Source organism: Archocentrus centrarchus, chromosome 13 (assembly GCF_007364275.1).
Source record: "Archocentrus centrarchus isolate MPI-CPG fArcCen1 chromosome 13, fArcCen1, whole genome shotgun sequence".
Lineage (NCBI taxonomy): Eukaryota > Metazoa > Chordata > Actinopteri > Cichliformes > Cichlidae > Archocentrus > Archocentrus centrarchus.
Window position 1 is genome coordinate 6,337,613 of NC_044358.1, and position 72,089 is coordinate 6,409,701.

At 40.7% G+C, this 72,089-nt stretch overlaps 1 protein-coding gene across 1 annotated transcript; it reads left to right on the forward strand.

Annotated features, from left to right (window-relative positions):
* Nucleotides 1-1,649: 1,649 nt before the first annotated feature.
* LOC115791147 (nesprin-2) lies at nt 1,650-54,191 on the forward strand. Its single transcript, XM_030745273.1, has 13 exons — nt 1,650-1,819; nt 29,217-29,462; nt 29,639-29,789; nt 30,885-31,067; nt 31,142-31,276; nt 31,357-31,551; nt 34,641-34,770; nt 34,870-35,016; nt 35,219-35,319; nt 43,768-43,998; nt 50,446-50,592; nt 51,080-51,135; nt 53,876-54,191. Exons 2-13 carry the CDS (start codon nt 29,239-29,241, stop codon nt 54,075-54,077), a joined length of 1,902 nt encoding a protein of 633 aa, XP_030601133.1. The 5' UTR covers nt 1,650-1,819; nt 29,217-29,238; the 3' UTR covers nt 54,078-54,191.
* Nucleotides 54,192-72,089: the final 17,898 nt, after the last annotated feature.

Here is a 72,089-nt window from a genome sequence, read left to right on the forward strand (position 1 = left end):
CGAGGCGACTGTTGTGATTTGGTGCTATATAAATAGAATAGAATTGAATTCAAATTGAATTAATTACCAGGTATTTTGTTTTAGATGCAGTCTTGTTTTTGTTACACTCGATATCTCTACATTTTCTTCTATGCTGGCACCAGAACATTATCTTACAGATATATATTTTAAAAATGTATATGCTCAAATTTTGAAATGTCTGTCTTAAAATGTTTTTTGTCTCCATCTAAACTGCCAAGGAAACGACCCTGTGTCTTATTTGTGCAGAGAGCTCATTAGGACCTGCAGTTATTGTGCAAACCCAGAGTGACATGAAGACGTATATTACACAGACAAAAGAAAGGAAAGAAAACATTAGATCATAAAGGATTGAGAGTTTTTTCCACAGTGATGTTGTCACTGTGCGAGCGCTGAACAAACGTCTTCCCCTCTGCACATATACAGCACAAAGGTGATGTGTGGGCTGCCTGAAAAGCTCTCTGCCTGGGCATGTCCTCACAGAGGTCAGGACGGTGCAGAAAAATGAGGAGAGGCTGGCCGAACGGGGTTCACTAACAGCTGCCAGCCAACGGTAAAGTCAAAATCATTTATTTCCTTTCATGGCCTTAAAATGTTTTAAAATTTAGTTGTTATCTGCAAAGAAAAGGGGACAAAAGCGGCAATCGAACTACATGAAACACTGCAAAACGTGGTGAAACTGCTGGTTTAATTAATCTACATGTGGCACATGTGACCAACCTGAAATGTTTAAATCCTGATGTAAAGCAGCTTTATGGCAGCCATGAGATACAAACATAACAAGAAAACCAAAAATTAACCAATATTTCAGAAAACGACTTTCATCTGTGTGCGTGAACACGGTCAATTTTTCTTCACACAGTCAGAAATATTAATGTATTTTAATGAGAATATTTTGTGTCTGCAGCACAGTTTAATCTGAAGTCTTCAGCAGGCAACCCAGAAAAAAGACCTTTAAAAAAGTGGCAGCTGTTGTGTTTGAACCCAAGTGCTGTGAGACTGTGTTGTGTGGTTTTGTAGATGTGTCACTGTGCTTTGTTTTAGTGAATGAGATTTTTGTGTTTAAGGTTTTGCAGAAAGGTTACATGGGGTTCAGAGTTGGTGCTTCAGCAGGTCAGGTGAGAACTGCAATACCTGAGCAAAGTTTATCATTAACACTGTGATTATAAAAGCTGTATCATCACATGTGAGGCCTTGAAAAAGTGTGCTCGGTCATTAAAAATTAATCCGCATGTTTACAGTTCTGAGGTAGATGGTTTATGTGTTTATGGTTTGATTACAAATGGAAAGCAAGCCAGGCTGAAGGAGGCTGCATCCCATTCCAATATCTGCAGCACTCCTGTGCGTCCTTCACATGCACCTGTGGACCCCAGGAATCATTAAACAGGCTAAATATGAGTGATATTAAGAGCTGAGTGATATTAAGGGGAGAAAAGGTACACAAGGATGCAAAAGGTCATTTTTTTTTCTGCCTAAGGAGGCGACCTAGGACACATTAGAGGAAGTGTTGTCACAGAACTAGGACGCAGCAGAGCCACTGCAGCGTGATGCAGGTGACTTGCGGCAGGTGTTTTTCTGTGCGTGCGTGCAGACAGGTTTGAGGGGGGCGTGGTTTGTAATCTATCTGCAGCAGGTAAGGTTCGGGTTACCTGCAGCGCTTCAGTCTCTACAGACTCCGCGTTGGAAGAACATAATTCACTCTTTGCTGATGAATTTGCCGATCATAGACCCCAGGAGTGGTTTCTGAGTTTGCCCTCACCGTTTCAGGTGTGTTTCCGGAGGTGAGCTCATGCACCTGCAGGTAAGTCGGTCAGTATTAATGGTTAATTAGATCCGGCGCGCGGCCTCGTCACAGTCTGAACTTTTCATTTTCTGTCTGTTATCGCCTGATAACAGATTTCAGACATCACTTCCACCGAAACTCCCATCACTCTGTTATTTTAAGCGCGTGTTGTTTCCAGGAAACATGCGGTTTAGATGTGAGACTGTGACGTGGTAATTTCTACCTGTGCAAAACCGGTTCTTGTGCACGCGCGCTGTTTGAGCCGTCCACTGGCGCAGGATTGTTAGGAGTGTATCCGGTGTCCAATGTACCCTCCGGATACGAGTTTGCAGAGGTGTGTGCGTGAGTGTGTTTGGTGGGCAAATGGATCTCTGTTGCCGTGGTAACAGTGACATCACATGCTGCTGGGGTCAGTTCAATTTCACAGGTACTTAATTTAAATGTGCAAACACATTTTTTTTCTCATGTAGTAAATGCTTTGCCAGTGTCTGCAGAGATCGAAACGTAACTTTAAAGATGAGACCTCTTCCATGCAAATCCAGAAGGGGAGACCTGATGTTTGCATCAGTGCTTCTCTTCTGTCCCCAGTTAAAGTCCGCTGAGACACGGAGTCCACTGACCTGTGCAAACGAGGACAAAAACTAACAGTGATGTGCGATTTTTCAAATCAAAATCTACAACTCTGAAAGCTTGGAAAAACACACAAATCTATATTACATAATATATTCTTTCCACTGGATGGTAATAAAAGTCTGTGTAAGAGTCAGAGTGAGGTCTATAGCTGGCTGTCCTGCTTAAAAAAAGCTTCCAAACTGAAGCTTTGGTTGCTGTTACCTCTCCGTCTGCTTCATGGTGGTTGGACGTCTTTACTAGACTTTCTGCAAAGGAACCTTTGTGTTCACGATGTTTTGTACTTTATGCTTTTATCAGTCTAAGCAAACAAAAAGTAGGAAGAACATTAAAAAAACAAACGCACTGTGGCTGATTATTCTAGCTCATCAAACCCTTTGATAACCAGATAATAATTAATTATATTATAACTTATATTATTTATTATATAATTTATAATTAATTTGCTTTCTTTATTACAATATGATCCATTTCAGCTGCTGCCTCTGCAAGCCACCTCCACCCCAGCGCCTCCTTTCATGTTATCTCCAAAAATAAATTACAGGACTTTAAAGCAGACTTACTGTAAATACAGTGAATTAACATTAAATAACCAAATCAAAGCTGTTATGAAGCAGATGAAACATCTTGAACAACTTGCTGTTTATCCTGTTACTTTGAGCTCTCTGAGACCCGATGGCTGAAAATCATCACAGATGAATGCATTTATCAAGTTATGACTGCATATTTTGTCTGATTAATCTTTCAGTCATTTAGCAAAAATGTTATAGTCCTCAGATTAAAGCCTCTGTAATAGGATGATTTACTGCATTTTATAGTTTTATATCACTTTAAACTTATCTTTGGTTGGCCAAAGCAAAATGGACTCCAGCTTTATGCGGTTCTGTTGAGCTGCAGTAAATTTCTGTAAGTTGGTTACACTCTCAGCCCATGATATGTACAGGAAGATATTATGCAACAGGTCTTAACCCAGTTCAGCCTCTTTATCTACCTCAGAACATAAATGTGTATATTCAGACACACCCTCGCTTCCTCCGGTCTGTTTTGTCTGTAACAGCAGCAGCTGGTTTACTGCAGGAATGTGTGTCTGTGGTTGAATCGTTTCTCCACCCAGTGACGGCAGAAAAACACTCAGACCTGTTGTGGGTGTCCGACAGCAGGCTGATCCTCTGCCACGCCTGAACTAAGAAACAATTAGATGCATGTTTGTGTCTGCCTCGGGCTGTGGTCTCTGAATTTTCCACCAACCAAACAAAAGCATGTGATGTTCTTCACGTGTTCAGGGCCTCATCTGACACCGCAGTGCAGCAAGCAGTTCATCTGCCCTCAGTTACTAATCAGTAAAAGGGATGTTTGCATTGGGATCGAAGATGTTGTCATTTAATTTTGCAGCTCTTTTTTTTTTTTTTTTCACACACTTTTAAACATGAGCAGCAGCAGCGAAACCCAGCTGATCCCAGGTCAGGATGTAGAAGCTCAGGATCTGATCTGAATCCACGTTTAATAGCTGCCATTATGCCTCAAACCTGAGCAACTAAAAAAAACTGAGGATTTTCTTTTGTAAGATGATAGGATCTGTATTTTCTTCCACACTTTTCTAACATTTTTATTCTTCAAATGTTTGTTCAGCATTTGGGGGTTTATAAGTTCTCCCCTCATTTACGGGTAATTCTGGATGATTTTGTTAGTGGAAAAACAGATGCTAGAAAACGGGGCACACCGTTTTCCAGTTCCATGAGCCTTAAAGGTGGAGTCAGTGATTTCTTTCTTTTGTCTTTGTCAATAACAAAGCACCACAGAAACCTTCAGATTTATACCTGATGCATGTTTCTTCTCAGCTTGTAGAGGTAAATGTGTCTTTTGACAGGCATTTGGAGGTTTTCCTGTTGTCTTCAGTAAAGTCTGATCATCAGAGGAGCTGTGAGCTCAGACTGTCACCATAAGCTAAACCCTTCACGGCCCGACGGCACCCGGTGGTCTGTTTGACAATTACTTTGAGTCAATTTGATGGGTTTAAAGTCTGACATTAAGCAAATACCTGGAAGAAGTGAGGAGCCACCTGCTCTGCTAATGTGCTGCTAGAACAGGCATCAGGTCGATACTGCATCCTTATGTAACCTCAGGGCCTACGTGTGTGGAGCTGTGTCAGGTTTGGGTTTAATGTTGTAATATTTTCAGTTTATTGTGTGTTTTGGTTCTCAACAAAGCTGTTTTTTTTTTTTGGTCCACTTTGTTTAAACCTGATGTCTGCAGGTTTATATTTACCCCACATATTTAGTCTCAGTTTAACTCTGTGAGGTTGAAGTAGCTACCCAATCATATGCTATCAGAATATGATTTTAGGAGTTAACCTTGCTGGGTTAATGCTAAGATCAGTCTGGGTGGCTTGTCCTGTATGGACTCAGAGGGGAGGGTTACAGCGTCCCAGAGCACAGGTGAGATCACCCACAGCTTTTAAGTGTCACAGATCACATGACTGTATCTACAGTTTCACTTCAGCCTGAGGTGTTTAACGGTGACCGCACCTGTGGACGGAGTTACTGGAGAGAGATCCCTCTGACCCTGTTCCTGTTCTCACCTGAGACTCCAGTAATTATCACTGAGTGACATTTGGAAGTAAATTTTCCATTTTAAAGGTGCTTATGGTCAATTCTTGTATATAAAGTAGTTTAAGGAAGGTTTAAACTATCAGCAGAATCTGAAGAGACGAGCGCTTTGATTTTATGTCCAAAACATGACTGAGGCAGTGATGCTGTTTCCCAGGTGAAAACTCATTGCGGTATGATGGCAATCAATAACCTATAGACAGGTGTTAATGTTGTTTCTATGACAGAGGTCCAGATAGACAAAGGAAGACACATGAATCAGATTATTGCAATGAAGAAATTAAATGCATTTTTTTTTTTCTAAACCAACATTAGGTTGATAATGTTGGCAGAAAAACTCTGGACATTTTGTTTGGTCACTGAATGGTTATGAGCAGATGGTCACTGTGTGCATGCTGGTGTTGCCTGGCCTGTGTATTTAAATATAAACAGATTACATTTGCCTGCATATGATTTTTGTATTTGCATGATGAACTTCACTAGTCTGGACTGTTGCAACCATTGCGAGCAGTTTGCGTGAGAGACGAGTTCCTCATTTGTATGTCTTGTTTTTTTTTCCCCCTTGAAATCTTATATTATTGAGAATAATTTTTTTTCATTTTGTTCTAATTGATTTAAAAAAAGCATATAAAACAATTTGACACAAACTTTCTGTCGCTATAAATTCTACCAAGCATGTCCAAACATTGTGCAAGAATTACCCCCAAACTCCAAATTTTCACCTCCACCATCAGCACATCTTTCATTTTAAAAATTTCAACCAACACTAGAAGCTGAGAAGACACCCAGAAAAGTTTGTTGGTGTTGAATTTTTTGCTGGGATCTCAGTTGTGTTGAAATGAGATCTGCTGATGTTGAACTCTGTCCAGGGTACTTTTGTGCAATACCAATTTGAGCTACAGAATGGGGCACTGGTCAGTGTAACTTTTTCTTACTTACTTGTAACCTTTATGGGCAGGCCATTAAGAACAACTTACGCCTGACTTACTCCTGCATTACCACAGTTACACCCTTGTTACTGCATGAGGAAGTCACAGAAGTGTGTGAGGGTGGTGCGGGACATGTATGAGGACAGTGACACAGTGGTGAGGTGTGCGATAGGGTGATAGATGGGTTCAGGTTGGGGGTGGGGTTACATCAGGGATCTGCTCCTTGTTTGCAGTGGTGATGGACAGGCTGACAGATGAGGTCAGGCAGGAGTGTCTGTGGGCTCTGATGTTTGCAGATGACACTGTGATCTGCAGTGAGAGTTAGGGAGCAGGTGGAAGAGAGTCTGGAGATGTGGAGGGATGTTCAGGAGAGAAGAGGAATGAAAGTCAGTAGAAGCGAGTGAGTGTGAGAGAGTGAGTGAGAGAGAGAGAGTCAGATGGGTGGAAAGGTGAACATGCAAGGAGTAGAGAGAGTGAAAGTAAGATGAGTTTAAATACCTGGGCTCAACCATCCAAAGTGATGGAAAGTTCTCAGGAGGTGAAAAAGAGAGCAGGCAGGTATACATGCGTGTTTGACTAAAAAGACATCTGAAACAATTCAAACACCCCTACTGTTAAAACACTGCCCCCTACTGGTGAAATTTTTAATTTAAATGGTCAGCGGTTACAAAAAGTACCTGTTAACGAGCCAGAGTCTGACTTGTTACTGCTGCACGTTGTATGCAGCAGTGCTGCTATTTATTTTCAGTTTCACAAAAACTTCCCAGAAGCCAACAGATCATCTAGAATTGGTGAAGAATCCTTTTTATTAGTATTTAAGACAAAAGGTAGTTTTTTTTTTTTTTTTTTTTCTTTTTTTTGAGAAGCTGCAGCAAGCAGCAGATATGTTTTGCTTCAAAAATGAATAATTCACCAAACAATCGTCTCATGGTTTCAGCTCCCAGCAAACACTTCTGGGTCCTTGAGTAGAGTGTTTTGTTTGGGAGAAATGTGTCTGGATGACAATACTCACCAGGCGATGTTTGCTGTCTGTACCAGTCGGTGCATCTCTGATGAGCCCTGAGATAACCCTGGTTAGAAAATACCAAATAGTGCCAGCTGTGAATCTGGACTTGAACCTGAAGAAGAAGAAAACCACAGAGGGAGTAACCGCAGCAGGCTCTTAGTTGATAAGCATTTTCTAATGTGTTTCATTAGTGTGGGCATTCATTATCACTCAGATTATCTCGGTGTGCTGAGCCTCCACCCCCAGAGGCAGCAGGCCGTTCTGACACTCAGCTAGCTAACATCTGCAGGCTAATGTCCCCTCTGACGGCCATAACAACACATAATGTTATCACACCACTAAACAGCCTGTTTCCTTCAGCTTTATGGCTGCTGTTACCTGCAGCCCTCTGCAAACAAACACACTGAGTCAGCCTGCTTCCACTGCAGCCCACACGGGTTTCCTTTGCAGTGTTTACTGTCAGGATTTGGTTGAAAATTGCGCTGATAGTTCAGTGTACAACGCAATGAGGCAAATACCTGAATAACAGCAGTGCATCTTCAGCTAAGTGCAGCCTGGAGGTATGTGCGAGTCTCAGTGCTCCACAGTGCTGGATGATTTTGCAGCAAACGTTGAGCCGGGTCCTCCATTTCTGTCCTGTTATTACCCTGCTGTGCAAACACAGAAACCTTTTTTAAACAAATAATTTAATCAGGATGTTTCTAAAGCTGAAACTAGAAAACTGAGTACAGTCTCATGGACAAAGGGGTGGGTGGGTGCGTGTGTGTGTGTGTGTGTGTGTGTTTTTAAAAACAGTTTAAAAACTTTAAAAATATTATTTGATTGTTGTTAATGTGCTAGTTGTTTTGCATTAAAGTACAGCTTTTTAAAAGCATTAAACACATCTTTGAAAGCTGGATTTCACCAGATCTGAAGGTGACGACACCTGCATTTACTCACGTGGCCTCTAGAGGTCCATCGACTGCTTAAAGGGACCTTTTTTTTGGTCATTTACAGCCTGATGTTTTAAATCAGAGCAGCTTTGGATCAAAGTTCAAAATGATCTTTATGTATCTTATACTTGGCCTTGGTGCAGCCCCTCAGTTTATCTTCAGTCTGAAACAAGATATGTTAGCTCCTCCCCCTTTTAAGCACGCTTTCATCTGATTGGTAACTTGTCTATTGCCTGCAATGACCATATTAGGGATGTCCCCTCTTTGGCATCACTTTGATCCCAGAGTAGGAAAAAACTGTGTGAAACTGTGCGTTTAGAGACTTAATATGAATATCCTCCACTCTGCAGTATTTTAATCGACAGTCCTGCATGTTGAGAATTTGACTACTCAGATATCAGTTACATTTTCAGGCTATTTCACCCAGTTAGGAACCTTACTGTCAAATACTGAAATGCAGTCTTAAAACTGACTATTTTGTACTTAGAAGCAATTAAGAGACATCAAATCTCTTCATCGTGAGGTCTGATGAAAGGTCATGGGGGGGTCATAATAATCTAACACTGTTTATAAAAGGTATTGAATCTGTCATGTGGAGACTTGCTGTCGTTATCAGGGGTTTCTGCAGGTAACATGTCAGGAAAGACGGTCGTTTTTAGTGTCACATGTACAGACGTTACTCTTCAGACGGATTTTCCTCCACTCTGTGATCCTCTCATCTCATCCCAAACTCAAACACGCTCTACTTTCACTCCGTTTAATGCACTCTGCTGCCTTGTGACGCCACTTCCAGCTTAGTTAGTTTAATGTTCAAATCTCCAGAGAAGCATTAGCGTATTTGGGTCATGAGATAAAGATCTGTGCAGTAAAAAGAGATAACTCTGATACCTTTTTAGAAATGTTTAAAGTCCCTTTAGCCTGAAACCAAATGGGCATAATCACTGAGCCTGGAATTATAAAGTTGCATTTGGGTGATCTGCTTTTAGAAATCAAGACTGCTTTTTTTTCTGTTAATTATGTTTTGGTATTTTAAGAAGAATTATTTGGCATTTAAGTGGCTTTGTGTGAGAAATGGCACCTCAGAGTGTCTTTGCAATAGGGTTCAGAGTGCCAAATAAAAGCAGGATGCTAACAGCTCACTGGCCTCTACTGAGACGCTCCCCTGGGCAAATGTAATTATCTTGATTTATAAAAGTGTGTTTATCCCCTGCACTGTTGGTCTACGTGCTCCATTAAAGGTGTCAGATGTTGGTTTTTAAAATCTACCCATCAGTGCCTCATAAATTTTTAAGAACAGGCCAAAATGATCACAAAGAAATGTGACTTTCAGCCTTTTGTGGCTTCCAAATCCATTTATATCATGATTTCAGATAGAAATCTGCTGGGAAAACTGTGCCTGTGGTATCATTTTAATTAAGGCTTACAAAGCTGATAATGAAGATGCTGTTGGTCTGATCATTGTACTACAAGTTTCACTTTGTTGGTCTTTCCAGTCTTGTGTAGACAGAAGTACCAAAAGAAGCTCTGAATGGATCAAATATGTCTGACTGAGGCATTCCCAACACAGCAGAGAGACATAATCTTTCCATAATCTCTCAGTCCTGGATCTGCTCTGGGGTCTTCTCCTGGTAAGACATGCCTGAAACAGGACCAGAACCGCCTATCACCTGGAGGAGCGATAGGGGTCCGGTGCTTTGTGTCTGGGGCAGCGGGGGCCTTGGCGGTCCAATTCCCAGCTGTTTAAACACTCTGTGGGTGCTTTAATGTTGAAATTTAAGATCACCCTGCTACCCTTCCTCTTCCTGGCTTTGTGTAGGAGACAGGCAGGTATGAGAGGTGCTTCCTCTTAGGAACCACGCCTGTCGCCACTGAGTTGATTGTTTAAAAAGGCCTGGCACATTCTCGCTTTTCTCCACAGCAAGTGTGTGGATAAAAACGCTGCTGTTGGAAATGACTTCAAGTTTAGAAACAGGTGGTCAGTTTAAAAATTGTCTAATGGGATTTAATGGCTCCAGAAGGACAAACGTACACTCTTTGGTGCCTGTATCCACGTTTATCTGCTGCACTGCATATTTACCACAGCCGTGCTCGCTGGGAAGCTGTTGGTTTTGAAATGTCTGAGGTTTTGAGTTTCTTTCTGAACAGCATCTGTGATCAAAATCATTTCACAAAAAGATTCAGTGGCGTCACTAAAGGAAAACACCAGTTTCCAGAAGCTGTCAGCTTCTGGAAACTTTAAATTCTGTGAGCAATACTCCAGAGAACACATCTTGCATCAAGTGTTGTGCTGTGTGGTTTTTGCTTTCTTAAATCAGGCAGGAGGAGGACGAAACTCTCGCGTTTCACTGAAACAGCATCAGACTGTTTCAGGAGGAGGAGCGGCTCGTATTACTTTCAATCTGAAACAGTTTCTGGCATCCATTTAAAACTTGTCGTTACGACCTGGGGCAGCAGGACAAACTGGAAAGTGTTGAACATAAACGCTGACATTTAAACCATTTACATTCAGCAGGCTGGAAATACTGCTCTGAGGAACATTTTTTTTTAATCCTCTGATTACTCTGTTGAAATGCAACACTGAGCTTCTAAAATGGTACCTGAGCCTCTCCTGCAGTGTAAAGAGAAACAATAACAAACACAAAGAATCAGAGACTCAGTATGAAAGAGAAATTGTCGCTTCCAGGTCTGAGATTTGAAACCTTTTTCTTTTTAATGAACAGCAGTCATTATCAGTCAGATAATCGCATTAAAAAGGCTCCAACAGCACAAACACAGTCTGGAGGTCCAGTTCAGGGACTCCAGTTAGCTGAGCTGAAGCCTGGCAGGTTGCAGGTAGCCGCTACCTGTCAGGGGCATGGCTGCTTTACCTAACTTTAAGCTCCATCACTGTCCAACTTAACGAGTTAGAAAATAATTGACCCCCTGTACAGTTATGAAGGGGGAAATTGGCTTTAGAGATCAAAACTCAGTTCATTTCAATTCACACCAAACCACTTTTTGTATCAGGCTGTAAACATGTGACCGGCTCACTGTGGCGCCTCGTGTGGACGTTACAGGAACTGCAGCTCGTGCTGCTTTGGAGTTGGCGTCATTTTTCAGCTCTGTTTGCCACACGGAAGCTCGAGTGCAGCTTTATCTACTGTGCAACCTTTTCATAAGAGCTTGAATTTGAATACTTGGATGACACGTCGGCTCTACATTAACACAAAGGCTTCAAATGACGACTAATCAGCTACTAGAAAGAGCTGCTCACAAATGCTTTCTTCTCCTGTTTGTTTGCTGAGAACTGCAGATGAGTCTATAATTAGCTCTACAGTTGGGCTTGAGAACAGAAAAACATATAATACCTAACAGTATTTTGTCTTGTTTCCCCCTGTGGCTCTATGACTTTATTTTCTTTGTTGGTTATTTTAGAGATGATTTGGAAACTCTACACTCTTCCACCTGTTTTCAACCTCTCATTTTCCACCATCTCCCGTCCTCCTATACATGTACATAATCTGCATCTCTTGTCTGAGGAGGACACAAAGGCTGCTTGTTCCCAGGCTGCCTGCCTTTGTCCAGAATAGACAATGTACTGACTCCAGGGGAAGAGAACCACAGAGGAGGAGGGTGGGTAAAGAAGCAAAAATGAGTTGGATGGAGAAAGACGTGGCCATAGGAAAAATGTTTTTATTCAGTCATGTCTGTGGAAAAACATGAGGATCTATTTCAAGTTATATTTCTCATATAGTTAACTGATAACTATATGCTATCAAAAATATCACAAACCACAAACATCAAGTTCATTAATTTTATGTATGTAGACCTTTTTCTGCTCATTTCCAGCTCCGTATGTTTGTTTTTGGACTCCTAGCTTTGCATGATTCACAGTTCACAATAATCCTCCTTTGTCTTACTGGGCCTTCACGAAGCAACTCAGTTTCAAACTTGGTTTAAAGAAGCTGAGCTTTTAGTTTGTCATCTGCCTTACTTCTATTATTGGAAAAAGGTGGTGTTGGTGTTTCTTATGAGTTATTGATCATACAAGTTCAAATATGACAATTTCCTTTCAAATTATCCTTTTTTCCATTTTTCTCTTGGAAATTTTCCACTTTTGTCTCATAAATCTGTGACTTAAACCTTGAAAACCTTTTTCTTATTCTTCTGTGGCCTTAATACTACCCTCATGCTGAAAAGACCTTAGATGGGAGGAGCTAAAATAGCTTGTTCCAGAGGATGAACTGAGTGCACTGAACAAAGCTCAGTACAAGTTAAAGAAGCATTATTTTGAACTCTCCATCCATCCATCCATCCATTCTCTCAGGGCGTGGGTGGTGGTGGTGGGGGGGGTGGTGGTGGTGGTGGAGGGGGGGGCTGGAGCCTATCCCAGGTGTCATAGGGCGAGAGGCAGAGTACACCCAGTACAGGTCACCAGCCTGTCGCAGGGCTAACACAGAGAGACAGACAACCATTCACATTCACACCTATGGGCAATTTAGAATCACCAATTATCTGAACCCCATTATTTTGAACTGTGAATCCTGTAAAACTGCTCCAGTATAGTCCACGAATAAAAATATGGCGCTGGAAAATGTTTCCAACATGTTTAGTCTCCTGTTTCTGTTCCAGAATCAGTTATTTCCTGCCAGAAATGATTTAAAACTGTCGGTGCAACAGAAATGATGCTTAATTTGGTCACTCAGAGGCCACAAAAGCTCAAGTTTCAGCTTTGTGTGCGTCCTCTGCTGAGGAGCAGAGGGGATGATTAACTTTGTCTCAGGACACAGACGTTATTTTAATCAGTCTTGGTTCTAATAGTCTTAACTTCCTCTCACCTTCGTCATCTTCTCAGCTGAATATCGCTTTCCCTCTAAAGCAGCTGCGCTCTAATAGGAGCCATTCATCTCCTCTCGCCGCTGAAGCTTCGGCGAGTGATGCATTTCAGTGCTTCATTCCAGCGTTTTCTGAACTGCACTCACTGACCTGCACTGCTTCGCTCTGCACACACAGTATGCTCGATGCCAGTTTTAAGGTCACAGCCAAATTAAAATGTCACCTTGATTGCCAGTTATACACATGGAAACAAATGGAGAGCCAGATTCTTGCATTTTTTTTTTTTTTTTTTTAAATGGAAATATTTCTTAAATACTGATTTCTTCCTGCAGCATTCAGTGGAAATGATGCTGCATCCACAGAAAGAGGGGTGACAGAAAAAGCTTCAGTTCATCACATTTTACTCTGAAACTGGTCTAATGATAAATTTAGGTAGTGGATGTAACGCTTTAAAAAGCTGAACTGCAGTTTATTCTTTAATGATATAACTGCACAGCGTATGTAAGTGGGTCAGATGTGAAAACACCTGAATTTGTTTCTATTTTTGAAAACGTTTGACGGGGATAAAATTGAATTTTCCTGCAAAGGCGTTGCAATCGGGGGCAAAGGTATGAGAAACTCCATAAAACTGTGGTACTTTCCAAAGTCTTTTGAATTCTCCTTCATACCGTTGCTCAACCTCATGACATTTCCAGTGAGGTCAAACTAAGGTGATTAGGGAAAACGGCACATTTTTGAACTATGACACTGCTCACAGGCTGCTCCGTTTGTGGACCTGCTGCCAGGCCCACTGTCAAGTGTGGGGTCTTTTTGTTTAACTAATTTAAAGGAGTTAAAATCCTTTTAATGTCCTACAGCAGAACCCAACTTCCGTAGGGATTGCCACACAGTTCCAGTGTAAATATGGCTGCATATAAGCCCCTTCTACCTCAGTTATGGGTGTAGCTACACCATTCATAATATGGTGTTATTTTCTCGCCATAATGTTGTTCCTCTGCTCTGAAATGTAGTCTCAGGACAGTGTGAGGCACTGTGGGAGTATCATCCTGCTTTGAAGCTGTAAACTTGGCTCCTGTCACCTTCACAGCTTCATATTCTGCACATCTAATTGGATAAAATCACTTCTGAGCGCTGTGCTAATAAAGCTGTGTATAAGTGAGGCTCCACCCCTTTATCCTTCTACAATAAAGTGTGATTTAGAGCACAGAGGAAGCAGAATCACTTCTTTCCCTCTCCTGCTCCTCATCCTAATCCCTCCCTCCCCCCAGCTCGATATCAATATCAGCCTCAACAAGAGCCATTTCCTTAATCTTAATAACTTGAATTCATTTCCTATCTCTGCTGCAGCACGGTTTACAGCAGAGGTGATATCCTCATCATCCCAGCAGGGACAGGTCTTAATGGTGGTGATGAGCTGCCTCCCAACGTTCCCTCATGCTGCTCTGTCTGCCTGCTTCTGGTTTCATGCAGGCACAACAGAATGTACGCTGCATAAAATATTATGTAATCTCAAAGAAATCTTCTGGTATCCCACAGAAGATCTGCGGAGAGGGTTAGGAAAAGTTCCTGGATAAGATCTACTACTGCATGCTGTCTGACCTTAAAGAGCAGGGAAAAGAGAAAAGCTTGACAGAAACAGCAGAAATGGGAGATAAAGGTTCCTGAAACTGGACTCTTTTAATTCACTCAATTAAAACTGAAGCTCAGAGGAGGATCTGATAAGCACCATCCTCTCCCTCGACTCTGATAGGGTTGTCAGAGTAGTTAACCAAAAAAAAAGTTTAATAAGCTAATGTAAATGATGCATTATTCATGTTGAGTCTGCACTCAGGAGCAGTAAGACCCCCATCATCATCTGTTTCAGGAAAAAGGAAAGAAAGTGATTAAAGTGGACCTGCTTTTGTTTGTCCTGTCATATATCTCCTGTTCCAGCGGTGCATGTTCATATTAAACATGGCCAAAACTTTAAATAATGAGGTCAATGTATGTATAGTAAACCCTGTGGATGAGGACTGGCAAATCAGCAGTAAACTGAGGTCCTGTTATAAGGATTATTTTTGAATTGCAAATCATGCAGAGTGGTGCCAAAACTGCAGTTCCTGTAATGTCAAACTGAGGCTCCACAGTGAGTCAGTCCCCACAGACTCCCATGTTAAAACTATTTTCTATTAATAATTTCCTCCTTCATAACTGTATGGGGAGTGAATTTTTTTTTTAAACAGATAACTTGCGTGTTCGAATTGTGTTACTGTCCAAGAAGTCTGAGCTCCACTTTTGATGAGTGAAACTCTAGGATTTTATTTGGGTGTTGCTTTTCATTATGTTTGTTACAGCTTTAATATGAATTTTATTTTGAAAGGCTACTCCCTCAGACAGGCCTTGTTAGATTTGAAATGAAATGAACCATGAGGGGGAACACAGTGCAAGAGGGTCCTGGGTTCAAACCAGGCAGGGCCCCTCTGTGTGGACTTTGTTTTACTAAAGGGGGGGGGGGGGGGGTCAGTATACATCATGTGACCCTACAGTCTGAAAGGATGAGAAAAGGCTGGATTGAGTTTATTAAACATTTATATCAGATTTTAGGTACAGGAACAAACATCCATGCTATGCTTTGTCTTCTTGATGATCCCAATTTCTTGGCTCTGAAAGTGAACATTGCTCTCTTTCTGCAACAGATTGCCCTGAAGTTGTTTCCCATCAGATCAAATGAGATTCTGGGTAATGCCTGAATATGGAAGTCCAGGTGTTACAATGATGCAAAGTGGGCCAATAAAATGAAATGAAGAGAAAGGAGAAGGAGAGCTGGTTTTACACGCTGCTGAGCCTCCGCCTGGCTGTTTGTCCCTGCTGACAGCATTACAGGCCTCAAAGTCATGGAAGACACACACAGGCGCGCACAGGGAACTGTCGGGGAATCCTATTGGACGACGAGTATCAATCATCACAGCCAATCAGACTTCAATGCCAGTTTTTTCACCCAATACGATTGGAGAGTGAATTTTTTTTTTTTTTTTTCCCTCCCTCGCTGCTGGTGATGTTTGACATCATCAGTGATGTCATCAGTATGCCAGGTAGTAGACTTATTGTCTGTTGGGTAAAGGTTTACTGAGACAGTATGCTGCTGTGAGAAGAAAAAAAAATTGCAGTCAGAATTCAGACTGGGTGGGGGGGGGGGGGTGCTTATTTGCATTCCTTAATGTTCTCTAAAACCTGATGGAACGCTCTGACTATTTGAGCAATTGTAATCCTGTAATTCAGCTCTGTGTGTGTGTGTGTGTGTGTGTGTGTGTGTGTGTGTGTGTGTGGCATATTCAAATCTTGCCTTGTCATGGAAAATTACCAGACGTAAGCCTGTTGACTTTGCATTGACTCAGGTACTGTACTCATCTGTCCACATTTGAAGAACTGGTTCAGCACACTCATCATTCTCAGATGAGCATGAAACCATGGTTGAAGTGGACCTGCTATTTCCTGTCATATCTCCTGTTCCAGTAGTGGATATTCATATTAAACACAGCCGAAGTCTGAAGGTTAGATTCCTGGGTTTCGAAAGTTAAGAATTCAGACTGCTTTAAACACTGTTTCATACAAATTTCTGCTTTTGGAGCAGATATCCTTAATATGGTCATCTCAGTTACACAGCTTCACCTGAAGTCCTGCAATTGCTTCTCTAAACTGGGCCAGTTGTGTTCCCTTCCAATTATTAGACTCTACTATAAAAGCACTGCATGATTCATAGTTTACAATAATTTTATGCACTCTGATGCACACTTTCAGTTCATCCTCATGAGGATGAACTGAAAGTGGAACAGGTGGAAGTAAAATGGCTCGTGAGCTGATCAGCTCACGAGCCATTTTACTTCCACCTGTTCTAAAAGCTCACTTTGCTGTGATTGGCTAACTTCTGCAAACCTGCTGAGGGGTAGTGCCTGGTGCTTGTAATCTCTATGATCATTGGAAAAAGGCAAACTTACTTATAGTAATCCCTCGCTACTTCGTGGTTCACTTTTCACGGACTCACTGTTTCGCGGGTTTTCAATCAATATTAGTGTAAAATATTTATCGTGGTATTTTCGCTGTTTCGCAGGTTTTTGCGGTACTCGTTCTTCACATATGTAGTACGTGTTGTACAGTAATGTATATATTTGGTGTATAAGTGTGTGTGTGGGGAGGGTTTATAAAAACTTAGTGTATAACTACTAAAATAATGTATAAGTATTAAAATAAATATAGCGTCCCTACTTCGCAGATTTTCACTTATCACTGGTGGTCCTGGACCGTAACACCCGCGATAAGTGAGGGATTACTGTACTTCCAGTCAATGCCATTGTACATAAATTCTATGCATTCAGAAGGTGGCACTCATGGAGCAGCTCATAGTGAATAGGAGTGAATGGAGCTAAATGTTTACAATATTTATTTAAACCTGCTTTTAGACCCACATTTTATTTACATTTTCAAAAATCCAGCATTAATAATGTGTCTTATTGTAGGGTCTTTACCTTACAATATAAAGCACCTTGAGGTGACTGTTGTGATTTGGTGCCATATAAATAAAATTGAATTGTCTGAGAAAACCAAAAGGATGTTTTACATCAGCTCAACGTGATTGTGTCCATAAAACACTAGCATTATGCTAACACATGCTTATTGGTCAGTTAAGTCCTCCCTTGATGGCGGCCATTTCCAAACGATAACCGGATGTTAGATGTTAAAGCCCATCAGAAGCTTCCATGTGTGTAGAAGCAGCTGCTGGTTATGGTGGCTGAAGGTGATGCCATCATGAAGCCACTGCTCGCTTCACACCCCAAGTCAAACTGGAGGATGCTGTAAAGCAGCCCATGGTGCTGCAATGGCCCAATACTCACAAAAAGGTATTTAACTACAGTAGAAACCTGGAAAAAAAAACTAAAAATGGAACTGACTCTATTGTCTTGCACCCCTCTATCAAAAACTTCCAGAATAAAAATTAATGTTTACATTTTGTTCTGCAGCTCCATTAAACCCCATTTATTCTGAGGGCGCTTGGAATAAATGGGGTCAAGTCAACTTTCTGAGTGGAAGTAGAACATTTGGACAGTGGGTGGGTGGAACTAAAGCAGCTTGTGTCACAGATGCTGAACTGACGGGCTCAGCACAGAATATGATAAAGATGCATTATTTTGAACTTTAAACCATTCAAAGCTACTCTAATGGAATTCAAGAATAAAAATGTGGCACATAATGAGTACTTTATGTAACAAAATATCCTCGCACCCCTTTAGTTCACTAATTAACACTGATGGCAGGGCTTCTACCTCACTTCAAACTAATTAAAATCTAAGACAAAATCCTCTGAATGATCTGAATGCAGTATTAGTTCATGTGGAAATTATGCATATCCAAGAGGTCTTTTTTTTTTTTTTTTTTTTTTTTTTTTAAATGAGCTCAGGAACAGTTTTTTTGCTTGAATGAATGAATGACTGAACTTTGAGTTTGTCCTTGGTTGGTTGCAGGAAACGATTTCAGCCTTGTGCTCTGAGTCTCTCTGCTGCTCCTTTACATACCAAACTGCTGTCTGCATAATGAGGGAAAGTGAAGATGGCACTCAAAGCTACATTTGCTCAGTCTGACAGGAGATTTCACACTTTGTTTGCCTGTCAGGTTTCCAGAGCCTGTTTTAATATTTTGCATTGTTATTCAGATTCTTCTGCAGTTCACTTCTAACTTCTGCTGCAGTCATGACACAATTAAAATTGTTTATATTGAAAAAACACAACTGGGATCAGCAGACTAAGTCATATGAAACACTTCAAGTTTCTTTGCTTTACAAAAAAAAAAATCTTTAATTTTATCCATGTAAAACTCTCATTGAGATTAAAAATCAATTTTCCCTATTCTATTCTGACTCTGGGATCAAACTTGTATAAATTTTGAGGGCTAAACACATGCATTTTACACATGTACTGTATGTGCACAGATAAATGCAGGCCCAGCCCGATGAGAGAGAAAAAACCCAACCAATGGGAAAGTGTGCAGAGATGGGCAGCATTCAGAGAACAGTGGTGATGTCTGCAGCCCACCATAACTTTTAATCCCAGCTCTGATCATCACATGCCCAAGGTTAAGTACTTATATTTAGTTAGTTCATCGATTCATTTTTATCTCATTATTCGCTTGTTGATGTTCGTTCTCCATTTACAGCTTCTCCTGCCTGAAAGCCACTACTCCATTTAACTTCATTACTGCGTATGGAGACATTCAGCATCAGAAGACTCAGAATAATTCTATAAAGAAACATTCTGAACGGACTTTATTTATTTTAACTGAATTACAAAATTTGAAATTTAAGCTTTTGACGTTGCATGACTCACCTGTAATATTGTCACAGCCCACCGGGAGCTTGTCTTGCAATTCAGGAATCATCAGTATACAGTATCTATATTCTTCAGGTGCATTCATAAAGAGCAGATCTCATAATTTGATGGAAAAAATTAAGTTTCCTTTCCTGGAGGGAGACCGAGTTTATTCCAGTGAAAGTGAATTTAGGTTTCAGCTTTTCAGTGTGAGATTTAAATGAAAGGAAGAAACCAGGCAAAATGAATTTGTTTAAGCTGACAAGTAATTTTAGAAACTAAAACTATTGTGCAGTCTATTGACTGTAGACTGTAGTTTTCATAAAGCTGGGGAGTGGGAAATGACTTTAGTCTTTGACTTCAGAGTCAAAGCTGGATATTATTTTTGGTTAGGGGGTCACCACAGGAAATCATCTGCCTCCATCTCACCCTATCCCTCACATCCTCCTGTCACTCTGCATGTCCTCCTTCACTACATCCATGAATCTTCTCTGTGGTCTTCCTCTTTTCCTCCTGACCGGCAGCTCCGTGTTCCACTCACTTAAGATAAAATAACTAAATGTTCACTCCCTTCAGGCTCTTAAGCTCCACTGAAAGCACAAAGAGGAGATGACCTTAAGTGGTGGCAGCTCAGGACCGTTCACTCACATCTGTGATAAGACCCAGAAGTTAAAAGTCAACAACAGAACAGGAGTGAAGGGAAAAATAAGGTTGATACAGTCATTAAATCAGCAGTGTGTGTGTGTGTGTGTGTGTGTGTGTGTGTGTGTGTGTGTGTGTGTGTGTGTGTGTGTGTGTGTCTGTCTTCAGCCCTGAACTGCAGGCAGCTGGTGACTCATCAGCAGATACTCTCTCTGGTAAATCTACATAATGAAGCTTCATTCACACTTTCAGCTCAGTGGGGAAAACGGCCGTGTGTGTGTGTGTGTGTGTGTCCACATGTTGAACAGATGTTCATGTTCACGGTTGTTCTCTTGAGGCTGCGGTGATAAATGGCACTAAGTGAACTGAAACAAACCCGCCTGTCTGTCATTTTCATACTTCAGGTACAAAGACTGTATACAAAAGATGGACCTGGCTGCTATGTCCTTGTCCATTGCTTTCTGGCATTTTGAGGCCTCAACATAAGCATTTCAGCTGCCCCAAAAGGCTCCAACTGTACAGACATGGAACAAGTGCCCTCTTTAATCTGTCCTGTGGAGTGAATTACCTGCAGGCAATTAAAACCAGCTCAACCAAGATTGGTCAGTAGAACTGAGATTAGAAAGCTTCTCTTGGTCTACCATCTGAAAATGAATATACAGAATCTGATTAAACCTCTTACAGGAGTGAGGGATATAAAACTTGAACTCTCCAGGTGTAAAAGTAAAGTCCAGGTTAGAGGAGGGAAAAAAGGTTTGTTTTTTACATAACTAGACTTTCCAAAAAGCCATTCTTCATATCTAAGAACTAAAAATCATAGAAGAAAAGGTCTGTCATGCTTAAAAATATAACTTGGTACAGACTGAAGAAGTGCACATGCTCTGCTGTAGCAGGCAGACAGGTGAGCAGGATCTATGCAGCCTCTCAGTGGTCCAGGGCTGAAGCCTCATAACTCTGTTTCACACTCAGTCCCCAGGTGGGAGTCTAGAGGAGGAGGCAGCCTTGGCCTGATAGGACAGGCAGCGCCTGATCTATGAGTCTGGGAGGCTGAAAGCTCTCGGGTGGAGAGAGTCTGAGAGTGTGTGTGCATCTGAGGTGGCTGATTAAAGTGTGATCTTAGGCATGAGAAAAGAAGAAGAGCAACCATGATGTGAAAAAAAGGAAATCCACTATAATAATAGACTGTATTTGAAAGATGGATGTAGCCATTGTGGCATCACCAAACAACCTCCAGAGATAAGACAATTAAAACTCCACTTCCTCTAATGTCCACTTGAGGCTGGCTCCAATAGTGAGCCAATCCCAATAGACTACTTTTTTAGTAATACTTGAAAGTGAGACCATAAACCCATCAGGAGAGCGTTTACTGAGGTCTTAGATCAACCAGACTTCTTTTTATAGCCACCTGCTAGATTGTCTCAGACTTGAAGTGGCTTAAACCTGCATTCAGGTACAGGTAGGAAAGGATACAAGAATATACAAACTTAGAAACATTCTCATTTCTCTATCCATGATTCCTCTCCTGATGTTTGAGTCCCTCCCATCAAAGACATAAGCAGCAGTTCAATCCAGAGCAAGCTTTATCAAAATGAGACATCCTTACTTCAGAACTGTCGATTAAACGTGGTGTGGCACAGCTCCACTGTCTCTAGTTCTGTTACAGCCTGATGCAGTATTCATGATATCAGATGACATTATATTTGTGCATAGTATAAAAAATATAAACTGTTAAGTACAGGTACTTCTCGTTTACTCAAAAGTGAAAGTACTCTGAAATGTATTCAAAGTATAAAAGAAAAAACAGCTCTGTGGAGGACATTTCTATTTTTGTGCAACAAAACCAGACCTTGTGCTATAATATAACACATTAATCCATGGGAATATTAACTTTATTTCAACTTAAATTCTAATGAATGTACTCAGCTTGAACATCTATTATGTAGAACACCAGCAGAGAAGAACAAAGGGAATGAAAAACTATCTGCTGTTGTTTACATTGTATTTTGGTGACTTTGCCTCAACCCGAACAGAAAAATGAATATAATTAGGGATATAGTTAAGTGTGGGGAAAATAAATATAACTTGGAAATAAATCACAGTAGTTTCTATTGTGAGCTCCAGGGGATTTTCTTTGTGTACAGGCTGTGATCAGCTGACCTGCTCTGCTGGTCTTCATGGATTGATATGATATTGCACTTTGAATGATGGTTGAATTTAGTGAATGAATCTTATCAGCATCATCAGCCTAAATTCAAACCCCTCTCTGCCAGCCTTCATGTAACCTCACACTGTCCATGAACACCACAGCTTCTCTGCACCGGTTTTTTTAATGAGGCCCTTACATGTAAACTTTAAATTTCATCTCCTGTCTGTCTTATACCTTTCTCCATATCCAAGTGAAGTTCTCTCACATTCACAGACAGGCTGTGTGACAAATTACAGTTTGTTTGCACTTATGGGCATCCGCACACTTTAACCCCTGAGTATAGTACAGTAAAGGATGCCAAAATGATTTAAGTGGTTGTTGCTGGTTGGTTGGTTGGTTGTTTTTGGTCTCTTTCATTTCTTTGTATGTGATGGACACACCAACAGGTTTGTGTTTTATGTCTTCTTGTTCCTTCCATTTAGATTCAGATTAGTTTAATGTTTGAAGGCACACAGTGATGTAAAATGACTACCTTCAGATGTCTTAAACCTGAAGTAATGAGCCTGTCTTGAAAATGTGAGCAGAAGAAAGCGGAGACATTTCTGTTAAAATGTAGGGAGTAAAAGTACAGAGACCTGGAAATTCTACTTACGGGGGGGAGGGGTGTATTTGATACACTGCAGATTTTGCAAGTTTTCCCACTTACAAAGAATGGAGGGCTCTTTAATTAAAAAAAAAAAAAAAAAAAATTAAATTTAAAAGAATTAAACGATTACAGCAGATGAAAAACAAAACATTAAAAAAAACAAAACAAAAAACAGTCAAAACGGTCTGTCAGCCTGCAGGTATATTGATAAAAAATATGCATGTCCGTCCAAAGAGACAGAGACGTAAGGGACAACTGGCAGTTCAGACAACAATGTGGTACAGACAGTGCACCATTTATAAAAAAACATAGATCCAAATTGTCAGGATAATCATATAGGCCCATTATTTTGTATATGCTTATTGAAAGGACCCCACGCATCAAGAAACTTGTGCTAAGTGTCTGACAAAGAGTATCGAATGTCCTCAAGACAAATACAGAAGACCATATCATTAAGCCTTTTGTTTTTTTGAAACAAGAGTGGGTAGAGGATTTCCATTCCCTCAGAATAACCCACTTTGTGACCACCAAACCAAACATAGGAGCCTGCTGGAGGGACATGGGAAGAGTAAGAGGAAAAATTGGAGCAACCCAAAATTATCAAATGGTTGTCAGGAGTCAGATGTCTGTAGAAAAAGACAGTCTGCACACCAGAACGCTCCTGGGGAAAATTTTTTTTTTTTTTTATTGCCTTCAAAGTATAGTAAAGTGACTTTTCGGGTATCCATGCCCTTCTTCAGACAGTCATGTGTCTGCCATAAACGTTACTAACTAAATTTTAAATGGTAGCAACATGGAGCGCTACAAAAGATGTCTACTCCATTACTGCACGCGAGCCCCCACCGAGGTCTGTAATTTTTTTTTATCACAGGTACACTTCAACTGTGAGACAGAATCTTAAAAAAAAATAAAGATCCAGAAAATCATATTGTATGATTTTTAAATAATTTGCATTTTATTGCATGAAATAAATATTTGATACAATGGAAAAACAGAACTCAATATTTGGTACAGAAACCTTTGTTTGCAATTACAGAGGTCAGATGTTTCCTGTAGTCCTTGACCAAGTTTGCACACACTGTATTAGGGATTTTGGCTAACTCCTGCATTTAGATCTTCTCCAGAACTTACAGGTTTCAGGGCTGTCGCTGGGCAACATTGAGTTTCAGCTCCATCCAAAGATTTTCTATTGGGTTCAGGTCTGGAGATTGGCAAGGCCACTCCAGGACCTTGAAATGCTTCTTACGAAGCCACTCCTTAGTTGTCCTGGCTGTGTGTTTCAGGTCATTGTCATGCTGCAAGACCCAGCCACGACCCATCTTCAGTGCTCTTACTGAGGGAAGGAGATTGTAGGCCAAAATTTCACGATACATGACCCCATCCATCCTCCCTTCAATATGGTGCAGACGTCCTGTCCCCTTTGCAGAAAAGCACCCCCAAAGTATGATGTTTCCAACCCCATGCTTCACTGTTGGGATGGTGTTCTTGGGATTGTACTCATCCTCCTTCCTCCAAACACGGCGAGTGGCGTTGATACCAAAAAGTTATATTTTGGTCTCATCTGACCACATGACCTTCTCCTCTGGATCATCCAGATGGTCCAGACGAACTTCAGATGGGCCTGGACATTTGCTGGCGTGAGCAGGGGGACCTTGCATGCCCTGCAGGATTTTAATCCATGACGGCACAGTGTGTTACTAACGGTCATCTTTGAGGCTGTGGTCCCAGCTCTCTTCAGGTCATTGACCAGGTCCCCCCGTGTAGTTCTGGGCTGATTCTTGACCTTTCTCAGAGTCATCCTTACACCACGAAGTGGGAGCTTGCATGGAGTCCCGGACTGAGGAAGATTGACAGTCATCTTGTTTCTTCCATTTTCTAATAACTGCGCTAACAGTTCTTGCCTTCTCACTGAGCTGCTTTGCCTATTGTCCTGTAGGCCATCCTAGCCTTGTGCAAGTCTACAGTTTTGTCCCTGGTGTCCTTAGACAGCCCTTTGGTCTTGGGCATGGTGGAGAGGTTGGTGTGTGATTGACTGTGTGGACAGGTGTCTTTTATACAGGTAATGAGTTCAAACAGGTGCAATTAATACAGGTAATTAGTGCAGAATAGGAGGGCTTCTTAAAGGAAAACTAACAGCTCTGTGAGAGCCAGAATTCTTGCTGGTTGGTAGGTTATCAAATATTTATTTCATGCAATAAAATGCAAATAATTTAAAAATCATACAATATGATTTTTCTGGATTTTATTTTAGATTCTGTCTCACAATTGTACCTACCATAAAAATTATAGACCTCTCCATTCTTTGTAGGTGGGAAAACCTGCAAAATCAGCAGTGTATCAAATACTTATTTTCCCCACTGTAAGTACAGTAGCAAAGTATTTTTACTTTACTTCCTACTTCTGTTAATCCCAAATGGTGATGGGCACAAAGTTTAACCACACAGTCCTTACCTTAAAAGGTAAAGTGTCATGAATACAGGAATGCCTGGAAGTAGGGTCTTCTGCATGTAGTTTGTTTATTCTGGCTGTGTCTTAGTATATTTGATGGTAAAATCACTTTTGCAAAGACTTTACCTGTGCATCCATAATAAGTCCTCCTCCATACACTTCAGGAATTTAGGAAAACGTTCTTCAAGATGGCTCACTGAGATTAATTTCTGGGTCACTGGCAAGAGGACAGACTGTCTCTGTGAGCATGTTGTGGTGTTCTCCCCCCCTAGAGAACAATAACTGGTGAAGATGTTGACTGATAAATCATGATACATATTTCTATTTATTCCTTAAAATGAGTTAATTCGTTAAATACGCGCATACAGAAAATGGTGAGATTCTTGAAAGAGAAATAAACTGGGAGAGTATCTCTTGTAAACTGAGAGAGGATAGACACTTTTCTCTTCATTAAACTTGAGCGTGAACTTCAGCTTCACTGAACTGTGAAATCCCTGCAGCACACTTTTTGATGAGACTCTACAGTTTGCATTTGTCTGAATTTACTGAGCTCAGACTGGCAGATCTGCCATCAGTGTTTCCTCTGTGTTCATTTTATCTGTGCAGCTCAGAATAAACTCCTCATCCTCCTTGTCTTCCTCCTCCAGTAAACAGAGTAGATGGGTATGATTTATGACAGGAAGTATTTTATGAGTTGATGGAAGTTCCCACCAAAAAACCCCAAAATTTGTTCATTGTTTTTCTTACTTTAAGGTGCAGTCCAGCTTGTCTTATTTTCTTATTACATTTTATTAATTTTTGATGATCCCAGACTGCCTTCACAGCACACATGCTGAAATGAAACTCAGTTTATGTGCAGTGAGGAAAAAGTATGTATTTTGGTTTTGCTGCCACAAATAGTGGATTAATCAATCACCAGATAATTAGGAAACTGTTTTGATTAGATATTTATTTATATTTAACCCTGTACTATCAACATGTACTTAATAAAGCAGCCAGTGAGTGTGCATATACAAATATTTATAAAATATAGAAATGTGGAGATGTTACCCATATACCTGATCAGATGGACCAAATGTAATTTAATATTCCAGCAGTAAGTGAGACTGTGAGCGCTAGTTTTAATTGGTTGCATACACTCAGATCATTCAAATATTTAAAAAAAAAAAAAAATCACTTCATCAAAGACTTTGTGGTCCAGCTAAACAAATACAATATGAACAAAAAAGCCATGTAGTGCACTAGAATTCATCTTTTTGCTAATACAGTGATTAGTCATAATGGTACGCAATCAAGGCAATATTTAGCTTGTTTTCCCAGTAAGTCAATATTCCATCCATCCATCCATCCATCCTCTTCTGCTCATCTTTTTCAGGGTTGATGGGGGTTGGAGCCTATCCCAGCTGCCATAGGGCGAGAGGCAGGGTACACCCTGGACAGATCTAAATCAGTATTATCTTTTAGATTCATACTAAAATGTTAGATTAACCTTGAGGTGCAAGACAGAAAACAATTAAAAATAAACGCCCATGAAAGACTAAATGCATGCAACATGGATGATAAACTGAAAAATGACCACCCAAAGGTAAAACATTACTGATAAGGGAATTACATAAAAGTAGCATTTCTAAATTTGGTTGTTTGTTTTTTGTTTGTTTTTTGTGGCAGGCCAAGCCTCTTTCCTCTAACTTGGACTCTGGACTAAGGGGAACCTAGACTAATAACCTGTTGAACTGTTGGTTGAAAAAAGCAAAGTATTTAAACACATTTAAAGTGGACTGTAATAGGTTTTGCAGACATTTCCTGCTTCTTTCTGCATCTTCTGGAGAAGCACAGCTGGCAGATTAATCAATAGCACAAATAACTGGACAATTTAACCCAAGTCTGAGAGAAATTGTGAAATCACTCATTTATAACACCTTTTTATTATGTAATTGTCTACTTTAATTTACTCCCACGTTGCCAAAATCTCTGAATCCTGTCTGAAAATGTTTTTGATCATCTTAATTTTGAGATATTTTGAAAGGATTTAAAAAAAAAAAAAGAAAAAAAAAGAGGCAGTTTATTGAGGCTGGATGCTGGTCACAGGTCCTGAGTGTGTAATCAGCTGCTGGCTGCGTCTGTAAATCAGGAGATAATTACACACAGACTGTGAGCAGAAACTGAATGAAAGGTGCAGTGTAAATTTGTCCTGCTATTCATAAATCAGACCCCACCCCCACCCCCCTCATTGAGAACAGTTCTGGCTCCATCTCAATAAAGAACCAGAGTGACTCATGAATAAGCAATACCCCTGTGGCTGTGTTTGGCTTCAGGTGTGTGTGTGTTGGCCCTTGTGGAAGTGATAATGGTGAATCATTGCTTCTCGTGTGTGTGTGTGTGTGTGTGTGTGTGTGTGTGTGTGTGTTTAAAGATGCAGTGTAGTCTTCCTCTTTGCTCGGAGGATTTAAACCACCACGCAGACTGAATTTCTGTTTGAGTCTGTGCTTCTGGAGAGAGCAAACGAGAAGAAAAGCAAACATGTTCAAGTCACCCCGTTAAAGTCGTCAGAGATCACTGATATAGAGGTCTCAAACTCTCAAAAACTCATGTATCATATTTGATACACTTGCTGTTACAGGGCTAAAGGTCTTTGACTCACAACAGCGTATGTGAGTGAATCAAAAACCCCAAGTGACCTTTTTAATTATCTATTTAGAAGCCCAAGCTTAAATTTAACACTACCCCATGTACCACATACCCAGTGTTACATGAAGGGGACCATTTTGGGCATCTCATTCAAATATGGTTACCCCATATTCATCTATATGTGAGACATGGGGCAGTCCAATATGGTTCATTACCCTAGTAGGAGTAAATGGTAATGCAATATAGGGTAGCCAATATGGTTACCATATTAGTGTCAACCATATGGACTACCCTGTTTACCCCATGTTGCACTACATGAGGTAACATAATTGATAACCATAGGTCAGCATAGGCAAAACAATATGGTCACAATATGGTTGGCTTATATTAGAAAATGGTTAACCCATATTGGACCAATATAGGTAAACAAGGTAGTATAATTGGGTATAACCAAATGGTTGCAATATATGGTTCAATATGGGGTTCCTACTTTGGCTCATATATTATAAGGATATGAGCCATGTAGTTCAATATAAGATAACCAAAATGTTCACAATAATGTGTGTACTCCATACTGGAATATAGTTATTCCATTTGAGGTTATCCCATATGGGTTATGCCAGGGGTGGGCAACTCCAGGCCTCGAGGGCTGGTGTCCTGCAGGTTTTAGATGTCTCTGCTTCAACACACCTGAGTCAAATATAGAAGTCATTAGCAGGACTCTGGAGAACTTGACTGCATACTGAGGAGGTCATTCAGTCATTTGATTCAGGTGTGTTGGATCAGGGACACATCTAAAACCTGCAGGACAGGGGCTCTCAAGGCCTGGAATTGCCCACCCCTGGGTTATGCAGTATTGAACTATGTGGGGTAAACAGAGTAGTCCAATATAGAGTTTTAACCCTAACAACAAATATGGTAACCCATATTGGAATGCAATAATCATAGGGGTTACTATACAGGTAAATATTAGGTTGTCACACTATCTTGGACCATATATTGCAGCCATGGTTACCCAATTTACCCATGTAGTTTAAGGATAAATAATATAGTTACAGTACTGAAGTTGCCATATATTGGCATATGTTACCCTATATTGACCTACATGGGGTAATCAGGGGTGTTCAACGTGGGGCAACTCATATGGCTAACCCATATTGGAATGTGATTAGCCCAATATAACCAGTATGCTCACAATATATTTACAATGCAATGTGGTTTCCATATTGGACTGTAGTGTCAGAGTATAAAATTTTATACCATATATAATCCTTTTTAAAAATCATACCAAATTTTACTTAACTGGTTAATCAGTCAGCTGGTGAACCAGTCAGAGAAACAGGCTGCCACAGTCAGCACATTATCTGTAAAGGTGTTGGGCTGAAATAAACCAGAATTTTTCATTAAAACAATACTTCATTTTGTATTGTTGTATTACAACTAACAATATGCTCATATCTGTAGCTGTTTTAAATAGGAGGCCCTGCAGGTAATTAGCTTAATAGTGGAATTTTCATGTGTTGCCAGTATGAGTCTGCGCTCATATACTGTCAACATTTGTTTTTTTACATCTTTCTGCTTTACATGTTTAAATAAAGTTTGCATGTCACTGAATTAACATCAGTTCTAATCAGTGGTGTCTTCACCATCAGGTAAAGGTCACATGATGCTGAAATGCCTAGCATAGACCTGCCCACCACAGATCACCACACTGGGACCACCCCCACCCCTGAAGGAAGTAATGCTGTACCTGGAGATGAAGTGAGTGACATGGAGCACCTCCTGGATCTCTTCCAGAGCCAGCTTCCTTTCAGCCTGTCTCCACTGGAGCTAAAGGAGGAAATGCAGAAAGCTGAGAGCAGCTGGAATCAAGATGGAGACCTGCAGGACTGCGGACAGTGAGTGTCCTACAGCTGAATATCAGACTTGAATAACTAACAAAATACAAAATAATATATCATAATCCTTAAAGTACTAATTTCAACCATCCATGTTTATTTCTATTTCCGCAGTCTTATTATTCATTTTAAATCTGTTTGTTCATCTTTCTGTCTGACTCTCTCCGATGCTCCAGGTTGGAGAGTAGGTGGGTGCTCTGGCAAGAGTTTATGAAGGAATACAGCCACTTAGATGCTTGGTTGAGACTGGCCGAGGAGGCTTTCTCTACCACAAACTCTTTCCATGTTACCTACCAGACTGCCAAGGAGGAACTGAGGAAGTGTGAGGTAAAAAAAAAAAAAAAAAATCAATCACAATGCTGTCAGTTCCACGAGGAAACTGAAACCTAAACTGGGTTTCAGATGTTTTATCCTTAGAGGGATTACAGTAACTAGCATATCTCACATGTAAAACCCCACTTATCTTTCACCTTGGACTGATCTATATTTTTGTTGTGCAATGACTCTCTTGTGATCTATACTGGTGATAGAATTGATGTTTGTGTGAAATCTGCATTTGTCTTGAGAGGCACTGGAGAATAATAAAACCTGGGTTAGAGCAACATTGGGCCAAAGTTCAGCTTGTGGTTCAAGTCCCAGCAGGTGTAAATATCATTCAGCAGCCAGTCATAAAGCTGAAGCAGGAAGCATCAACATGTAAATCTGCTCGTGCTGCTGCCTTAAATCATACAACCCCCTCAGACTGAAGAGCCATAGATCTTTTCTGATTCACACCAATCCTGTCTGCAGCCCCAACACAGGGAAGTAGCTCTTATCATGAGGAGGAGGAAGAGGAGAAACAGGAAGAGGATTAGGAGAATTGGAGGGAGAAGAACTGGCATTAAGAGGACGAGTGGAAGGAAGAGAATTAGGAGGATCTCTAGGCATACGATATAATTGAGATTTGCTATCATTAATATAGTCACCTCAGGCAGCTGGGGGACAGCCAATAAGAAGAAGAAATCAGAAGAAAGGCGGTCTTGCATGCATGCTATTTCATTTAGTGTGCATCTTGTTCCATAACATTCAAACTTTGTTTTTTACAGCAGCTCCAGGCTGTGCCAAAACCACTAAGTCATCTGCATAGAGGAGGACTTTTATAGCAAACTTGTGCTTTGTGTGAAGATTTGCCCAGTTTTGATGATGAATTTCACTGAAATTGGGCAGCAACTCAGCTTATCCCATGTTTTCTTTAGAATTTATTCTACATCACGTACATTTGACTTAGGTTTCAGTCATCATTTCTGATTGCAAATTTATCTACTGCCCAAAAAGTTCTCAATGTCAAAATACATGATGAAGCCTGGATTTAGCAAACTTTGTTTAAAAAACAAAAAAAAAAACCTGTGCCTCTTCATATACACTTCGTGTTTGTGTGTTTAGAGGCTGCGACAAGAGGCAGGACCTCGGCTTGTTCAGCTGGACAGTCTGACCAGGAGAAATCGAAAATTAATTCGGCTCTTTCAGGGCGCCATGCAGGCTCGGCTGCTGGCATCAGCGAGGGAGTGTGGCCGACGCTGGGATGATGTGAATGCCAAACTGGAGTCCATCACAGGTCGACTCCAGGTGTGGAGAGTGAAAACTTCTGAGGAGGGTTTCACTTATTTCTCCATTATATTTGACTCTCTTCTCTCGCTCAGCTCCTTGTCTCAGAGTGGGAGGGGTTTGAAGCACAAAGGGAGGAGCTTGCACTCTGGCTGGCTGATATGGATGTCCGTCTGAGCGAGGTTGACCAGCTAACAGGAAACACGTGTGAAAAAATGAGACAACTGCAGGTGTGTGCTTGTTGTGAAATGACATGTTTCTTTCTGCATATTTTTACTTTGTGTTATTTAATTTTTTTTTTAATGTGTAGTCATTTCAGGAATGTGTGTGCGTGAACTCAGGCCGTGTGAATGCTCTACTGCAGCGTGGTGAGGCGTTGATTCAGCACAGTGAGCCTTCTGATGCTCAGCACATAGAGAGCAGGCTACTGGAGTTGCTGCAGCATTGCAGCCGTGTCTATAACAATATTGCACGGACACACACCCGGCTGCTCAGCATGAGACTGGTAAACACACACACAGAGTACACACTAATCAAAGCCTCTCAAGTAATTTAATATTTGATTTTTATGTGTTTCAAGACCTAAAAAACATGTCAGGATCTGAAGTAATTACATTTATCATTCATTTGGTGTGTTGTACACAGCATGAATCTGGTAATTCAAGAGCAGAATACAGAAACACAAACACAGTGTAACAACAGAAATGAATGGCAAACAAATACCTGTTTGAAATGTTGATTTCAAATTCTTTAAATTAAAATTTTTGTTTTTTTTTTTTGGATACACTATCCATCCCATCCATCCAATCCATCCACCAGTTCTTGTGGGGAGACACCAAGGCATTCCTAGGCTACCTGAGAGATGTTCTCTCTCCACCATGTCCTGAGTCTGCCTCGGGGGCCTCCTGGGTTAGATGTGCCCAGAACAGCTCACCCAGGAGGCCCCCGAGAGGCATCCTGGTCAGATATCTGAACCGCCTCAACTGATTCTTTATGTGGAAGAGTAGTGGCTCTACTCTGAGCCTCTTCCGAATGACTGAGCTCCTCAACCTATCTGAGGCTGAGCCCAGACACCCTTCGGAGGAAGCCCATTTCTCCCACTTGTATCTGCGATCTCATACTTTCGATCACTATCCAAAGTCTGTGGCCATAGGTGAGGGTAGGAATGTACATCAACCAGCCAATCAACCGCTTCACTTTCACGCCCAGCATTTTCTTCACCACAACAGATTGACACAGCGTGCATGTCACTGCTGATGCTGCGCCGATCCATCTGTCAATGTCCAACTCCACTCTCATAAACTAAAACCCAAAATACTTAAACTCCTCCACACGGGGCGGCAACTTGTACCTGACCTGGAGTGGACACTCCGCTCTTTTCCAGCTGAAAACTATGGCCTTAGACCTTGAGGTGCTTTTTTTTTTTTTTTTTTTTTTTTAATCTTCATCCCAGCTGCTTCATGCTCAGCTGCAAACCATCTCAGTGCCAGCTGGAAGCCACCACCTGATGTAAAACAAAGATGAGCAGGGTTGTGTGGATTCAGGTAATGGCCTCTGTTAAAAGAAGAAGAGGGAATACTTTGGCATCAGCTGTTGTCTGAAAATGATTTAGCTTTTTATTATTTGTGTAGAATTAAAGTTACAGATTTGCATGGTTTATTTAACCAGAGGTGGTGCTTGGTCCAACTTGGAGGTGATTCACTTTTGGCCTCCATCTGGATCAGCATGTTTTGGAAATATTCTTTCATTCTGAGATAGGACTGGGTTGGATGTTTCGTGTCATATCGATTTTTAATCTTTAGTTTTATGCCATAGTGAGGTGTCTGTCCACTGTGCATCCACAGTTCACAAGAATCACTACTCCTCGAGTATTGGTCATATTTTAGTGAAATTAATCTTTCTTGAATTTGACTCTTAGTGAGCCTCTTTGACATCTCAGTTGATTTTAATTCTCATTAGATTGTGTAGTACAGCCTACCACTGACAACAGAACTTATCAATTGCTTTCTGTACTTCTCAAATTACAGTAACCTGTGAATTATGATCATGACACAGATGGGGTACTACATTGTTGATGTTCTGGTATTTTGTTATTGTGTTGTGAGTAAAATTGGCTTGCAGCTAAAAATGGCTCTGGTTTTATAGCTTGTGCATTGTGAACCAGAGTAGCACCATAACTTAAAGGACTAAACAAATAATCCAATCTGATGTATTTTCCATGCTTTACAAACAAATACAGCTAACTAATAAATTATTACACCACGCTCATCTGTTATTTCTATTAAATATATTTAACTCATAAGGACAACACAGAAGAAATTCTTCATTCTAATATTTGAATTAGGAGAAGCTGAAAATTCACACAGGTCGTCTTCTTCTAAGATGGTTTTACATTTTACCAACTTTAAGGCGACGTGGACTGATTCCTGTTTGCAGATGTGAATTAAATGCCTTTGACTTCTTGTCAAATTTGCAGCAACATCAGGTTCAGGACTGCAGTTTTGCTTCATTTGACTACATGTTTATAGTTTGGCCTGTAACCAAATAAATTACAACCAGTTACAACCAAGTCTACAGTAACTTTATCCTAAATTTGCTCCATGATCGATTAAATCAGTATAACTCCATATGCTGCAGTTGAACTGACAATTTCACAGCCGTATCATTTCATATTTTTCATTTCACTTTCACTGATCCAGCAATCCACCCCATTACCTCCCTGACTTGCTGCGGTAGGAACAAACTTATGAACACGCATAAAAAAACAATGCGGCTCTGTTCTGTTAAGCGCCTGCTGTTTTACATTCTTTAAATCCATATCCCTGCAGCATAATGATATTAAGCCTCACAAATGCATATCAAGTGGAAATGAGAGAAAATGTATTTATTTCTTTGACAAGCTCATGAAAATATCACAGACTAATCTGGATTTGCTTTGTGCATGGAGGGTATGCAGAACCAAGCTTTTGTCATTTGTTTTTGAATTAATAAATGTTAGTCAGTCTGCAGGCATCTAGAGCGTTGCACCATGAGTACCATAATGTGGAAGACCTTTGGCTTTCATCTGATCATCCATGTCTTGGCATTTTCTTCCATCAAACACCTTTGTTTTGTTTTTTTCCCCTATGGGCATCTTTTCCCAACTGTAACACACGAATGCCAACTTCCCATTATTTAGGTGGCAGCACAGCAAATCTATCTGCATTGGTAAACATTGGCAACATGTTTTGGCCCAGATTTACTGGATGAAATATTTATTGGCTGAAAATATTGGCCATCATTCCCAGAGGCTACATCACCAGGCAAGAGCTGATGGGTTCCCAGATTGAGGAATCCTTAATGGACTTTCCGGTTCTTCCGGTCACAGAAATATGAGTAATAACACAGATATATTACAGATTTAATGCTGTGGTCTGATGAGTGCAACAGTAACTGAGTACTGTGATTAAAATTTGAGGACTTCATCACAGTACTGTGAGTGTGGTTTTAAAAGTAATGTCCTGACCTTCAGTGTTAAGCTTCAAAAACATGCACATCAAATACACCCCAGTTCTCATAAATATCCTCTTCCTTCTTCCCATCCTCTTCCTCCAGGTGTTTGAGGACGACTGGATTCTGTCCCAAGCTACAGACTCTGGTTGTCCTTCAGAGAGTCTTTTAGAAGATGAGGGAACAGCTGAAAAACAAAGCATAGACCTCATTGCGTCTTCGAACCATCATAAAGGTAAACCAACATCTCACCTTCGTAGTAGATTTGATCGTTTACTGAGGAAAAGATTCAAATCAACACAAACTGTTAACCCCACGCCTGCAACGTCCTCAGACCCTCCATCACCCCTTCACCATCCTCCTCCTCCTCCATCCTCTCCTACCCATGACCACCTGGGGCTGGAGTGGGACCCCTCAGTTGACATTGGACGCTCTGTCTCCCGCGATGACGCAGACTCATCGTATTTCAGTGCCAGCACAGGTAGGAAGTGATAGTTTTTAGAGTTTTTAGCTGTTTCTCACTGCCCGTGCCTCACCTTACACGGGAAAACCTTCTTCAGGAATTTAAGGTGGCAACATCAATATAAAAGGGCTACCTTAAGATTTAAGTCCATCACAAAAAAGACGCAGTGAGAATGGGAATGCAGATTTTTGGATTTTCTTCTTTTTTTGGTGCTCTGCAGGTCTCTGTCAGAGAGATGGCCTGAAGAGGTGGAGCTACCTCAGCTCCTTTGACTCTCAATCTGACATCAGCGCTGACACCAGGAACCGGGAGGCAGACTTGGTGAGTTAAAACGGCCTCGAGTGTTTACATGTTTTTAATGCCAAAAAAGTCAGCTTCATTTCAGGCCAGCCAATCAGAAATTTGATTTAATTTCAGTTCACTTTTAAAGTACTGAGTGTGTTGCACTAATATGTCTCACTCTCCTCACATCATAGAGCAGAGGCCTCCAAATTTAGCCCATGTAACGTGTGTCTGACTGCAGTCATTTATGAGCTCAGGCATTTCTTTAATCTTTAAAATCTTTCATGCGTATTTTTTTTTCATTGTTTTTACAGGAATTTTCTCATTGATGTGACAGTGAGAATGGAAAGTTATTTATTATTAATTAACATAATTTCAAAGGCTTTTATTATAGGATTTGATTGTAGTTTTCAACTTAGAATCACCCCATTGGGATGATTCTCAGTGAACAATGGCAGAGTTCCTGCTGCAGGAGCCTCTATATTTATTTATTCATTCATTTTGTGTTTTTTGTGTCTGCACAAAATAATTTGTCTATTTTTTTTTAATTTACTTTGAAACAGAGGTAAGGAATAACAGCCCAGCTGTGGTGACTTCATTGTAATTTGTTATTGATCAAAGTATTAGTCACCAGTGACTGTGGTTCAGGAGGATAGGAACCCCAAGTTGTTCTCTGACATGTTCACTGAAGTGTAAATGTGTGTGAATGTTAGCTACAAAGCATTTAGATGTAGAAAAAGTGCTTTATGACTGGGTCTAAATGGATGAATGAGGCATGTTGTATGAAGCACTTGATTGCTCAAGTAGAAAAGCGCTATATAAAAACCCATCCATTTACCAGTTCATCTATATTCTGATGTTAGAGTGATATGAACATACTGTAATATGTAATTCAGTCAAATATACCATAAGTTTGAAAATTAGTTTTCCTAGTTTGGCACAAAAAGATTTGACAAATGTGACATTAAAAGTGGAAGCTGGAGAGGACTTCTCTCACTGTGGTATTGCACCACCTCCTGTTCCTGTTGCAGCGCACAGTGGTGTTTTTGTGTAGCTCAATTAATTTATAAATTTCTAGATAACGACTTATTTCATAATGTAATCCTCACATGCTTTATCCAAAGCATACTCTCAGTTGAATCACTTGTAAATTACATTCACAGTATCACTCATTGTGTCGTTAGGGATTCGCCAGCTTAGCATAGCTATTAGCTTAGCTAATAGCTGAGTCACTAACAGCATGGTACTCTCTCGAGCTTGAAAACTGGTGACTGGACTTCTTTAAGTTTCTTGAAGACGATTCACCTCTCATCTGAAAGGCTTCTTCAGTTCTAAAGCTAAAGGCGGAGAGACCCAGGTATTTGAACCCTAGTGGGAGTTTCCCCTGGAGGTGGTCTTTGACCCACTATTGATCATGTGAATAATCACAAGAATCAAGGTGTGAAAAAAGGTGTGGGTCATTACAATCAGTGGTTTCGGATGAAGCCAACACCACCAACCCCTTCACATTTCAAATCATTTTTCCCCACTGAGGAACGAACTCTGGTTTTTGGCAGCTCTGTTCTGAGAAACGTGATGCTAGCAACACCAGCAACCATAGTTTGTCTTCCAGGGGCCAGAGCAGGTGACATAAGGAACCCTGAAACTGCTGGCTATGGCTAAGCATAGATTTGTTAAAATAATTCATGTCAGCAGTAATGACACCCATTATAGTAATTGGAGGTCACTAAAGTTTGAATTTGTGTGTAACTTTGCCAAAACAACGTCGCTGCCACAGTCTGAAAGTGGACCGTGTGGAGGTGAGGACCCAAATGCAGGACTCGGAGGCAGGCAGACAGAGAAACAGAAAATGAGCCTTGAATGTGGCTGTTAACAGAACTTACAAAGTCAGGGAAACACAAGCTAAGGAAAACCTAAATGAGGAAATATTAACCCTTTAATTACCACGGGCCCGCCCGTTAACTTCAAAGGGACCTCCATTTGCGGACGTTTACTGTAATAATCCTGTATTGGGTGTGAAGTGCAATTTCTCAGCCTTCAGCAACCATTTGAATTTTTCCAATAGGACAAACATCCGCTTAATTACGGTAATTCAAAATGTGTTTGATCAGAGGGAACAGGCAACAGGTGGAGAGCACAGCTGAATGTAATCACAAGACGAGACAAGGAAGTGAACTACACACAGCACGAGGGACAAAGACTGACAAAGTAAAACAGGAAACAGCTGAAGCGCAGACTTGACACAGGAAGGCAGACACACAGAGGAACAACTAAACTCTAAGGCCACTGGGAAACTAAGTATACTAGAGGGGCAAACACATGAAACAATCTGAACAATACCTTAGAACTAGAAAAATGAATTCACAAAGGAAATAGACAAACAAGATAACAAAACAAACCAGTGATCACAAATGAAAAAGAACTACACCTCAAAAGTCCACTAAACTGAAAACACTCAGACCCAAGACCATGATAGTTTTCTCTGGGCCCCTCCCTGATCGGACCAGGAGCGACATGTTTAGCCGTATGTTCTCCTTGAATTGCTGCCTGTCTGCCTTACAGAGACCTGCTTACAGCAGGATGAATGTTAGTTTAAACTAGAAAATAAGCATTTCCTAGCAAAATGCAATGTGAAGGCTGAAAGATTTTACCTTGAAATGCCAAGAAATGTTTAAACTTAATTTGCGGAACCAGCTTAATTACATTGGATCATAAAAATATAAACCAAAGTGTAAAAAGTAGCAATACCAAAAACTGAATATTGTCCTAAATAAAGAAAAAAAGTGAACTGCATAGAGCTGCTTGAAAATGGGGGGGGGGGGGGGATCATAATCACAATTTTGGTCAGTATTGAAATCACGATTTAATAAGATTACTCATTGACTTTGTAAAAACTGTATTTATTGCACTTAAACAGTGAATGCGTCTCTGTGCTCTGGCCAGAGTCGTATTAGCTGTGTGGAAATAAATGCATTACGAGAGAAACAGACCTGAAAAAGTCAGTTTGAATTCACAAATTGAAAACAGCTCACTCCTGATTGGTCACTGTTTTTTAACCATAAAACCCCCATTTCCTCACCCCCACCCACTCAGACACACACAGAGGCCCACATGCACACACAGTATGGCAGGCCGTTTTAACATAAAATCCGATTCACCACACTTACATTCCAGATATCTGAAATTGATTTATGACTAGACGTATTAGTAAATTAAGATATCTCTAATTACATTCTGACTAGTCGAAATGACGGCAGATTTACCATTGATTTGTATGGCGGCTTCAATTCAAGATATCTTCAATGAATTTCTGACTATCTGAAACTCACATTTCAGATATCTACAATTAAATTATGACTGGTCATAAAGTGAATTCGAGATATCTTGTTTTTTATTCTGACTAGTCATAATTCTAATAAAAGATATCTTAAATGTATTTTTAGATAGGCGATAAATAGTTTTGATTAGTGGAAATTAAATTCTAGATATCTTGAAAGCAAATAATGACTAGGCAAAACTAAATTAGAGATATCTAGAACTGTAATTTTGACTAGTCAAAATGCCTTTTAAGATATCTCAAAATGAATTACAGATATCTTGAATTATGGAGCATTTTGGCGGAATGTTTATAAGGCAGTTTGTTAAAACGGCCATAAAATCAGAGATTCTGTGCAGATTTCTGAAGCAGTCTTTAAGTACACGATTCTCACGCTCTCCATGTATCCCATACTGAAGAGCTCTTTCTATGTTGTTGCATTTTATTAGAATTTTGTCCACAACGGCCAGCGCCATTGCAGCCACCTGAAATTCTACACAGGCAATTGTTTGGACAGCTCAGTACAGCACAAGGGGACTTACATGCAGTCGTTAAATTCAAATATCTAAAACGTAATTTCGACTAGTCATAATTACGTTTGAGATATCTTAAATTGTAATTACGTATGTGTGACCCGTCAAATGACGTCATTTGAGATATCTTGAAAGGAATTTTGACTCGTCAAAATGTAACTGAAGATATCTTGAATTATTATTTTTGTCAGAATGTAATTGCGGATATCTTAAATTACTATTCTGGATAGTCAAAATGTAGTTTTAGATATCTGAAATGTAATTATGGATAGTCAGACAAACAGATTTTATGTTTAAACGGCCTGCCATACACACAGTGACATAGTGTGTGCCTCTGTTTCTATGCCACATTTAAATAATCAGTCTGCTCAAATGTTACAGTATGCAGCTGAATCCTGTATTTGAATCCACCAATGAAAATCAGCCTGTTTCTGATGAGCACAAGGAGATGTTTTTGAAGCAAGACATGATTTTTTTTTTTTTTTTTGTCTATGCCACCAAAAGTGATGGAGAAATGGCAGTGTAAAAAGTGCCTCCATTTTGGCTTTTGCTCTGGAGAGGGGAGAAAAATCAACACTGCAGTTAATGTCAGATGTGGGTGGCACTCCTGACTGTCTCATGCTCCTAGTTTAAACTCTGTAAATCGGTAAATCGGTGCTTTGGAAATGTCTACAATTTGAAGAATAAAATGTGTTCGTATACCAAAACTTACGGAAGTGAAAAGAGCTGAAAGAGAGGGAAAAAAATGTGAAAAATAAAACTGCTCAAATTCTTCAGTGGTCTGAAGACAAGGAGCCCACCCACCACTTTAATCACACTCTGGATCTTGTTCTGTCATATGGCACAGAAATTAACAATAATGCTTGAAAACCCTCTTTTGTCTGATCACTTCTTAATAACATTAAAATTTACAATAATGGATCACACAGTTGTGGGGAATAAATTTCATTAAAGTAGATATCTTTCTGAAAGCGCTATTACAAAGTTTAAGGATATAATTCCTCCATTATTACGCTCCTCAGTATCATGTGCCAACACAGTGCAGAGCCGCTACCTAAACTCTACTCCCACAGAGGTCAGTTATAGGCCAATCTCCAACCTTCCTTTTCTCCCAAAGATTCTTGAAAGAGTAGTTGTAAAACAGCTAACTGATCATCTGCAGAGGAACGGTTTATTTAAAGAGTTTCAGTCAGGTTTCAGAATTCATCACAGTACAGAAAAAAAAACATTTGTGAAGGTTACAAATGATCTTCTGGCCTCTGACAGTGGACTCATCTCTGGGCTTGTCCTGCTAGACCTCAGTGCTCAGACCCTCTATGCCACAGTTATTAAAGGTACTGCGCTGCAGTGGTTTGAATCATATTTAACTAACAGACTCCAGTTTGTTCATTTAAATGGAGTCTTCTTCAGAAACTAAGGTTAATTATGGAGTTCCACAGGGTTCTATGCTAGGACCAATTCTATTTACATTATACTTGCTTCTCTTAGGCATTATTACTAGAAGGCATAGCATACATTTTCATTGCTGTGCAGATGATACCCAGATTTATCTATCCATGAAGCTACATGACACACAACAATTAAACTGCAGGAATGTCTTAAAGACAAAGACCTGTATGACCTCTAATTTCCTGCTTCTACATTCAGATAAAAGTAAAGTTATTGTGCTTGGCGCTTCAAATCTTAGAAACATGGTGTCTAACCAGATATTTACTCTGGATCGCAGGGACTAGAAAGAGAGCATGTTTCTTCCATATTGACTTCTCTTCATTGGCTCCCTGTTAAATCAAGAATAGAATTTAAAATTCTTCTTTTCACATACAAGGTCTTAAATAATCAGGCCCCATCTTATCTCAAAGACCTCATAGTACCATATCACCCCAGTAGAGCATTTTGCTCTCAGACTTGTGGTTCCTACAGTAGGATACTGAAGAGCAGACTGGGAGGCAGAGCCTTCAGCTTTCAGGCCCCTCTTCTGTGGAACCAGATTTGGATTCAAGAGATAGACACCCTCTCTATTAAGATTATGCTTAAAACTTTATTTTTTGATCACGCTTATAGTCAGGGCTGGATCAGGTGACCCTGAACAGGTCTAGGCTGCCGGGGGTTTCCCATGATGCACTGAGTGTCCCTTCTTCATTCACCTCTTTTCACTCACTCTTTTTTTTTTTTATATAGCGGCGTTATTAATTATTAGTTATTACTAATCTCTGGCTCTCTTCCACAGCGTGTCTTTTGTCTTGTCACCCTCCCCTCACCCCCAACCGGTGACTGTAGATAACTGCCCCTTCATGAGCCTGGTTCTGCTGGAGGTTTCTTCCTGTTAAGTTGTTTGGTTTTTTTTCCCATCCCAGTGTCGCCAAGTGCTTGCTCACAGGGGGTCTTCTGATTGTTGCAATTTTCTTTTTGTTATTGTAGGGTCTTTACCCTACAATGTAAAGTGCCTTGAGGTGACTGTTGTTGAGATCTGGCACTATATAAATACAATTTAATTGAATAATATCATGACCAAGACTGTCATAATTAAATGAATAAAAATGGTCCTTGAACTGAACCCTGGAGCAACTTTTGTTCTATTAAGAAGCTGTGATTCCTTCTGTCTGCACACACTGAGATCTGTCTGAAATAATTCTGAAACCATCCAACAGTGCTTCTTGTTTTTCTTTTTGACTCCCTTGCATGGTCACGTCTTTGCTTTAAGATTATTTGTTCTGTCAGACACCTTAGCTGGATCAATAACAAGGGTTGTGCAGTGGTGCATAATGTTTATTGAATGGATAAAATTTATTACTTTTAAGGCTCTTAAAATATGTCACCCCTTGGTCATTTTAGCTGCTGAAATGGCTACAAAACCCCTATCTTTCCTTCCAGCACCACAGCTTCCACCAAACTGTCTCCAGCATACCAGGGTGATATAACCTTGAAAAAAGTAGACAAAAAACTTAAGTAAGAACTAAATTCTGCTTTCTTATAAAGACTGGCTCAAAGTCTTTGTTGTGTTTGTCCTCCTAATTTTGCTGTTTACTCTGTCCTCCTGGTTGTTCTGCTCTGACCCAGATGCTGCATGGCCCAGAGGCCTGTCTGTCTGCCTCTGTCTCTCACACTCACACAGTCATTGATGTTCAGACACAGCAGCTCTCTAAAAATGTTCTCCATCACTGGGTGTCGGCTGTATGAGCTGGTTACAGCAGTTCACCTCCTCTTCTGCTGATTTATTGATGACGCCTGCAGAATGTGGCACCACTACGTGTTGTCAGGTTTCTTTTTTTAGCTTTATTGTGGTGAGATGCAGTAGTGTCTGGAAAAAATACCAGCCCCTGTATGAGAGGCAGAGGAGGACGAAAGAGGGGGGGGGATAAGATGGGAGGGGATGAATCAGGAGGGAAACCAAGGCAAGGACAGATATTGTCAGAAAGTCTGAAGTAATTTGAGTATCTTCCTCTGACAGCCTGTAGCTTCCTCATTTGTGTGTCTTTCTGTCTGTTTCAAAGAGAAACACAAACTCTGTTGCACTGTCAGTGAACCCCAAAGCCCAAAAGGAAAGAAACAAGCAGAGAGACACGTAGAACTGAATTAGCATCTGATTACAGCTGCAGGATCACCACAAAGACATCAAAGTTTGTGTCATCTCTCTCTGCTTTGTATTTATTTTTTTCTTTTTAAACCCCAACCTTATTTACTGGGCTGGCGAAGGCGTGATGTCAGCACGCCGTCCCCATAGGCTTGACTCTGCTCGGCACCACCTGCCTGGAGGACTCAGTGTGGTTGTACTTCATTAAATCTGCGACCGTGTGACCTCGTCTCTGGGTGCTCGCACGTCGCATGAATTCTGAGTGCTGCTCAAAAGACGTGCCTGCAGAGGTTTGGGTGTGTGTCCACTATACCCACCGCCACCACTTCTCTCCATAAAGGGAGAGAATTTGAGCTAGTTTTCAGCTTTGGTGACTTGGGGGAAAAAATCAGCATGAGTCAAAAGGACTCTTTCTTCATTAACTACAGTACTTCAATTTTACAAGACTGATCATTTTTGCATTGTTTCATAAATGATCAATTTTTAGGCTGTAGTTTAGGACACATTAATGATACATGTTGTGATCGTCCTCTGCAAAATTTAATGAAAACCTTCACAAAGTAGCAGCATTTTTATGATTATGTTTACAATACTGAGAAGTTTCCTCACACAGTCCAAACACATGCAGTTACTGGGGTTCGGTTAATTGGTGATTCTAAGTTGCCCACAGGTGTGAATGGTTGTCTGTCTCTCTGTATTAGCCCTGCAACAGCTGGGATACCCCCCCCCCCCCCCCCAACCTTAATACAGGAGCACTGAACAATCCATTTCTGCAGCCCACCCAAACCTTTCCCAAATCATTTCCCCTTCTTTGCTTTTTATTATTAATTTATTTTTATGGTCTGACAGTTTGCTTGTGGATTGAGTTTCCAGTAACAGCTTTACTTTTGTTTTTGTTTTCTTTTTAAAAGCATAAAGTTAATGTCGTTGAAATGAATGCTGGTGAATGAACCTGGGTTTGATTTGGAAAATGAACCTTCAAACCATGCCTGAAATGTCCTTGTGTATAAATTTTAAACTTTTTTTTTTTCTTTTTTTCTTTTTTTTTAAATGAACTTGGTCTGCAGGAATGGCTTGACTGCGCTCAGCTGGGCTGCTTCTTGCCAGTTGCAGAGAGACAGGAAGAAGCTCTGGTCTGCAGGGACCAGTGGAAGACCTCGACTCCTGACCGACAAGATGACAAGATGGTTGACTTCGATGGAAGCCGCGTGCAAGCGTGGCTGAGAGTCCAAAGCACCACTTTGCCAGAGAGGAGCACTTCCTGTTCAAAAGCAGTGCAGACTGATGGGGAGCTCAAGGTACTTTTTTTTTTTTCTCCTCTTAACGAAACACTTCTAAACTAAACATCACACACAAAAATTAACCATCACATTTAATCCTGTAGAACCAAATCCATAGTTATACTTGCTTTATGGTGCAAGTGTAACTGCAAAAATAAAACAGAAGCACTTCCCGTTTCAGTGAAATTCTCTTTATAGTTTATTCTTTGAGCATCTTGGAAAATATCATTTGTAAACAGCTGACATTGCTGCTTTTATGGTCCTCAGAAATCTTAAGTGATTAGAAGCTAGCAGAAGGCTGGAGTTCATGAGTGGAGCTGTGCATTCAGAACTGTTTGATTTGCCACCTATATACCTCCAAAATGAAGCTGCTGCCAGCAAGGTCGGCCCTTCATTTTGAGTGTATCTGTTTGTGAGAGAGTGAAGAAGAATGTCTGCAGAGGCAGGTCAGGAGGTTTACACACAGATGATATTCATGTGATGCCATGTGCTAAATGTTAATGCTCAACTCCAGGAAAATGGGTTCAGTTTAAAAAAACAAAACAACAAAATAAAAGAAAAAAAAAAGTCAGTTTGGTTCAATTCCAGATGTTCATCAATGACGACATGAAAGACTGAAAAGGAGACAGTGTGTCAGGCTTCAGCTCCAAGCACAACCATCATTACTGCTGATATAATCTTAACACCTCACAAATGCATGTTGTCTACTAAAAAAAAAAAAAAAAAAAAAAAAAAAAAAATTTTAATTAAAAAAAAAAAAATTGATTGTTATTGAATTGATTCCCTTGAGGTTGTACACAGTATGAGACTCAATTTGCAATTTCTCCTTCAATAAAATAACATTGTTATCCTTCTCCGCACTTTTCAGTCTTTAACTCCTTCTGCATGCTTTGTGTTACAGAAACTGTTCTGATATCAGAATGTTCAGCTTTTTCATGGAGAATTATGCTATTATTTTTTTTTTTGTAACTTTCAGATTTTTTTTAAATGTTTAACTTTTTATAAATTTTATATTTGCCAGATGAATGGAGAAAGTTTGAAATCCTCTTCAATCCCACCCTACTTTGACAGTTAACTAGTTCAGCATACTTTGAGCTAGAGAAGAATTTTGAACTTCAAACACGTCCCAAGAACTTGAACTATTCAGGTATTTTTTTTTCCCTTCTTTCAGCTCTTTTTACTCCCACAAATTTTGGTGTACCCACATAATTTAGACTTCAAATTGTAACTATGGTTGCGCTCTTTAAGATAATTCTAAATTTCAAAACTGCCAGCAGTACCCTCCACATCTGACATTCACTCCAATGTTAACCTTTCTCCTCTCTCTGGAGCAAAAACCAAAACAGAGGCTTTTTTTCTTTTTTCTTTTTTTTTTTTAAAGTGGCATTTCTCTGTCAGTTTCAGTGGTGTGGACATATAAAACACATGTCCTGCTCCTGTTTGTCACCGGGACCTACAGTTTTTGTGTGGCAACATGTTGTTTATGGGTAGGTCAGCAGGATTTCCTTCTGTATTTCATTCTCTTTAGAGGGAAAGAAACAGCTAAAAGCAGCTTGTTTCTGATTGGTGGATTTAAATTCAGATGCATGAGGCAGGTGGTTCAAATATAGGCAGTTAGTGCCAATGTTAATTTTTATTTATTTTTTTCCTGCAGTCAAGCTTGTTTAGCAGTTTTGCCTTTTATTTATTTTGTCTTTCAGCTGCTTAAGCTAATTCCGCAAATTAAGTTTCAGCTACTTTAAGCATTTTTAGGCATTGCTGCTCAAATCTTTCAGCATTTACATTATAATGTAATACAATAAATATGACAATAAAAAGACAATAAAAATATACAGTGATCCCTCACCTATTGTGGAGGTTACGTTCCAGAGACCACCTGCGATATATGACAATCCGCGAAGTAGCGACGTTATATTTTTCATTATTTATATATATTTTAAGGCTTTATAAACCCTTCCCACACTGCTGTAAACCTTTTCCACTTTTACTACAACTTGAATGATGAAGATGATGAATGATAGCTGTGCAGTACTGATGTGATGAAGGTGGTGCAGTATCTTCGCCCTTAGCATTAGATCTATTTCCACTAAAGGCATAGGTGTAACTTATCTCTTCGTCTGAGTGATGAACATAGTTATGGGGTGTTACAGAAATACCTGTGTACTGCAAAATCACACAAAATATAGAGAAAACTCCGCGAAACATCCACCCATCCATCCATTCTCTCCCGCTTATCCGGGACTGGGTCGCGGGGGCAGGAGCCTAAGCAAAGAAGCCCAGGTTTCCCTCTCCCCAGCCACCTCCTCCAGCTCATCCGGAGGCACCCCAAGGCGTTCCCAGGCCAGCCGAGAGATATAATCCCTCCAGCGTGTCCTGGGTCTACCACGGGGCCTCCTCCCAGTGGCGGCCAGGAAGCATCCAAATCAGATGCCCGAGCCACCTCAACTGGCTCCTTTCGATGTGGAGGAGCAGCGGCTCTACTCTGAGCCCCTCCCGGATGGCCGCACTCCTCACCTTATCTCTAAGGGAGAGGCCAGCCACCCTTCGAAGGAAACTCATTTCTGCCCCTTGTATTCACGATCTTATTCTTTCGGTCACTACCCAAAGCTCGTGACCATAGGTGAGGGTAGGAACGTAGATCGACCGGTAAATCAAGAGCTTCACTTTTACACTAAGCTCCCTCTTCACCACGACAGACCGGTGCAGCGTCTGCATCACTGCAGAAGCAGCCCCGATCCGCCTGTCGATCTCCCGTTCCCTTCTCCCATCACTCGTGAACAAGACCCCGAGATACTTGAACTCCTTCATTTGGGGCAAGAACTCGTTCCTGAGCCAGAGAGGGCACTCCACCCTTTTCCGGCTGAGGACCATGGCCTCAGACTTAGAGGTGCTGATTCTCATGCCAGCCGCTTCACACTCGGCTGCGAACCGTTCCACTGCGAGCTGGAGGCCACCCCCTGATGAAGCCAACAGGACCGCATCATCTGCAAAGAGCAGAGATGAGATTCTGAGGCCATCAAGGAAGAAACCTTCTGCCACCTGGCTAAGCCTAGAAATTCTGTCCATAAAAATTATGAACAGAATTGATGACAAAGGGCACCCCTGACGGAGTCCAACACCCACTCGAATATCCTTGAGAGGATAAAGAGTTGGTCCGCGAAACAGAATTATTATTTTTTTTTTTTTTTTTTTAGAAGATCTGCGATACAGTGAAGCTGCAATAAGTGAACCATGGTATGGGGAGGGTCCACTGTATTGTCATCCTCCTAAAATAGTGTTATGAAAAAGTTTTTCAGAAAACACAAGAAACTAAGTAAAATATTGAATTTTGACGATTTAAGCCAAAATAAAGATGCAATAAAATGCAAATTAATTATTTAAAAATCATACAATCTGATTTTCTGGATTTATTTTATTTTTTTAGATTCTGTCTCACAGTTGAAGTGTCCCTACGATTAAAAAATTACAGACCACTCCATTCTTTGTAGGTGGGAAAACTTGCAAAAATCACCAGTATATCAAATACTTATTTTCTCCATTGTATATGCAACGAAAGCCTGGAATATCCACTAATGACCAACTGGCAGCTGCAGAGCGAGCAAATCCTTTTATTTTCAAAGTTAGTGATAATCAATGTCTACCCCAGTGTTTGTCAGGTGCGAACAACCTGGGAGAAAAGCCATGCGGAACAAATGTTGAACCCTGGATTAATTCTCACGGCGGAACAAGGAAACTTTAGCAGGTTGGCACAGTGACCAGTGAAACTCTCCACCGACACCGTCTGCTGGGCACACCCCGTTCTCACAGCCTGTGTTTTGCATGGGGTGACCAGAAAAAGATTTCATCTGGCAAAGAGGGGCTTGACGGAGTAAGTTTGAGAACCAGTCTACCCCATCTCTGAGGAAAACTAAACCTAGGGGAAATGGTAAATGGACTAGCTCTTATATAGTGCTTTTCTACTCAGTATGAGCACGCAAAGCGCTATTACAACATGTTTACATTCACCCATGCACTCCCATTCATACAAGCACTTCCATGTTTGCTAAGCGCTTTTTAATTAACTATCATTCACACACATTCATACTCCGACGGGACGGTCGGAGAGCAACTTGGGGTTAAGTATCTTGCCCAAGGATACATTGGCATGTAGCCTGGAGTAGCCAGGAATCGAACCGCTGACCTTCTGATCAGTAGGTGACCTGCTCTACCTACTGAGCTACAGCCACCATGTCAATGGAAAAGCTGGCCTTTCTGTTTCATTTAAGTTTGTTATGGTCAACATATAGAGGTTTGTTCTGCAACATTTTAATGAAAACCTTCACCACAAAGTGGCAGCATTTTTACCAGAAAATTTGTGTATTTATCCACCTGAACCACAGTAACCTGAATTCTGTGCATATTTTGAGCCAACAGCCCGAACAATGATAGGATTCTCACATTGGAGTCATCAGGGCAGACTGGATGCCATCTTGTGGTTTAAAGTGGTATTACACAAAAGTGCAGCTCTAGTTCAACTTTAGTTGATATCTGTGAAGCACAATACATGGATGTCTTTAAAGTAACACCATAGCTGTTTTTGATAGCTTTAGGAAGTTTTCAGTTCTTTTTAAATAAAAGTTTTTACAACTTGCCTTTTAGTTTAACCTGTGAGGGAAATGTCAGACCCGCAGCTTTAAACAGTCTATGTTCTCTTGGACTGCCAAAAGTGAGAGTGAGCAGATTTGATAATTGTAAGCAAGAGAAGCTTCGTTGATCTCTCTGATTTAGTTACACAATTTATTTTGCACAGCTCCAAACAGCTGCTGCACTAATGAGTCTGTCCTCAATCACACACGCAAATCTAATTCTGCTCTTACAAATCTGTCCTGTGTGCTCACAGATGTCGAGTTGCAGCCTGAGTTTTGAGTGCACAGATTTGTTTAGTGCTCACTCTGTTCTTTATTTTGTACTTCCACACTGTTTTTCTTGAGATGGTAGGCAGGTCCCCAAAGTGTGAGTGAAGAAGCACGTGTGTGTCTACACAAGGTCATTAATACAGGTTTTGTACACTCACACACCCACAGAGTCTATATTTTCAGTTAAAGTTCCAGCTAACACAACAGGAGTTCCATGAGCCTTTATTCATCCTTCTTTGTAAAGATAGATTCCTGAATATCTGTCCCCCCCCCCCCCCCCCCCCCCCCCCTCTCCAGCTTCATGTTTCTCTCTCCATTTAGACTTTATTGGCCTCAGCCTTCATTTTCTCCCCCTCACTCTCATTACTGGGGAAAAGCATCTATTTATTCTCCTCTTCCCCCGTCCCGTCTGCCGCTCCTCGGGCCGCCGAATGAATCCATAAAGTCTTGATTTATGCATCGTCTGACTGCACTTTAACTGTCACCATAAAAACGGAGAAGCACACAGACTTCCTCCTTTCCTTCCTCCCTCTTCAGTTTCTCCTTCCCCTCGTCTTCCTCAGTCTGACTTACAGCCAGTCCAGATAACTGTGCATGCACAGGAAATCTATAAAGATGAGAGAGGAAAGAAAGTTGGTAGATTAGTTTTTAGGGGTCAATTCAGATGACAAAGTGTTATTGTATTCGATTTCTTTATGTACTTGAATTTGAATTATGCAAATTTGATTGAACGTGTTTCTGCATTGGGACTTTCTAATGGAGGTTCATTACAGGCAAAACTATTGAGCCAGTGCAAAACAAATTGGAGGAGAAATTCGTCTACAAGTCCAGATTTGAGAGCAGTGACGGAGAGAATTAGAAAGTTTGGTCGAAGTTTCGTAGCAGCTGCAAACTTAACTGAAAACATCTACAGAGAACTGGGTGACGTTTCTTAATACAGCATATAGACTGTATATAAAGGATGGATGTGGACATTAGTGTGTGTGTGTGTGTGTGTGTGTTCTCTAACAAAAAAAATTCATACCCTGTATAGCTGTTATGAAGTTTTTTTTTTTGTATCCATCTCTAAATATGTATGTTTCTGCTATAAAGTTGTAACATGGGAGTCTATGGGGCCTGACTCACTGCTGAAGCCTCAAGTGGACATTAGAGGAACTGCAGTTTTGGGCACTCCCACATTAGTTTAATGAATAGAATAGAAAGCTTTTCTTGTTATCAAACATGGAGTATGACAAAGCTGTAGCAGATGCCAGAGTTCAGCGCCTTTCCTTATAAAACTTAAACAAGAAAATAAGAAAAATACTGTAAAACCAGTACGTATATGCATATCAAACAACACAAGGACTTACAGGGGAATAAATAAATATAACAAGTATACATAATATACAATTAATGCTTAAATCCCCAATGTTGCTGTATGACATGAATGCAAACTAATCTGAAAGCACAAGAAGGCAGTATCCATGTCTGAGCTGTTCATCTTTAAACAGTTTGTGAAACTGGTCAGATAATAAACTGATAAAATCAGGATTTTTGTGTCATATTTTGGTCCCATGTTCATGTGTTGCAGTGTTACATGGATGGAAACCGTGTTGACACATCCATCAACAGCCAGCACTGGCATGATGACACGCAGCTTTCTCCTTCACTGTCACATGACCTGAAATTAAAGGCCTCCTCTGATTGGACAAGGAACCATTACCAGTCAAAAGCACAGGTTGGTTGGTTGTCTTGATTTTGAATAGAAAAACAAGGTAAATCAGAGGTGTGCTTTGTGTCTTTGGTGGGACACGCTGCACACAGAACAATAAATAAACTGTAGTGTTTTTTTTTTCTTTTTTTTTTTTTTTTAAAGAAACCAAACTTTGATCCACGTGTTAGTCAGTGTTTCTCGTCTTGTCCTGTCATTTTAAATTGCTTCTGTACTTCTCTTTTAATTTCAGTTTGTATATTTTTCTGACCATAAAATCTGACTTCCTTTTTGAATTTACTTGTCTGTCAAAGCATTTTCTAAATTTTGTTTTTAAAAAAGTTCAATATAAATAAAGTTGTTGTCATTAAAGTAGCAGTAAGAACTATTTGTTGTTGTTAGTGCCTCGAGGAGAAAATAAGTCTGCGCATGTGTGGGTAGATCATTTTAAATAAATGGTTATGAGCTGTTGGCTGACGCCGGGGTAGATTAACAGACGCTCGCTGTTTTTCAGGAGGAACAGGAGCTGCACTGCTGTAAAGAACCTGAGCGTCTAGTGTCCGAACAAAGGTGAGGAAACACAGAAACTCTCAGAAACGAACTCGGCAGAAAAAGACAGAGTGACTTTAATTTGCACGATGTTTCTATCTGCATCGATCTTTTTCATTACATAAGGTAAATGTCCTCATTTCCTGTCAAAAGTGTCCTGTTCCAATCATTGATACATAACCTGCCAGATGTGTTGTGTTGTGGGGCTGGTTTCAAGCGATAATAAAACCATACAGGAGTAGGATAATTATTGTTTTTAGAGGCTTGGAGTCATAAAATAGGGTAAATACTTCATCATTTAACAAGCAGATAACTGAGGATTAAAATCATAAAATCATGAGTTAGAAAGCAGGTCACACAAATAACTCTCCTCTAGATTTCTTATTTGGTTGAATCTTAGTATTTGTATTTAACCTCATTAATATTTAGCTTTGGGATAAAGGAGGTATATCTCATGAAACATGACTGGATGACAGAATAATTAAAATAATATTTGATAGGAGAAGGGCTAAATCTAAGGAATTCTAACTCTGGGAAGTGATTCTTGGATTTATTTACATAAATTTTGATGTCATGCACACACCGTATCATCACTGCCGAAATGTGATTGAGCTTTTTTCCACATGTGTGAAGAAGTTTGACTAATAAAGTCAACGTGTTTAAATAAAGCTCAGGTTTCAGATTCCTACAACTTTTCAGGCGCAGCATAAACTAATTGGCCAATCAGATGACAGGAGGCTTTTAGGGTGGAGGGCATTCAAGCAGGAGGAGGTAAACTGGCTTATTTCAGTCAGTATAACATGAAGTACTCTTCTGAACTGTGACTTATGCAAAGCTGCTCTGGTAGTTCCAAGAATAAAAATAAGGAGCTAGAAATGATCATCTCTATTTAGTGGAATTATTGTTTCTATTTGAGCGATTCATTTAATCATTGTGCTTTGCAGACTGTTTGTTTTCCATCAGTTAGTAAAAAATGAATTCTTGATGGTGCCGCAGCCTCAGAGTCACTGAAAAGAACAGAATGCTCGCTGAGACCAGATGAAGTCGGCGCTGTCGGCTCAGAAGGCTTCTCTGAGTGCTCGTGTTTCTCCTCCAACTCCAAAAACATGCATGTACGGCTGGTGATTGAGGCGTCACAGTGTGAATGGGTGAATATGGCTTGTACTTTAAAGCAATTTGAGCGGCCAGTAAGACTAGAAAACTGTTATATAAATACAGTCAGTTTCCATTTCCACAGCCAGGACTTTAAGACTACTTGCCTGTCTACTCAAACTTCAGATGCCCAAAGCAAACTTCTTAAAATGTTTGAATTATTTAAGATTTCATATCTTATTTATTGATTTAGTGCCTCAATTATATTTTCTGCAGGTTTTATTTAAAAGGAGTTTTTCCAGGGCAGCTTATGCTGAAGATAAACAACCGCTTATTCTCGGCTAAAATCAAATAACTGTCTTCATAGAAAATATTTCACAGCAACCATTTTATTATGAAAACGATAAACATGTGACCAGTAACATTATATTTACCAACGTTTAAAGTGGCTGCTGTGAAATGCATCTCTTACTGCTGTCATCCAGGTAAAGTTCACCTGGCTCCAAATCTGTTGTAATTGAAAGATAAAACATTAAAAAAAAAAAAAAAAAGATTAATTAAGAGGACGTTAATGTTCAGTGACAGGTATGTTTAGAGGTGTTGAGAACTGCTTTAATTCTTCATGGCACGGATTCAACAAGGTGCTGGAAACATGCCACACAGATTTTTGGTCCATATCAACGTGATGGCATCACACAGTGGCTGCAGATTTGTTGGTTGCATTAATGATGCAAGTCTCTGAGCAGGCCACAGTGAACTCATTATGTTCAAGAAGCCAGTTTGAGATGATTTGAGTTTGTGACATGGTGGAAGCAGCCATCAGAAGCTCGTACACTGTGAGCACAAAGGGATGGACCTGGTAAGGTACTCGGGTGAGCTGTGGTGTTTAGATTATGCTCAGTTGTTACTGAGGAGCCCAAAGTGTGCCAAGTAAATATCCCCCACATCATCACACCACCAACAACCTGAGCTGTTGATACAAGGCAGGGTGTATCTGTGCTTTTCTGTAGTTTAAGCCAAATTCTGACCCAACCATCTGAATGTCTCTCAGCAGAAATTGAGATTCAGCAGGTCAGGCAGAATTTTCCAGTCTTCTGTTGTCCAGTTTTGGTCAGTCTGTGTCACTGTAGCCTCAGTTTTTTGTTTTTAGCTGACAGGAGTGGCATCCGGTGTGATCTTCTGCAGTTCCTCTGCATCAAGGTTGGACATGTTGTGCATTCAGACATGCTTTTCTGCATACCTTTGTTGCAACAAAGGGTTATTTGACTTACTGTTGCATTCCTATCAGCTAAAAGAGTTCTGACAAGGCATTTTCACCCAGAGAACTGCTCTAAGTCCAGACACTTCCTTTTTTCAGACCATTCCCTGTAAACCCGAGAGATGGTTCTGATACTCGTTTGAACTTCAGATTGTCTCGACTATGTTTGCATGCCTAAATCCACTGAATTGCTGCCATGTGATTGGTTAACGAGCAGAGGACTAGGTGCACCTAATGAAGTAGCCAATGAGCGCAAGCTGGTTGCACAGAAACAGGAGCCACCAAATACTGACTAACTTTAGTTGATGGCAGATGCGTCATTAATATCTGTGGTTTTCTTGAAGTTATGCTGAGCTCCTGTAAACACTGGGCAGATAAACCAAACACTAACACCTCCACTTTGTCCTCCAGTGTTCACCACGTGACCTCCAGCAGCAACAGGGCCTCCTATTTGCTTTCCCCCGCCCTCATCTACCTCCTCCTGGCTGCAGCACTGGCTCTGCTGGCCTATCTGACCTGGGCCATTCTGGAGCCACCATGCCATCGCAGCAACAGGATGTCCCGTACCTTCCACCTGACACTGAGATATGTCAACGGACCCCCGCCTACCTAAATGCCATCTGGAGACTCATGGTCAAAACACATTCCTCAGGCTCTTCAGAACTGTGGCTTGCAACACGTGAACATTTTAAACAGCAATAACTTTAAACAATAGAGACCAGACAAATCTGCTAATTAAACAGGTCTTCTGCTAGAAGACAGAAAAAGTCAGTTCAGTTTGAACTGCATGATTACTCATGCGTGATACACATGAGTAATGTTCTGTCTGGTACATGGATGTCTTGGAAATCTTCTCACTCTGAAGTCTGACTTGCAATGCACTTATTATATAAAAACTTTAATATAGAAGAGATTTATACTTTAGAGATTTACTAGTGATGTGTCCTCAAACTGTGCTAATGTTAAACCTTTAAGAAATGCAGCTAACAAACTGATGTTATTCCCCTCACTAAATGCCTGTGTATAAACAATCATATGTAATATTTTGACTGCCATGTATATCAAAAGTTTGTATCATTTTATGTCATCAGTGTCTGTGACAGCACTCATATTAATAATTCATTAGGCTCTTTTGAACCATGTTGCATGTTTTACAGAGAAAATGCTTTATTGCTTAAGTGAACCTCAGCATTTATGTCCAAGCTTATATGACCAAAAGTAGTGCTGGCATTTTTCTAAACCACTTCGGTCTTTAGAGGTCCTCCTTTTCTAAAACCCTTTTTGTTGTTTGTTGTTGTTGTTGTTGTTTTTATATCTCTTAAAATTACCCGAATGTGAAGAAACCACTGAAGTTTAAATGGGCTGTACTCTTGTCTAATCAGACTTTAAACCAGAAGCAGGTGCAGCGAGTTAGACATCCCAACAATATTCAGGCTAGTTTGACTTGGTTAGAAGTCGTCTTTCAAAATAAATAAAATTATGACTGTGCAAAAAAAGAAGCTAATGCTGGTTGGGATTGACAACAACATTCAAATTTTATGGGCAAAATGCTGCCACCTTGTGCTGAAAGTTTTCATTAAAGTTTGCAGTTTACAAAAAGTACCTTTCTTTTCTATACCTTTCTCAGAGTGTAGAGGCTTGAAATGTGGTGTGGAGAGCTCTCCTTTGGCCCTGCTTGCACCCGACATTAACAAGCATCTTGCCTGGTTGTGGCTCCAAGTACAGAGCTATTCTCAAGAGTCCCCAAAACCTGATTTCTCAGACCATTTTTTTCAAGGTGGTCTGGGCCACACTGAAGGCTCACTTACACAGCTCTGCTACTCTACTGAGCTTTTTTTTTTTTTTTGGGGGGGGGGTGCAAACAGGACCCATGCAGGACTCTGGCATCTGGTCTTCGTGAACAGGAAAAAATGTAGGTTGCTTGTTCACTTGCACATGGAACAGGGAAGTGGGAAGAAGTGGTCCCTGTGAGCTCAGGTGGAGCTGTGGATGAATGTTAATACGAGGTGTGAACAGGGTCTGTGGAAGTCATGTTTTCATAATATAATCTATACATGTTCATGGCACTGTTGGGTTTGGCTTTTCCAAACCCAACCCACTGAGCTTTAAGACTGCCCAGCAATAATGTACTCTAGTAATAAGTAAAGAAGGCTGTTCTGAAGAGTTTTGGTTAACCAATGTTTGAAGTCCTGTGCGACTAAATCTGACTTTTCTCAGGGGAAGATGTCAGTCTGTTGTTGTCAGTGAGCTACATAATTATGGGATTTTTTTTTTTTTTTTTTTTTTTAAGGTTTAATGTTTGGCACAACAAATGAAAAATTGAACTCTTGTGTTATCACCTGCCATCTTATCTTCACTTTTTTTTTTTTTATAGAAAAATATTTCTCAATCATTATTGAATATTTCAAAAGCATTTGTCTAGTGAAATGTATCTTGTTTTTTTTAATATACATGTTTAAAGTTAAATAAAAATTAATTGTATGGAAAAAAAAAGTTATTTTCTGATTGCCTTGATCAGATATGAAACTGGCATTTCAAAGTCTTTTATACTGAAAATAATTGAAAGGGCCAAATAGACTTTTTCTGAATTTATTTTCTCTCTTTAGAGCGCTCAGTAAAATACATTTAATGGTAAAGATTCACTGACTTTAAATCCTTTCATTCTGGAAATGGTGTTTAAGCAGAAAACAGGAAAATGCCTCTTTTGGTCAGTGTGGTTGTCAGTTCAAGATCCATCCATCTATACATCCATCTCTAACTTTTATCCAGGTTTGAATTGTGAGAACGGCACTCAAAGCAGATACACCCAGACCTTCAGCTCTACTGAGGTGTTTCCATGACAGTCTTTCTCCACTCTGGCCTGGGTCTCTTTCCAGTTGGATGTGCCTGAAACCCCTCGCCTAGGAACATCCAGAGGGCATCCCAATCATCAAAACAAAAAGTGGTACCTACCACCTATCTTTGAGCAGTGGCTCTACTCTGAGCTCCTCCTGAATGACTAAGCTCCTCACCTTATCTCTAAGGCTGAACTCAACACCCTATGGAGGACGCTGATTGTATCTGTGACCTTATTCTTTCAGTCACTGTCCTCAGCTCATGGCCAAAGGTAAAGCTAGAAATAGATTGACAAGTAAATCACCAGCTTTACTTTTACTCTCAGCTATTTCTTCACCAGGCAATAAAACCGACCATCGCTGCCAGTATTTTCACAGCTGCATTGTCTTGGTCTCTGGACCCACACAAATATGCTGGTTAAAAAGTGCTAACTGTAAAGAAAATACAGGAAAATTTGTGTCCATGACACAAACAAGGAAAAGTTACTTTTTTTTAGTGACTATTTCACATTTTGCCATGAGAAAACCAAGCTGAAAGATGAGTACACACCAATCTTATAGTCTCCAATTCCATTCTTCCTTGAGGCACCAGATAATTTCCAACCCATAGTGCACAGTCCACCCTTTTCCAGCTGAGAACCAGGGCCTCAGACTTGGAGCAGCCAAATCTCATTCTTGTTGCTTTGGCTGCAAACTGGCTCAGTAGAACCTGGAGCCTTCTGGTCCTTAACAGTGCAAATGTAATTCCATTTGACCTTCCTGGAAGGTTAAGTTTGACTGCAGTGTGTCTGCAGGGTGAACTCGTGCAAGACGTTTGAGAGGAATTGCCTAAACTGGATCTGTCCTAAAATTTGATGTACCTTGTGTCTTCCCATCACAGCTTCTGTGGTTCAGTGATACTGTGTGTGTGTGTGTGTGTGTGTGTGTGTGTGTGTTTAAGTGAGTGATTTTATGATGTGCAGATTTGCATGCTGAGTCTCATGCTGCGCTCACGTGTCTGCAGAATGCCGAGTCACAGCGATCAGTGACACTGCTAATACACTTAAAAGGGATAAACACTGCAGGGCGACCTTTGTGTGTGTGACCGTGGTGGGAGGTTATCACACTGCCTGTCAGTGGGAGGTGTGGTGTTAGTTTTGCAGCCGGTACACGTATGATCTGCAGCCACAAACCCATTTAAAGCTCTGTACATGACTTTCAGCACCACTGGATGCCCCAGCAGAACACAGATTGTTAGCCACGTCTCCTCCCTTCCTTTTTCTCTCTGTTCTCAGGTGTCCTGAAGCACAGGTGAGATAAAGGAAGAATGCTGAGTGTCAGGGCAGGAAAAAAGGATACTGCTGTCACCTCTCTATTTCGAATATAGATCTTTACCATATAATTGTTTTGGGTCATATTAGCAAAGTGCTCAGCTTGACGAGGCACTAAGTGACCTAAACTGCTAGCTAGTTCAACTTAAGCATCAGGAAGGCACATTTTAGGTTGTTCAGTTTCATTTCAAACTTTGGGGCACTGCTAGCTAACAGCTATAATTACCTGCATGTCTCAACTTGCATATTAGGTAGCCTTAGCATCAACCACTGCAGAGGTGTTCCCCCTGCTGGCTTGAGTTAGTGAGTTAGTGATGTACAGAGATCCAGTCACATTTTTACCATTATGGGCACATAATACAGCAATCTTATAAGTTAACTGCAAGCAGGGCTGTAACCAGGATTTAGAAATGGACATCCAGCATTTTATGTCCTAATGTACCATATTCAAGCTGTGGCACCTGTATGCCAATGACCTACAGAAAATGTTACACTTCTGAAGAAACTAGCTAATAGAGTTGCAATGGAATCAAAACCAAACCAGCGTCTGATTCAGTCTTCGTGCCTCAACCAAACAATTATGGTTACTCATGAGTCACACATCAACCTAACCCCCTAAACACAACCCAGTCAGAGGCAATGTAGGTGGGCTATAACTTTGTTACATTCCTATAGACTCTGATCAAAGTAAGACACATCTATAGGGTCACATATAGATCCTTGCCAAATTTTACAATCTAGTTTTGAAAGAAAATCACCGAGGTCCATACCTCAGTGACCTCAGCTGTGGTGACAAGCCAGACTGTGCCACATGGATCTCCTAGACTTAGGCAAGACGTCAAGTCTGATGTGTGTAAACTGTACAGTGATGCCTGCTGATTAAAGGCAGGTCAGATCACTATCATAGTAACATGAAGTCTGTACAAACGTTGAGCCAAGACTAGTTTGAGGGGGTAGATTGGATGCTACACTGACTCACTGTACCACTTTGTGGTTAAAAGTGGTATTGCACACAGCCCAACCTTGTTCAGTCTTTGGTTGATATTTCTGCAACACATCACACACGTCTGGGACACAAAATCATTGGAGTTATTTCTTTACATTCTGCTGATAGCTTCAGTTATATTAGAAGCTTTTGAATTCTTTTAAAACAAGAGTTTTTACAAAAAGTACCTTTAAATTATCTGATCAAAGAAACACTAATATGTCTATATTTTTGTCATACAGTTGTCAGTGTGTGTTGACTGAGTGTGTTTCTTCCTCCAGACTGTGTCTGTGTGTGGTTTCTTATGAATGATTCCACTGATAATGGACTTTTGTCTGAGTGACTTTCCAGTCTCTGTGTGTGTGTGTGTGTGTGTGTGTGTGTGTGTGTGTGTGTGTGTGTGTGTGTGTGTGTGTGTGTGTGTGTGTGTGTGTGTGTTTTGCAGGTGATCCAGTTAATGAAAGCTCTCCATCTGTTCGGAGTGCCGGCGGACTTGCAGCTGGGACAATGGTGATTATGATATCTGCTCATTAAGAGGTGGGAAAAAAAAAAAAGAAGAAAAATTTAAACTTCCTTCACTGAAACTACAAGATGACCAAAACAACCATTTCACTGTATTTACATTTCAAATATGAGCCAAAGGTGTTGAAGACTGAATATTTTCCATCACCCTAAGAACAAAACATTCCTGGAAAATCTTTTGACATTTTACACACTCGGACAAATTTCTTTTGCTTTTTTATGAGTAGCAGCAGCATTTTTTCCAAACACAGTCGATACGCCAGATTCCCATTTTAAATCTGTGCATTGTCCGATGGCATGTGTTTGGACGGACAAGGCATGTTTTTCAGCCTCTGCGTGTGGAAACGGGACGGAGGTTCAGGGAGGAGGAAAGCGTCCGAGGGCGGCGGGCAAATGAATGGATGCGATTGTTTCCCACAGCTGAGAAATTGCCACAAATTCAGTTAGAGGGCAAATAATTTCACATTAACTGAGGAATTCACCAGTGGACTTTTAACCCGGCAGTTGTGACACACACAGAGATAAAACCATGATCTAAAATGGAGGAGACAACTGGAAGCTTCAAAATAATTCTGCAAAACATTTGTTGCTCCTCAGAAGACACGAGTGAAACCTTTTTACCCCACACATTTCTGGTGCATCACAAACCTAACAGGGTGCAGGTTTGCCAAGAACAGCCTTGGTCACCTTTTATCAGCAGTTCTTCAACTAAAGGTCACTGTGACTGATAGGGTCAAGTCAAAAAACTATGTAAACAAGGCTTGTATGGCAAAAACTCTTTTGGGGGGGCTAAAAATGACCATGCTGTGTTATTTAAAAGAGAGTGCATTAGATTATATTTAGCTTCCATAAAGCACCTCAGACAAATCCGGTCTGAATCCAGGAAAAGGTCCTATTATACGTGGCAGTGGCGCAGTGGGTAGGCGCTTGCCTTGCAGCCGGAAGGTTGCAGGTTCGAGCTCCTGTCCCTGTGCTGTGTTGTGTCCTTGGGCAAGACACTTAAACCACATTACCTAACGGTAGTGCTGGTCTCTGGCTGCATGACCACAGATGCTCGTCTCTGGATGAGTGATCTGGAACGAACATTATGTTGTGTGCCTTGTGCGCACAACGACAATGACTTGAATCTAACATCTATTAGATTTATGGACTACACCAGGTAACAAATTTCCACTTTTGTCTTCTCTTTGGGTTTAAACTATGCTTTTCTAGTTCTGTACATGTAAACAAACTAAAATATATATATTTTTGATCCCAAAACTTTTTTGTGGTTTGGACAAAGATTTTACAAACTTCTCATTTTCCAATATAATGCCAGTTACTAGTGGTTTTCATTCAGGTTTTAACCTTTTTTCAAACAGTTTTCAAATATTGCCTACAAAAATAATAAATTTATGTAACAAAAATTCAGTTTGATCAGATCTTTCTTTAACTGTTCAGATCAAACACAAAATTTCAAGAGTTTAGAAGAATATGCTGAGGTTTCAAGAATCTTCTCAAATGTTGCAAAAGCAGTGGTTGCATTAAAAAGTCTTTCAGAGAAACACTGATCTGGTGTTGCAGTCTGACTTGGACTGACAGATTGGCAAAGGTTTCCAAATAATCACAGTCAAATTTATAAATGCAGACAGATTACAACACATTTACTCAATCTGAGTCAGTCTGTAATGATGAGTGCAACTCATTTACAAGTAAGGTGGTATAAACAAATAAAATGTAATAAGTCTGCTATCAGTTTGCAGCTAAATGAGGTCAAATTGGCATTGCATGCTATTGTTTATGATATATGCCAATTAACTGTGATAAAGCAGCAAAAATCACAAATCTGTTGTCATCTAGATGCACAGAACTTCACATCAACCTCTTCAGTAAAGGTCTGCGGGAACAGGAGATTTGAAACAGATGTGCTCCACAATAGTGGACGTAGTTTCTGCATGATGGTGATTTAATTGCCAAATAACAGGCCTTTGGCAATCTTGCTTTTATATATATATATATATATATATATATATATATAATATTCTATCTCTCTATCTCTCTCTCTCTCTCTCTCTCTCTCTCTCCTCTCTCTCTCTCTCTCTGTGTATCTCTCTCTCCTCTCTCTCTCCTTCTCTCTTCTTCTCTCTATCTCTCTCTCTATATATCTACCCCTTACAAATATAACCAGAATACAACCAGCTGACAACCAACTGATTCGAAGCAAAGGGATGCATCACAGATGAGCTGCGCTCATCAGTGCAGACTCACTCAGACTGATTGCAACATGTTTGCAGTCCTTGTGAATTTTTAAATTATATTTATAAGTTATAAGTTATAACCTTCACTAGTCTGTCTGAGGATGACTGCAGTTTGAGTTTGACCGTGAATCTTGAAGGAGACCTGTGTGGTCACCTTTTGATCAAAGGTGCTTTTATAGAAATTACCTGAAGGAAGCACATGTGAGAATTCTCATGTCTGATGCAGTTCAAGCAGATTAAATAGTCCTTAATCTGCTCTCAACTACACAAAGTCTGTGTCATTTTCTGGGAGCATGTGTGCAGTGTCTGCCTTTATAAAGATTTGTAAATGTGCAGATATGCATCTAAACTAGAAATATACAGTACTGTGCAAAAGTCTTGAGCCATCCATGCTGTATTTTCATATATGTTTACACATTTTAATGATTCCTGCACTGATTTCACAGTTTTTAGTTAAATATAAAGAAATGAAGGATGGCACAATACTGTAAACTGTACTAAACTTAACTCATCCAAACTGCGGAAACAAACTATGAAGAAGTAAAAGGGAAAAGACTGTAAAAAACAGGATTCCGGTCACTAGCAGCTGCATTCAGGAATTTAAGATATTTCAGCGCATATTTAGGAAGCGCACACAGGCCGTGTTGTTGCAGCCACAAAACCCTCCTTCAGTCCTTCAGGGTATAGATAATCCCAACCTTTGTTTGCAGCTGGTTCCTCACACTGAGCTGTATGGTGACAGTTTAACATTTTAGCATGCTGACCGTTTCTCATTACAGAATGTTAAAAAGCACTCCTTTGGAGATAGAAACACTCCTGATTTAATGGAGATGTAATGGAGTTAGTCTATCAAGTGGTTAAAAATGCAAAACCAGAAAAATGCAGCTTTCGTTTTTGGCTCGCTGTCTCACTTATGCATGTATAGAGGCCATATAAGTGTGTGAATGCGATGTGTGTATATGGTGTGTGTGTTGGGAGTACAGATAACCCAGTGTGGCTCCAGGCTGGACACACACTCTCCCTGATCTCTAAAACTAATGAACCGTCCAAATTGCCATCCTGGACAGCATTTTCTTGAGGTTTCAGCATCCTTAATAGACCTGCTTATCAGTTCTATCCCAAACACTTTCTCTGGATTTCAGCATCCCAAATAAAATGTCTCAATTTCTTTTTACTGAGCAGGGCACCAGTAAAATATTATTATTATTTTTGTGAGAAATAAAACAAACTTTGATTGTGTTTTATATTGTTCTACACAAGGAAGAGATTTTCATTTTGCTCTTAAACAGGGAAGACACGAGCTAAAAGACCACTTTGTAGTTTTTTGTTTTCTACAGTTAGATCCACAGGTTTATGGACAGCAACAAACCAAGAACACTCTTGAGGAGAGAGCATATCATTGTCAAACTCTACAATCAAGAGACACCTTCATGTAGGGAAATACAGACCACAGATTAGACTTTTCCAGAAAACATCTAAAAGAGCCTGCAAAGGCCTGAAAAAAAAACACTCTTTGGACAGATGAAACCACCATCCACCAAAAATGGAGGCAGTGTTATGGCATATGCATGGCCACCAGTGGAACGGGGCTGCTGGTGTTTACTGATGAAAGAAGCAGCAGGGTGAATTGTGGGGTGTACAGGGCTATACTCTGCTCAGATTCAGACAGGTGCTGCAAAACGGATCAGACAGAGCATCAAAGTGCAGATGGATAATGAGCCAAAGCAAACTGCAAAAGCAACCCATGAGTTTCTCAATGCAACGGGATGGGATATTCTTCAGTGGCCAAAACAGTCACCTGCTCTCAGCCCAACAGAGCAGCTTTTCAGTTGCTAAAGACAAACAAGCACAACTGAAGGCAGCTATAGTAAAGGCCTCCACTTCATGGAGGGGCTGAACCAAGGCCTGGTATAGGATAAAGGAGGATTGTTTTGAACTAATAATCATGCAAAACTGTTCTAGGAGAGTCCAAGAATAAAAATATGCAGCTGGAAATGAGCAGAATAAATCCCCTTCATCATTTGTACTATGTAGAGCACAGGCGTCAAACTCAAGGCCTGCAGGCCAGAGACAGTTTCATGTGGCTATGATTAACGGCCCACCGGTAAATAGCGCTCCCACCACTTATACAACAAATCCCACCATGCACTGCCCCACAGGTCAGACCTGCGCACTAACCCGTTTTCCCGTGTTGCCAGTGACACATTGATCAGTGATCAGCAGCTATAAACATTGATCAGCAGTTTTACAGCAACATTTAAGCTAGCCTGACCCCAAAAATGGCTAAATGAAAAGTGGACTTTGAAAACAGGTGGGAGGCAGAGGACCTGTGCGCTGACATCAGATCTAAACCTGTGTGTCTCTTTTCTCCGTCTGCGATGTGCGGGAAAAAGAGCGGACTGGTGGAACCGAGAAGATGCAGAGGGAGACCTGCACAGGTGAGCTGACAGTGCATCACTGTGTCACACAGCAGGAAACGCTACGCAGCAAAGTCCTGAAGACAGAACGCGTCATAAGCACCGTAACACAGACACTGAACTTTATAAGAGGCAAAGCTTTAAATAACTGCAGTTTCAGTCTTTTCTGGAGGAAATAGCTTCTGAATTTGGTGACATGCATCATCACACAGGTGAGATGAGCGAGTTTGTGGAAAGTAATTAAGAAAAGGAATAAGAGAGAAACTAAACAGCTTGTTGTTGTTTCTTGTTTCTGGACTTTTTGCTGATATCACATCACAGTTTTTATCTGAAAAATTAACAAATTTTCATCAGCTTGAAATAGTCTCATTTTTCCTGATGTTATTTTTTGAAGAAAAATATAATTTTATATTTTATTCAATGTGTTGAGGAAAACGTTGCTGTATTCTGACCATTCAAATTCATATTTCGTTTTAGATGTTCAATAAATGTTAATCCTGTTTGGCCCATGACTTAGACTGTGCTTTGAGTTTTGACCTGTTCTGTGATTGAGTTTGACACCCCTGATGTAGAGAATTAGTAAGGGAGCGTCTCTCTTCCACATGGACAGAAAACAACATCTCCAGCTTCTTGGTGAGCAAATGGATGAGAAAATTCAATAAAAAAAAACTCTGAAATAAGTAGGAGGACATCACCCTGACCTCCAAGTCATGCTGTTGTTTAGAGCAGTGCTAATGTTTGCGAGGTTATGGGTTCAGCTCACTAATAACACTAACCATCATCGCTTTAATGGGAGCCTGATGCAGATAAAAGCATCCAAAAGAGGTTATCATAGACCCGAGCCTATAAACACACCAATTAATGCAGCATTACCTGCACCCATCTGTAGGATAGAACAGGAGTGTGTGTGTGTGTGTGTGGGTGTGTGTGTGTGTGTGTGTGTGTGTGTGTGTGTGTGTGTGTGTGTGTGTGTGTGTGTGTGTGTGTGTGTGTGGTGTGTGTGTGTGTGGTGAGTGAGAGAGACTCTGTCTTAGCACTGTAGTGCAGGATAAAGTCAGGATGTTCCCCCAGCTAACAGCTTTGGATCGGAGCCCAACAGTGACAGAAGTGACTGACTGACCAACCGGGAGCTGTGTGAAAATGTCTGGATCACTGCCAAGTCAATACACACACACACACACACACACACACACACACGCCAGCTGAGGCAGGAAGCTGATGGTGGGAGGTTTGTGTGTAGCAGGAAGCTGATGTTTTTTGGAAATTAAAAGTGACATTCTGCATCCGGAGCATGAAAAGGAGATGTTGGGGTGTTTTTGGTACTTAATTATTTAAAATGAGACTCTGAAGCGATCAATACCAGAGCAGACTGCCTGGAATATTTATCAAGTTGATGCTGTGAGTTTCATGTAGCTGTTTAAATGAGTTAAATTTCTTTTAAAGTCTTTGATCACAGTGATAACATGTTTTTCTAAGGCAGGTTTACACTGTGTAATCTGTACTGTGTGTGCGCTGAAGCTACGTGACTGCTGCATCATCAAATGGAAACATACCAAAAATATGTTGCACACATTTCCTTAAAATTCAGATACCTGCTAATCAGTGCTCAGTAACATCCAATTAAAATCCAAGAATTTCACTTACTAGAACTGGAGCTCAGACTTTTTGGATGGTCTATTAGTACAATTAACCAGACAGCAGCCATATTATTGGTCAGATATTCCAGCTGGTGAAGCCCAACAGGCAGCTGCAGCCCCCTGTATTGCTGTGGTAGCAAAGTAACTGCTTGCTAGACCCCAGTAAACACAGGCCTTGAGACCAGTTGACAACTTCCTGGCAACAACTGGTTGCGAGGGAAAAATGTGTCGTTATTGACTGGATGGCAAGTGGTTGCAGGAGGTTGATTTTGCTGTTGCTAGTATGAAATTGTTCACAAATACTGTGCTCCTCAGAAAACCTCCTTGTGATTGTTTTGGGTCTCCATAGAGTGACATGGTTGCCTGTAGTTTGTCTGGAAGATGGCAACTTGTCTGCAAACACTCACCAACTTTTAGCTAAGTAGTTGTGAATCTGTGAAGAATGTGACACAACTCTGGAAGCAGAGATCGTTCACCTTCAAATTAAAGTTGAAGCTTTTGAAACATGTTGATTTCATTGGTAAGATACAACTTTCTCTTTGAAGGTGGTGGGTCTCCAAAGTGTCACAACTGCTCATTAGCAAGTTAGCAGTCGTTTACAATTCAGCATCTTCCATGCAAACTGCAGGTGACTACAACAATTTGCTAGCGAGTATCACAAAGAGGTTTTTGGGTGAAGCGCCCTCTCTGTCACCAATTTCTGTCACCAACCATTTGGGGAACTGACATTTTTCCTGCCAACCAGTCTCTAGGCCTATGTGACTGAGGCCTTAGGTATCTTAGCTGTGCTGGTCTGTGAGATGCACCCATGCAGCTTGCTAGTATTAAATGAATTAACCCTCCACATTCATATCCAAATGGCAATGGGGGGTAGCTGTGTCCATCTATTGTATCGTACATTTTGGGAAGATGTGATAGAAATCATTTCCTTTAACGAGTGAAAACCCTGACTGGACTGTCAAAGTTAAAGTCATATTAGCTGAATTATTCATTTATTATTAGACCACTGAACTATCTATGATGAGACTAGGTGTTGCTAAACTTTAGCTTTGGTGATTTGTAGCCAAGATGTTAATCAGCTGCGCCAGCACAGCCTCAGGAAATGGATAGAAACTGCAAAATGAACTGATCTGAATGAGGTTTTTTAATATCTGAACATTTATTTTTAATCAGATTTTTGTGGATGCCCAAAGAGACGCAACGTTAATATTTTAAGCCAAATATTCAGGGACTATAGCATCACCGTGGGTGGTCTTCAGTCAGCTCCCAGAGGTTAAAGGTCAGCCTGGCTTTAGAGCCTCAGGAGATTAGGATTGACCTGAGTCACTGCTCCCTCAGGTCCAGTCATTTAGCCTGAGAGAAATCTGAGTGTGATAGCTCAGCCACCCTGACGATATACGTCAGGAGGCCTCTGCTACCTGTTCACCTGTTCAAATATTCCAGGTAACCTTTATTCATTTTTGATCAAAATCAGTTATTTTTAGTTTTGGAGATTGTGTTCTAATTATTGTAGGGTCTTTACCGTACAATATAAAGCGCCTTGAGGTGGCTGTTTGTTGTGATTTGAAATTGAATTGAATTTTTTTTCAGGTGAGCAGTTGTATTATAGTTGTGCAAAGGTAAATACTGACAGAGGACCTAATTCGATCCTAAACCTCAGAATAAAGTCAGTCAAACAAAAACTGATGTGGCTTCAGAGTATTTAGCTAGTACCAGTGAGCGAGCAGTGACGTTAGCCAGGTAGCTGTAGCTGGGCTGTGCAGCATGTGTCTGGCAGCTTCATCCAGGCCGCTCCTTTCAGACATTTGTCCTCAAAGCTTTCTCTGCTCGAGGGTTTTCTTCTACCAGCACCAGCAATGCTGCAGAGGCTGACGGCTTTTTTATTATTTTTTTTGAATGATTTGACATTTACGTGATTTTGCACAAGGGGGAGCTCACTCCTGTGTGTTTGTGTGTGTGTGTGTGTGTTCACTGTAGAAACACATCACTATCTGCCTCTCTCTATGTCTCTTGTCCCAAGGGTCCACTCAGTACACCAGTCAAACCGCAATGAGCTCACTCAACCACCACTCCCCTGGGGCATTATGGGTAAACTCTCAACATTATGTTCTCTATTGACTAGCTGAGTGTACTCCAGGGAGTATGGAACCGAGCAGCAATTACACAAAGGTGCACACACATCCACACACACACACAAACTGGATCATACAGATGTACACAGGTGCATCAGGGGATTGATAGTAACACACACACACCACACACACACACACTGATGGGCAGATGAAAACATGCTCGCACATGGGGCTTTGTCTGTGTTGCACTTGGGTAACCTGACTGGCTGAAAAACAACTAAGACTGCTTCCCGTGTTTAATTTCTCAATACAAAGTGGTGACACGCTGTGCTGAAGCTTGGAGTTGTCAGACACTCAGAGTGGGTGTAAAAATGGATGTAGCCACCATTGCATCACCAGTGGGTTTGTGAAAGCCTTGTTGAAGTTTACAGGCAAATTGTATGGTACGCAGTTTTCCCTTCACTGGTTCAGGTGTGGGTGAGGTGTGAAGTCCCCTTATGCTGCCTGAACTGAACATTTTCACTCCCATCATGCTGAGGTTTGAAACCAGATGTGGATCTGATTGAGGAACCGATGATGCCAAATGCTCCTTTACTAACATCTTGTGATCACCAGGGTGACAGCCAACCAGCATGCCCTGGTTTATCCTCCTTTTTCTGACTCTAATAATAACAATAATTTACAAAATAAATATTATATTTTATTCAATAAGTGAACAAACTCATCTGGACAGTGTTTACAGAGCCAGTTTTCCTATAAATTTTTATACAACCAGAAATCTTTCTGCAACCACAGGAATCACCCCCTAGTGGCTATTTAAAAACAAAAAAAAGGCTTCACCTTTCAGCTTTTACACTGTCTAAACAAGTGAAAATGAAATGAAACAGTGGAAATGACAAAAAAAAGGGGGCTCACACCACGGTATCCAACTGCAACTCATACCACTACCTCCACCTCTCCAACCTCCTAACATGGACTTTTGTTCTCTAAAACAAGATTGTGATCTGTTGGCAGCTGGCATCTGACAAAACGGCATTATGGGATGGGAAGGCGCCGACTGCACTCACACATGTGGTGTGAGTAAAGTTTTGGGGCTGCCTCCTGTAAGTTCGCAGTGACTCGTAGAGAAAAGAGAAAACTGCAGAGAGGAGAGAAGGAGGGAAAACTGTGTTTTTAGGGCAGTCTGGTTAAGATCTAACTGTCCCAGTTGAACAGAATATAGAGCTCACGCTCAGATGAAGGCTGTATGTGGGTGTATGTGTGTGCGCTGTACACTCAGCAGTAGGTCTGCCTCTCTGGGACAGATCTCACTAGGAGCTGGAGCAACAGTGTAGAATAAATCTGAAGCAGGGAGCCGGTCTCTGTCTGTCATGGTTTTTAGGAGAGTGTGCGATAGAAATACATTCTAATAGATTTAGATTTCTATTCTTTTGGTGGATGCAACACAAATAAAGCTCAAAGCAGACCTCGGCAGATGAAGCAGAAGACTTTTAAAAAGGTTGGTGACTTATGGTCTAATTGATGACCACACTTTTGTTTACAAGCTGCCAGTGGTACTTATTTACTTTGAGCTAAAGTGATCCACAAGAGGCGACTCCGGGGTGCTGGGGACCTAACATCTGGGTGGAAATCAGTTTAAACTGGTTCATTAAATCAAATAAATGTGGCCATGGATGAGGAATCTGGAGGTGGATTGCTGATGTTAGACCATACAGTTGGGATGATATGAACCCAAATATATATTGTTTTCTTTTTCTTTAACCCCTTCATATCCACCAGTTCATCAGTGACCCATCTAAGGGTAGGTGTAGGGTTTGACTATTTTGACCTGGGAATTATGCAAAGCTACTCTGGTGGAGTCCAACAACAAAGAGCAGTAGAACAGGTCCACATTCAATGGGATTACCAAAATTTTATGCCATATTTAAACACATATTTGTCTGTTTTTCTCACTGTTTATTGTTATCCAAATATGGAAGTGGTCTATAACCCTGTATATAACCCTGAACCATAAACAACCGCTTGTCTGAAAACATTTGAATTGTCTTTCTTTATCCTGACAAGGTCAGTGATGGTACAGTTTCAGTTTAAGTAAAGATGTCTGTCAGCTGATATAACAGAATAATACAAAAATACTTTCCCATCTGAAGTTTGAAGTCACCTAAAATAACTCTTGGGACATGAGTTCATGTTTTAACCCATTTATTTCCTACAGAGTTCCAGATCTTGTCCTATCTGCAGCTTTCATTTGGGTCGATACTCTATGAAAAAAAAAACTTCTCTTTTTACCTCAATGAATACTCGCAAACACTGTCCTTGCATGTGTTATTTCTGCTGAGCAGTACCTGTGCACGTTTTCTTTGTTTCAGTTACTGTGTTGTACAACTACTGCCCAGGCTTAGCGTACTGTCCTGGTTTGACTTTTAAATCTGCCCTCCAACCAGTGGCCGAGTTTCAGGCCATGTTTACTGCCATCAGATTAGCCTTTAGCCTGACTGTACAGCTGACTGTTGGTGAGCTAACAGACTGCTTACGCTGCTCAGAACAACAATTTTTCTGCCAGCTGGAGTCATCACAGGTGAGGTGAACACCAACCAATTCAATTCAGATCAGGTTTATTTGTATCGCACTAAATCACAACATCAATCGCCTCAAGGCGCTTTACATTGTAAGCTTAAGACCTTACCATAACACAGATATGCATATACAGGGGTTGGAAAATGAACTGAAACACCTGGTTTTAGACCACAATAATTTATTAGTATGGTGTAGGGTCTCCTTTTGCGGCCAATACAGCGTCAATTCGTCTTGGGAATGACATATACAAGTCCTGCACAGTGGTCAGAGGGATTTTAAGCCATTCTTCTTGCAGGATAGTGGCCAGTTCATGACGTGATGCTGGTGGAGGAAAACGTTTCCTGACTCGCTCCTCCAAAACACCCCAAAGTGGCTCAATAATATTTAGATCTGGTGACTGTGCAGGCCATGGGAGATGTTCAACTTCACTTTCATGTTCATCAAACCAATCTTTCACCAGTCTTGCTGTGTGTATTGGTGCATTGTCATCCTGATACACAGCACTGCCTTCAGGATACAATGTTTGAACCATTGGATGCACACGGTCCTCCAGAATTGTTCGGTAGTCCTTGGCAGTGACGCGCCCATCTAGCACAAGTATTGGGCCAAGGGAATGCCATGATATGGCAGCCCAAACCATCACTGATCCACCCCCATGCTTCACTCTGGGCATGCAACAGTCTGGGTGGTACACTTCTTTGGGGCTTCTCCACACCGTAACTCTCCCGGATGTGGGGAAAACAGTAAAGGTGGACTCATCAGAGAACAATGCATGTTTCACATTGTCCACAGCCCAAGATTTGCGCTCCTTGCACCATTGAAACCGACGTTTGGCATTGGCACGAGTGACCAAAGGTTTGGCTATAGCAGCCAGGCCATGTATATTGACCCTGTGGAGATCCTGACGGACAGTTTTGGTGGAAACAGGAGAGTTGAGGTGCACATTTAATTCTGCCGTGATTTGGGCAGCCGTGGTTTTATGTTTTTTGGATACAATCCGGGTTAGCACCCGAACATCCCTTTCAGACAGCTTCCTCTTGCGTCCACAGTTAATCCTGTTGGATGTGGTTCGTCGTTCTTGATGGTATGCTGACATTACCCTGGATACTGTGGCTCTTGATACATCACAAAGACTTGCTGTCTTGGTCACAGATGCACCAGCAAGACGTGCACCAACAATTTGTCCTCTTTTGAACTCTGGTATGTCACCCATAATGTTGTGTGCATTGCAATATTTTGAGCAAAACTGTGCTCTTACCCTGCTAATTGAACCTTCACACTCTGCTCTTACTGGTGCAATGTGCAATTAATGAAGATTGGCCACCAGGCTGGTCCAATTTAGCCATGAAACCTCCCACACTAAAATGACAGGTGTTTCAGTTTCATTGTCCAACCCCTGTATAATAGACACTTTATGTGTATTACATATGCTGCCCTACATTTCCAGTTTTAATTTTGAAGAATTGTTTTCAGAGCAAACAAACATAGATATGTATTTATTTATTTATTTTGTGCATGGATTAACATTTTAGCCAATCAAGTTTTTGATTATTTGGCAAAATCTCAAATCCTTCAAAGCATTGGTTGTATCAGTGATGTAACTGTAAGGTCAAACCTAATCAGAGGCAGGTTTATTTCCCCATAAAATTGTGCTCATTCTGTTTTTCCTTACATTAAACATGGTCAGAGTTTCAAATAATGAGGTCAGTATACATACAGGTAATCCCAGTGAGCCAAACGCTCAGGCTGCAGACCACTCCACACACTCAGTTATAATATTATTTTCTACTCTTGGCTTTTTGTGATGTCATAGAGAGGGGATATCCCTTATATGGTTATCTCATACACAGAGGCCCCACCCAGTTGCTCTTTAATCAGAAGTAAGTTGTCTTAAAAGTTAAGGAGATAAAAACAGTTTGTTTCAGACAGCAGATGAACTGACGACCAAAGTCCAGAATAACATAAAGAAGGATTATTTTGAACTGTGAATCATGCAAAGCTTCTCTAGTAGAGTCAAAGGATGAAAACATGGAG

Excerpts from the sequence above, each read along its gene's own strand:
- LOC115791147 (XM_030745273.1), top strand. The coding sequence starts at position 29,239 with ATGCCTAGCATAGACCTGCCCACCACAGATCACCACACTGGGACCACC. Across the intron at positions 31,068-31,141 it reads CCATCACAGGTCGACTCCAG|CTCCTTGTCTCAGAGTGGGA; the intron begins GTGTGGAGAGTG and ends TCTCTCGCTCAG. Across the intron at positions 43,999-50,445 it reads AGACTGATGGGGAGCTCAAG|TGTTACATGGATGGAAACCG; the intron begins GTACTTTTTTTT and ends CATGTGTTGCAG.